The sequence below is a fragment of the Chionomys nivalis genome, chromosome 12 (genome assembly GCF_950005125.1).
Source record: "Chionomys nivalis chromosome 12, mChiNiv1.1, whole genome shotgun sequence".
In the NCBI taxonomy this organism is placed as follows: Eukaryota; Metazoa; Chordata; class Mammalia; order Rodentia; family Cricetidae; genus Chionomys; species Chionomys nivalis.
Window position 1 is genome coordinate 76,656,168 of NC_080097.1, and position 72,089 is coordinate 76,728,256.

Consider the following 72,089-nt stretch of genomic DNA (forward strand, 5'->3'; position numbering starts at 1 on the left):
TCTTTTGGCCATTTTAACTTCTTCTGTTGAGAATTCTCTGTTCAGTTCAGTGCCCCATTTTTTAATTGGGTTAATTATCCTTTTAAAGTCTAGTTTCTTGAGTTCTTTATATATTTTGGAGATCAGACCTTTGTCTGTTGCGGGGTTGGTGAAGATCTTCTCCCAGTCAGTAGGCTGCCTTTTTGTCTTAATGACAGTGTCCTTTGCTTTACAGAAGCTTCTCAGTTTCAGGAGGTCCCATTTATTCAATGTTGCCCTTAATGTCTGTGCTGCTGGGGTTATACATAGGAAGCGATCTCCAGTGCCCATATGTTGTAGAGTACTTCCCATTTTCTCTTCTATCAGGTTCAGTGTGTTCAGATTGATATTGAGGTCTTTGATCCATTTGGACTTGAGTTTTGTGCATGGTGATAGATATGGGTCTATTTTCATTCTTCTACAGGTTGACATCCAATTGTGCCAGCACCATTTGTTGAAGATGCTTTCTTTCTTCCATTGTATACTTTTAGCTCCTTTATCGAAAATCAGTTGTTCATAGGTTTGTGGGTTAAAATCCGGGTCTTCTATACGATTCCATTGGTCGACTTCTCTGTTTTTATGCCAGTACCACGCTGTTTTCATTACTGTAGCTCTGTAATAGAGTTTGAAGTCAGGGATGGTAATGCCTCCAGAAGTTCCTTTATTGTATAAGATTGTTTTGGCTATCCTGGGTTTTTTGTTACTCCAAAAAGTTGATTATTTTCCTTTCAAGATCTGTGAAGAATTTTGATGGGATTTTAATGGGGATTGCATTGAATCTATAAATTACCCTTGGTAGAATTGCCATTTTTACTATGTTGATTCTCCCAATCCAAGAGCAAGGGAGATCCTTCCATTTTCTGGTATCCTTTTCAATTTCTTTCTTCAATACCTTAAAGTTTTTGTCAAATAGATCTTTCACTTCCTTGGTTAGAGTTACCCCAAGATATTTTATGCTGTTTGTGGCTATCGTGAAAGGTGATGATTCTCTTATTTCTCTCTCTGCTTCCAGATCCTTTGTGTATAAGAGGGCGACTGATTTTTTGGAGTTGATCTTGTATCCTGCCACGTTACTAAAGGCGTTTATCAGCTGTAGGAGTTCTTTGGAGGAGTTTTTGGGGTCGCTCATGTACACTATCATATCATCTGCAAATAATGCAAGTTTAACTTCTTCCTTTCCAATTTGAATCCCCTTTATCCCCTTATGTTGTCTTATTGCTATTGCTAAAACTTCGAGAACTATATTGAAGAGGTATGGAGAGAGTGGACAGCCTTGGCGTGTTTCTGATTTTAGTGGGATGGCTTTAAGTTTCTCTCCATTTAGTTTGATATTAGCTGTCGGCTTGCTGTATATAGCTTTAATTATATTTAGGTATGACCCTTGTATCCCTAATCTCTCCAAGACTTTTATCATAAAGGGATGTTGAATTTTGTCAAATGCTTTTTCAGCATCTAATGAAACGATCATATGGTTTTTTTCTTTCAGTTTATTTATATGATGTATTACATTGATAGATTTGCGTATGTTAAACCAGCCCTGCATCTCTGGTATGAAGCCTACTTGATCATAATGGATAATTTTTCTAATGTGTTCTTGGATTCGGTTTGCCAGAATTTTGTTGAGGATTTTTGCGTCGATGTTCATGAGTGAGATTGGCCTGTAATTCTCTTTCTTGGTTGGGTCTTTGTGTGGTTTTGGTATCAGAGTTACTGTAGCTTCATAAAAGGAATTTGGCAATGACTCTTCTGTTTCTATATTGTGAAATACATTAAGGAGAATAGGTATTAGGTCTTCTTGGAAGTTCTGGTAGAATTCCGCATTGAAACCATCTGGTCCTGGACTTTTTTTGGAAGGGAGGTTTTTGATAACCGCTTCTAATTCTTCACGACTAACAGGTCTATTTAGGTTGTTCACCTGGTCCTGGTTTAACTTTGGTAAATGGTATTTATCTAAAAAAGCGTCCATTTCTTTTGCATTTTCCAGTTTTGTGGCATACAGGCTTTTGTAGTAAGATCTAATGAGTCTCTGAATTTCCTCTGTGTCTGTGGTTATGTCTCCCTTTTCATTTCTGATCTTATTAATTTGCAAATTCTCTCTCTGCCGTTTGATTAGTTTGGATAGGGGTTTATCAATCTTGTTGATTTTCTCCAGGAACCAGCTTTTTGATTCATTGATTCTTTCAATTGTTTTCTGTGTTTCTATTTTGTTGATTTCAGCCCTCAGTTTGATTATTTCCAGTCTTCTACCCCTTCTAGGTGAGTCTGCTTCTTTTTTTTCTAGAGCTTTCAGGTGGGCTGTTAAGTCTCCAATGTGTGCTTTCTCTGTTTTCTTTAAGTGGGCAGTTAGTGCTATGAACTTTCCTCTCGGAACTGCTTTCATAGTGTCCCATAGGTTTGAGTATGTTGTTTCTTTATTTTCATTGTCTTCAAGGAAGACTTTAATTTCTTTCTTTATTTCTTCCTTAATCCAGGTATGGTTCAGTAGTTGACTATTCAGTTTCCATGAGTTTGTAGGCTTTCTGGGGGTAGCATTGTTGCTGAATTCTAGCTTTAATCCATGGTGATCTGATAAGATACAGGTGGTTCTTAATATTTTTTTTGTAACTGTGGATGTTTGCTTTGTTACCGAGTATGTGGTCGATTTTTGAGAAGGTTCCATGATCTGCAGAGAAGAAGGTATATTCTTTCCTATTTGGGTGGAATATTCTATAGATGTCTGTTAAGTCCATTTGATTCAGTACCTCCATTAATTCTCTTATTTCTCTGTTAGGTTTCTGTCTACTTGACCTGTCCATTGGTGAGAGAGGAGTATTAAAGTCTCCTACTATTAATGTGTGCGGTTTGATGGCTGCCTTGAGTTTTAACAATGTTTCTTTTACGTACGTGGGTGCTTTTATATTAGGGGCATAGATATTCAGGATTGAGACTTCATCCTGATGAATTGTTCCTGTTATGAGTAGAAAATGTCCCTCTCCATCTCTCCTGAATGATTTAAGTTTGAAGTCAACTTTGTTAGAAATTAGTATGGCCACCCCTGCTTGTTTCTTAGGTCCATTTACTTGATAAGCCTTATCCCAACCCTTTACTCTGAGTAGGTGCCTGTCTTTGTGGTTGAGGTGTGTTTCTTGTAAACAGCAGAATGTTGGATCCTGTTTTCGTATCCAATCTCTTAGTCTGTGCCTTTTTATAGGAGAGTTGAGTCCATTGACATTAAGTGATATTAATGACCAGTGGTTGTTAACTCCGGTCATTTTTTAAGTTGTAAATTTTGTGTGTTCCCCTTCTTTGTGTTGCGCTGGTGAAGGGTCTCTAGTTGTCTGAGATATTGTGGTCATTGTTGGACTCCTTGGTTAGTGATTTTCCTTCTATTACTTTCTGTAAGGCTGGATTTGTGGCTACGTATTGTTTAAATTTGTTTTTATCCTGGAAAATTTTGTTTTCTCCATTTATAGTGAACGAAAGCTTGGCTGGGTATAGTAGTCTGGGCTTGCATCCATGGTCTCTTAGTTTCTGCAGTACATCTATCCAGGACCTTCTGGCTTTCATGGTTTCCATAGAGAAGTCAGGTGTAAGTCTGATAGGTTTACCTTTATAAGTAACTTGGCCTTTTTCCTTCGCTGCTCTTAGTATTCTTTCTTTATTCTGTATGCTTTGTGTTTTGATTATTATATGGCGAGAGGATGTTTTTTTTTTGATCCAGCCTATTCGGTGTTCTGTATGCTTCTTGAACCTTCATAGGTATATCTTTCTTTAGGTTGGGAAAGTTTTCTTCTATAATTTTATTAAATATATTTTCTGGACCGTTGAGCTGCACTTCTTCTCCTTCTTCTATTCCTATTATTCTTAGGTTTGGTCTTTTTATTGTGTCCCATATTTCCTGAATGTTTTGTGATGAGAATTTGTTGGCCTTGCTGTTTTCTTTGATCAGCGTGTTTATTTTCTCTATGGTATCTTCAGAATCTGAGATTCTTTCTTCTATCTCTTGTATTCTGTTGGTTATGCTTGCTTCTGTAGTCTCTATTCGTTTACCTAGATTTTCCCTGTCCAGCTGGCCTTCTGTTTGTGTTTTCTTCTTTGCCTCCATTTCAGTTTTTAAGTCTTGAACTGTTTCCATTATCTGTTTGATTGTTTTTCCTTGGTTTCCTAGGGTATCATTCACTGATTTACTCAATTCTTCAAACTTTCTGTTATACTTCTCATCCATTTCTATAAGGGCATTTTTTACATGTTGTTTAAGGGCGTCAATCACTTTCATAAAGTCAATTTTATCTACTTCTTCATGATTAAGGTGTTCATGTCCACCTGTTGGGATGTCGCTGGGTTCTGGTGGTTTCATATAGTTTTTCAGATTGTTAGGTGAATTCTTGCATTGGCGCCTGCCCATCTCTTTGTCCGAATGCTCCCCTCTGGATCTTCTTTTACCGGATCAGGTCTCCTTGCCTACTGATGTACCTTCCCAGTGATGGCTCTCTGCAGTGCTAGCTCTCCTGGTGTTCTAGTGATGTCTCTCCTTGCTTGTTGCAGGCAGGCCAGTGAAACAAAGGAAGTCTCGCCTGCCTACTTGCCCTGAGGATATGCCCCCAGCGCCAGACAGACTGAGCTGGATGGTGATATGTGCCCAAAGAGGGAAGGGGACAGAGGGAAGAAGGGTTCTGGATGCAAGCTGGGTGGGGCAAGAAGAGAGAGGCAGTATGGGGGGGGGTAGAGCCCGTGCAGCGAGCCCGGGGAGTATAGGGAGGGGGATGAGGAACTTCAGAGTTCCCTGTCCAGGGCTGCTTCCGCCGCCGCTGGTCACAAACTCACCGCACTGCTGTCTCTCCTGGTGCCGAGATCAGATCTCCGTGCAGGTTGGGTAGTTCGTAAACAAAGCGCCTACCTTGGTTGGTGTAGGCGGGCCAGTGAGACAAAGGAGGTCTCGCCTGCCTACTTACCCTGAGGATTTGCCCCCAGCGCCAGACAGACTGAGCTGGATGGCCTTATGTGCCCAAAGAGGAAAGGGGACAGAAGGAAGAAGGGTTCTGGATGCAAGCTGGATGGGACAAGCTCATAATGGCATTTTTACACATGTTTTCTTCTTCCACACCCTGCCCTCTGGCCTTTGCCTTGCCCTCCCCTCTGTCCCATTCTTGCTGTTTTTCCATTGCCCACAACAACCTAATTTCTGCTCTCCCAGTACAATATTGCATTATCTTCTGTCAGTGTTCCTGTACCCTAATCCTTCAGGTCTCTTTTTCCCTCTCACAGTTCTCTAGTTTCATGAGTCATCCACACATGGACACCGACCCACTCACACATAGAAACTTCAATCAAGGCTACACACATGAGAGAAAACATAGTGCTTATCTGAACGCAGTTTATTTCAGCTAACATTCTGAATTGAAATTTCACCCATTTTCCTACAAATGTCATTTTTTTACTTTTAAATCTGTGTGTGTGTGTGTGTGTGTGTGTGTGTGTGTGTGTGTGTGTGACCACAGAGATGAGAGATGTCAGACCCTCCTGGGGCTTGTGTTACAGGTGGTTGTGAACTGCCTGGTTTGAGTGTTGGGAATCAAATGCTGGTCCTCTGGAAGAACAAGAAGTGCTCTTTATCACTGAGGCATATAGGCAGATCATGTGATAGTTTTGGTTGTCGTCCTCAAAGATTTGTTTATCTTTTATTTTTATGTGTGTGAATATTTTTCCTGCAATATATGTGTACATCCGTGGTGACTGTGGAGGCCAGAAAGGGATTCCCTGGAACTGGAGTTATAGATGGTTCTGAGCCACCAAGTGGGTGCTGGGAACCAAACCCAGTTCCTCTGTAAGAGCAGCCAGTGCTTTTCCCTGAGACATCTGTCCCACCACTTTCTCATTTTTGACAAACCTACTTACTGATTTCCTCAGTAGCTGCAATTTATGCTCACTAGCAGTGAGTAAAGTTTCCTCTTTCCTCAAATTCCTGCCAGCATCTGTTGTTCTGTTTTCTTGATGAAAGTCATTCTGAGCTAGTAAGGTGACAGTATAAATCATTTTAATTTCACCTTTCCCTGATGGCTTAGGATGTTGAACCCATCATCAAATATTATTTGCCATTTCTATTTCTTCCTTTGAGGACTGTCTGCTCACCTCATTACCTCATGTATGGATTGGATTTGGTTTAATCTTGGCTGTTTTTACATAATAGAACCCTATGCGATACAGAGTTGGCAATGATTTCTCAAATCTGTAAGCTGTCTCTTCAGTTGTGAGGTTCCTTCCATTGTTAGGCAGGTTTTTAGTTTGCTATAATCCATGTGTCAGTCCTTGGGTTGTGTTCTCTGCTGTCACAGTCCATTCAGAAGTTCCTACCTCTGCATAGGATGATTGTTGACACGGGACATAGTTGATGTGTCTTCCCTGCAGTTTCAGCATGCCCTGTCTTCACGTGAAGTCTGTGATCTATTTTCAATGTTTCATGTAGTTTGAGACTCGACCTGATTTCATTCTTCTACAGATACATACCCAGTTTTCTCAGCACCATCTGTAAAAGGATCTTTCCTAATGACATCCGGGTTTAAGGGAAAAAATGAAATACCTTCTAGGGCTGGGTTGATGAATCCATGATTAAGAGCACTTGCCGCTCTTGCAGAGGACAAAGGTTCAGTTAACAGCACCCATATGGCAGCTCACAATCCCTTATATCTCTAATTCTAAGGTATCTGATGTCATCTTCTGGAGAGTAGTTGACTGTTCAGTTTTCATGAGTTTGTAGGCATTCTGGGGGTAGAATTGTTGTTGAATTCTAGCATTATTCCATGGTAATCCAATAGTACACAGCTGGTTACTACATTTTCTTTTGTATCTGTGAATGTTTGCTTTGTTACTGATTATGTGATCAATTTTTGAGAAGGTTCCATGAGATGCTGAGAAGAGGGTGTTTTCTATTCTGTTGGGTGGAATGTTCTATAGATGTCTATTAATTTCATTTGTTTCACTACATCTGTGATATCTCTTATTGCTCCATTAAGTTTCTGTCTGTTTAGCCTGTCCATTGGTGAGAGAGGAGTGTTGAAACCTACTATTAGAGTGTGTGTTTCCCTTCTTTGAGTTGTGGTGGTGGAGAGTTGTCAGATGTCTGTGTTATTATGGGTGTTCTTAGCTTCCTTGGTTTGTGCTTTGCCTTCTAGTAGTTTCTGTAAGGCTGGGTTTGTGGCTATCTATTATTTAAATCTGTTTTTGTCCTGGAATATCTTTTTTCTCCATTGATGGTGAATGCAAGCTTTGCTGTGAATAGTACTCTGGGATTGCCTTCATGGTCTTTTAGTGTTGGCAGCACATCTATCTAAGACATTCTGGCTTTCATGGTTTCCACTGAGAAGTCAGGTGTAATTCAAGTGCCTACGGACTCCTGCTCTTTGATGAAGAAACCAGAAATACATGGGAGACCATTCTCTCCCTTATAAGAGATCATGTCAGCACACAGAAGCCACCCTATTGCTGACACACCCCCACATCCCAAAAAATATTTAATGGAAAGGAATTCCCACACAGCCCTCAACCTAAAACCAGATATCTTGAACCTAACAGAAGAAAAAGAAGGGAAGATCCCTGAAATCAATGACATAGGAAAAGACTTTCTGAGCAGAACACTATTAACACAGACACTAATTTCAACAATTAATAAATGGGATCTCATGAAACTTAAAAGCTTCTGCATGACAAAAGATCCCATCATTCAGACAAAGTGGCAGCTTACAGAATGGTAAAATATTTTTTTATCAACTACACACCCAATAGAGGGCTAATATCCAAAATTATACAAAAAAACTCAAACAAAATGTATAAAGAACTCAAAAGGCTAGATATCAAGAAAACAAATGACTCAATTAAAACTGGGAATTTTTAAACAGAGAATTCTCAATAGGGAATCTTAAGTGGCTGAGAAAGACTTAAATGTTCAACATTCTCAGTCATTCGTGAAATGCAAACCAAGTCTGCTTTGAAAGTCCATTTTACACCTGTCAGAATCCCTAGGATCAATAATACGAGTGACAGTTCCTGCTGGCAAGGACATAGAATAAGGGGTACACTCATCCACTGCTGGTAGGAGTGCAGACTCATACAGTCACTATGGAAATGAGTGTGGATTTACCTTAGAGAGATGGGAACTGATCTACCTCATGATCCAGCTCTATCACTCTTGGGCATTTACCCAAAGGAAACTTCATCCTACCACAGAGACGCTTACTCAACCATGTCCATTGCTGCTCTATTAATAATGCCCAGAAATTGGATAACATATTCAAGATATGAATATGAATGGATAATAAAAATTGGAACCTTTATACAAATGAATATTACTCAGCCATTATAAAGAATTAAATTCACAGTAAATGGGTAGAACTAGGGGGAGAAATCACCCTGAGTGAGGTACCCAGACACAGAAAGCCAAATGTGGCATGTATTAGCTTACATGTGGATATACAGAATCACAGAGATTAAGCATAGAGTAACAGACTAATGAGGAGAGAGGCATCTCATCAGGAAAGAAGAAATAGAATAGAAAGGTACAGGCTGGTGAGGGGAGGTGCAAGGAGAGAAATAGAGGGACGAGGGAGTGTATACAGGGAGAAACAGCTAAAACTAAGGCCACGGAAGTAGTGTGCAGTGGCATGGGTATTGATACAGTCGATGCTTCCTGAAATAAATGCATATGTGAAGGCAATCTAACAGAGAAATCAAATAACAGGGTGATGAGACTGTGTCTGAGAGCTTTCTCCTTCTGTCTTGCATTCCATTCTTTAGGTTGGGATTAAAGATGTGCACCACTGGGATTAAAGGCGTGCACCGCCAGGTTTCTATGGCAAACTAGTGTGGCTACTGAGATTAAAGGTGTGTGCTACCACTTACTCTCTGATCTTCAGCTAAACTTTCTTTATTAAAATACAAATGAAATATCACTACACGTAAGTATCACGAAACATTGTAAAGGAGGGGACACATAGATTATAAGAGCCAGAGCATCATGGAGTTTGCTGTGACATTGTATCTCCTAGGAATGTCAGAATCTACACCAATAAAATCTTATTAACATGGCTGCTTAAGTATGAGCTGAATAAGGACAAGAGGCAATCTATAAGGGACAAGGGGCCAACCAGCCCTACACAAAGAACTATAGGGAACTCACAAATGCCGGGAGTGGAGAAACAGTTTTAGTCCTACTGTGGGAAGAGTACACGAAATGCTTATCCAATACCAAATGGTGAGCCCTGAATCATACATACAAATAACATTAAACTAAATTAAAGTATGTGTGTGTTATAGTTTCTTAGGTACTTAACAGTATGAATCCTTGTGATTTTTTTCACATATCCATACTATTATTTTGCTCTCCTTTCTCCCTGTGTATTTATCTCCCTTCAACCTAATTATAACCCTGACAGCATACAGACAAGTAACATACAGATTGGGCAGGTTACATACACATATGCATGTAACAAAATTAATGAAAAATCCATGAATTTGAAAGGGAACAAGGAGGCATATAAGAGCGGGTTTGAAGAAAAAAAGTAAAAGGAGAAATGATGTTTCATTGTTACAAAATATTTGTATAACTATGTAAAGACGTGTTGCATTTGTTGAATTATATGTAAAAATGTGTTGCTGTTTTACCTTGTCTGCCTAAGGCACCTGATTAGTCTAACAAAAAGCTAAATGGCCAATAGCAAGAAAGAGGTATAGGCAGGACTTGCAGGCAGGGAAACTGAGTAGCAGGAGGAATTTAGGCTTAGAAAGGAAGAAAGAAAAGAGATACCAGGGAGAAACCAGTGACCAATCAGACACACATGGAGGAAGCAGGAAACCAAGACATACAGAATAAAAGTAAGGTAAAAAGCCCCAAGGAAAAATGTAGATGAATAGAAACAGGTTAAATTAAGTTCAAAAAGCTAGCAGGACGAGCCTAAGCTAAGACTAAGCACTTATAATTAATAAGAAGCATTCATAATAAATTATTTGGGAGTTTCTTGGTGGCCCAAAGGAAAATTCCAACTACACATAATACAATAAATAAAATAAAGAAGTAGTTGTTTTTAAAGAATTAACATAAAAGGTAAAAAAGGGACACAGCCAAGACTGTTAAATAGACAAGCTTGTCTCAGAAAAAAAAAAAGAAGATAAAAAGAGATGTAACATATCCCTATTACCTGCTCTGAAGAATTTTTCACAGATACTGCCACGGCATAACCACATGGGAATAAGGTGGCCTGCATTAATTAAAAGAGTTTCTAATAGTAAAGTATATTACAGTTGCTTATGACTTAAAATGTCATTATAAAATATCTAGCAAATTAAATTCAACTTGATTACATTATCATTTCTTCCCACTACATTCCTTAGGATGAATTTTAATTTATTAACGCCATGTATCACTAAGCTAAAATCCTGATACAATTATCTCACTTGATCCTGAGTGGCATTCAGAAGTAGACATAGACAAGCTTGTCAGGTTTTTGTGTGTCTATGACTACCAGCCTGATGACTGTAGACTTCAACTTTTTAAAATTTGTACAAAAAAAATGTTTCAATGAGTTCTTTGATGAGGAATGATTTTAGAAGGACTAGTATGTGAAAACTTGCTTTATTTAAGCACCCGTAGAACATTAATCCTTTCTCACTTCAGTCTTCTATAAAAAGAATCCAGGAGTAGTTAATGCATAAGCAATAGCTATTACAATAGTCTTACTAATTGACCTTGTAATGACAAAATATGGGAGATCTTGTTCAAACAGAGATAATACTTCCAATTCAAATGTCTTAGCTAAAGTGATTTTGTATTTCTTCTGTAGACTCTTCTCAAACTCACAGAGATCCCCCTGCCTCTGCCTCTTGAGTACTGGGAGTAAAGGAATGTACCACCACTGACCAGAAAATTTTGTACTTCTTAAGGCATCTTGAAACTAAGATGAGTGTTGAAATGAATTTTGAGAACTTAGGTCCTGATAAAACTGTACAAGAATACTTTTTATTTGCCTTTATTTTTTTAAAAAAGATCTTTATTATTTTTATTTTATGTATAAAGTGTTTTGCCTACATGTATGTCTGTATACCACACGTGTGTCTGGTGCCCACCAAGGCCAGAAGAGGGCATCAGACCTCCTGAAATTAGAGTTATAGTTATGGGTCCTGGGGATTTAACCCATTTCTTTGGAAGAGCAGGCAGTGCTCTTACCCATGGAGCCATTTCACCAGGCCCAGGGATATTTTACAAAACAAAACAACAATAAAAGATACTATGGAAAACAACTGGGCACTGCTGCAAAAGTACTTGATTGTCTCAAATACAGATGAGGAGACACACTGATGGCTAGGAAAGACTGAAACTCAAAAGGGCTGCTAGGGACAAAACTACAATTCTAGCCAGAGGCACAACAGCTGCAAGATTTAGAAATCTAAGCTTTTGCCCTAGGACTTCCCACCACTGTCTGGGAACTGGCATAGCCTTCTTGCTTAAGAGTACTCGCAAGAGGCTTTCTGATGTCACGCAGGCGGAGACTTTAAAATCCAAATGGCTCCTGGTTGGCATTGGTGGGTGTCTTCCTAAGCAGTTGTGCATTTTACTGGAAGTGGGCGCTGGGGGTCAAGAACCAGAGAGAAAGGTAACTGCTGGTATGGGGTTAACTCTGTTCCTGCTAAGAAACTCTGTGGCATCAGAGACCTGGGGCGGCATCTGCCAGGTTCTGGGTTCAGGGATCAGTAAGTTTGTGTGGGCAGCACCTGGAGAGGGAAAAGAGGATGCTGATTGCTGACCAAGGTGTTCTGCAGGGAGGGGGAGAAGGGGAGGACTGCCTGGGAGGGACAGGTTAAAACACTGCGTTCCTGTGGTAATGCAGCATCTGAAAAGCCATGTAAGAAGAAAAAGTCTGGGAAACTGAAGGCTTGAGAATAAGACCTAAGTGGAATGTAAGCAGTCGAACAAGGAGTGATGTGACTCAGTGCACAGCCTATTGTGCTAAAGTCCCCAGCTCAAACAAACAATAAAGTGGGTGTTATTATTTGGTGTTAGTATTTGGGAATCTGCATTGGCCTGCCTGTCCTTAGGGTCCTGACAGGAAACCTCCTCACCTGTAGCCACTAAGAGCACTTCACCTGTAGCCACTTCTGGGCACATTTGCTATGGTTCCTTGTAACAGGTGGACCTACCCCTAACCTCCCCCTTCTCCTGTGTCTACCTCCCTCTCTCTCCCGCACTCTTTACCCCATGGGACTAGTCTGCTCCCCTCTCTGCCTTCTCTGTCCCTTCTCTCTCATCTTCCAATAAGCCTCCTGTATAAGCCTTATCGCATTGCGTGACTTCTCTTCACTATATATATATATATATATATATATATATATATATATATATAATTTTATCAACAGTGAGCTCTGTCTTATCCTAGAAAGAAGCCAGGGCAGGACCAGAAAAAGCTGAGTGGCTAGCGTCTAGTCCTGCAGAGACGAAGACAGGGTCTGACATAGGTATGCTTATGATACTAAAATATTTTGAGAATGGAAGCAGCCACTACATTATGTTATGGAACAGATTGCTTGTCTTTACTGAAAGGGAGATTAGAACCAGAAAGACAATAGTGGGTATTAAACTATGGGGTTAAACATAAAGCAAGAAAAGTAGATATTAGGAAAAGAGAATGAATCCTGATTTTGAAGCCAAAGGAAACATTTTGAGGAGAGTTAAGGAGCCTGAGATTTCTTGTCAAGCAGTCTGTGAGTTACCATTGAAATAGACATAAGAGATACCAGTGATGTATTCGGGATAACACATTGAAATTTTGCGATCATGGATTGCCGTGTGATGCAGGAATCATATATGTTCATTTTTGCATTGTCTTGCTCGAGTGCATTGAATACTTGAAGTTGCATAGGTGTTATCTTTAGTGAGGACTTAAGTATACATGACAAACAAATACAGCACACAGGGAAAATACTATCGTAAAGGAATAAACTTAGTTACTCTTCTACTTCAGAATAAAAGTGACAATTATTGCTTAATGATCCACTTGCATCTGGAACATTTTTCTGATATTGAAATCATGAATTAGGTTCTGAGCATGAAGCGCAGTTCCATTTCCACCGGTGGTGCTGGCTGCCTCTCCACACAGGAATTAAGATCTCAGGACCTCGACGAACCAGACCTTTATACCCGTCAAGCGTAAGTGCCTCCAACTATGGATCTCAGCTGCATGCTGCCATGTTCTGTACCTAGTTCTCAGAAACTGTAGAATCAGATGGTGAAAGTGGGTCTTCTCTAGTTCCACACTTGAGTCGCTCACTCTCCAAAGGTTAGTAATTCCTTCAGAGAGCTTTGGTTTTACTGTCTAAGTCTGGCAGTATTAATTATATTAGCAATTAAACTAAGAAAATGTCAATATAAACTCAATTCAAAATAACAATCTTATTATAAGGTTTCAAAACTAAAATGGTTTTATTTATTTATTTGCTTCTTTGTTTGTTTTGGTTTGTTTTGGAGACAAGATTTCTCGATGCAGCCCTAGTTTTCCTGGCATTCACTCTGTAGACCAGGTTAGCATCGAACTTTGGGATATACCTTTCTCTGCTTCCAAAGTGCTCAGATTAAAGGTGCGTGCCACCACCACCTACAATGCTTTTAATTTAAAAAAAAATCTGGGTAAGCAAGATGACTCAGCAGGTAAAGGCACTTATCAACAAACCCAAACACCTGCTTTCAATCCCCATACCCACATTGTAGAAGAGAACCTGCTGCATCAGCAGCTACTGACCACCAGCTGCTCGCTCTCTTTCTGTCTCTCTCTCTCTCTCTCTCTCTCTCTCTCTCTCTCTCACACACACACACACACACACACACAATAATAAATGTAATAAAGTTAAAATATTTCCAATGCAAAACAATTTCATTGGGCAGCAAAACATGGTCTCCCCTTTTAACGTCAGATCCCTTTAATATCTGACTAATGAAAGACAGTTAGAATCTATTCTGCTGCTGCATTCAGACTGTCCTAGCAGCCAGTCTCTAGGTAGCAATGTATGCATGAAAGGATGAGCATGAGAAGAACAAACAACATCTTAGTTTTGATGTAGTGATACCTAGATATACATACCTTGGAGAACATGTCTAGTCTAGATCAGCAGTTGTCTGGATTGGAGGTGTGGAAGTTTGATACAGATTGACAGGAAACAGTCTGTTATTTGTATGACCTGGGGTATGACCTCACCTTTTTGTACTTTGAATCCCTTGTGTATAAGAATGGGGATAGGTTGAGCGGTGGTGCACGTATTTAATTAAACGGAGGCAGTCTAATCTCTGGGTTTGAGGCCAGCCTGGTCTACAGACAAATTCCAAGACAACCAGAGCTACACAGAAAAACCTGTCTTCCAAAAAAAGAAAGAAAAAGAGTGGAGATACTGTGAGATTGCTCAGTGGTTTAGAGTCGTTCCTATTCTACCACAGGACCCAAATTCAGTTCCCAGTACCCACATTGGGCAGGTCACAACCGCCTGTGACTCCAGCTCAAGGAGATCTGGTGCCCCTTTTGTGACCTCCATAGGCACTCTCGTGCATGTGTGGTTATGCCTATACAAACAAAATATACATAGAATATAAAATAGAACTTTTCACTTTTTTAATGGAGATAATGGCAGACTCTCCTTTACAAGTTGTTCTGAATATTTATTGAGTGTTTATATAGGTCAACTGCTCTTAAGTTCTTCATGCATATTAACTCTTGATACTCGGTGACAACTTTCCCTTAAGGCACAATGGCAAACAAGGGAGTACAAAAAAGGGAGCAGTTATAGGGGCATAAATAGAGACGAAAGTGTTTAGGTTATTGAACAGGCCTTTAGACTACTTGGTACAGAAGATCTATGGGCCTGAAACACACCTTTAAGGATAATATATGTGTTGATAATGTCATGCACAAGGAAATTTGGTTTGTTATTTGTGGTGCTGAGGATTGAGCACAAGCTGAACAAAACACTGAGATATATCCCTGTCACAGAAGTACATTTCATTCCCCCCATATTTTATACCTAAAACTGCTGTAACTTCATGGTATGCTCTCCTGCTTTAAGGAATGCATTGTCTTTAGTTATTTAAAGCTTAAAGACTAATGTTTGATGCTGTTCTTACGATGTGTGTGTGTGTGTGTGTGTGTTTGTGTGTGTGATGGATAGCCTTGAAATAATGCAGACTTGAACAGAGGAGGAAATGTTTTTGATTGCCTTCTTAATATGCAACTTGGTATGTTTTCAAGTTCTAAAAATATAAAGGATACAAGACCTATCCATGATAAAGTATTTATTCAGAAAAATATCCAACATCTATATAAGGTATTAAATTGTCTGATTTGAGTGATTTTGCAGTGTGGTTTAAATTCTGGTTTGTCTGAGACAGGGTTTCTCTGTCTAGCTCTGGCTGTCAGTGGAACTCACTCTGTAGACCAGGCTGGCCTTGAACTCACAGACATCTGCCTGCCTCTGGCTCAGGAGTGCTGGGATTTGCTGGGATTAAAGGTGTGAGCCACTAGCACCCAGTTTTATTGTTTTTTTAAAAGCAATGTATAAGTAAAACCCACAGTTTTACAAAAATAGCTATTCAAGTAATCCACACAAAGTTGTTTTCACCGTTAACAATTTCTATGGCATTTGACATGGGCTACAAACATGGCCCTGTGGTAAAGTACTTTCTTAGCATGTGGCTTCAGACCTGGGCTCAATTCCCAGTACCACCAAAAAGAACAAAACAAAACAACTACTTTTTACTAGGAAGACCCTTTTCCCTTCCTCAATAAAAGAGAGGTCAGGAGTGTGCCTTGTATCATCAATTCCAGCACTTTCTTATCAGACACTGGGGGGATTGCAAGTTCCAGGTCAGGCAGGGTCACATAGTAAGACCCTATCTAAAATACATAACAGCCAGGAAATCTTAAAATGAAAAATGGTCTATGTTTAGTAATAGTGCAAGTTAGTTTGAGTCATGAAAAATTTAAACAAAAATCAGTCTATAAGAAAATGTTGATGAGGGTCTGAAGAGGTGGCTCAGCATCTAAGAACACTGCTTACTCTTCCAGAGGTGCTGAGTTCAGTTCCCAGTAACCACATACTGGCTCACAACTGTCTATAGTGTGATCCCATGTCCTCGTCTGACATAAAGTTGGACGTGCAGGTAGAGTACTCATATAAATAAAAATAAGTTTTTAAAGAAAAAAGGAAGGAAGGAAGGAAGGAAGGAAGGAAAAGAAATGAAGGAAGAAAAAGTTGATGAAGCCTGGTGGTGGTAGTGGTGGGAGCACATGCCTTTAATCCCAGCACTCAGGAGCCAGAGGCAGGAAGAGCTCTATGCGTTAGAGGCCAGCCTGGGCTACAGAGTGAGCTCCAAGACAGCCAAGCCTACACAAAGAAACCCTGTCCCATAAAACCAAAAGTGTTGATGATCTAAATATTTGTGCAGTAGGACATACCTATAATCCCAGATTTGGAAAGCAGGAGAATCCATTGTTCTGGGCTATGTAAACTCATGAATCAAAAAAAAAAAGAAGAATAAAAGAAAAGAAAAACTATATGTATGTAGGACTGGAGGGTTTTTTCTGTGATTAAGAAAACTGTTTGCTCTTGCAGAGGACCTGAATTCAATTTCTGGCACTCACACAGAAACTCAAACCATCTGTAACTCCAGTTCTTCTCATCTAGGAGAACACAACACACATGCTTACATGCAGTGAAGATGTTTATATGCATAAATATACATGTACATAATAATTGACGAGAGGCTGAAGAGGTAGCTCAGCAGTTAAGAGCACTTGTTCTTCCAAAGGGCCTGTGTTCATTGCCAGCACCTGCTTGGTCAATCACAACCCTCAGTAACTCCAGTCCCCTGGATCTGATGCCCTCTTCTGTCCTACCTGAACATTGTGTGCTCATGATGTACAAAGTTTACAAAACACCTAGACACATAATTTATTTTAAAAATAATTGAGCAAGACATGGTGGTGCATGCCAGTAATCCCAGCACTCTGGAAGCTGAGAGGAGAATCTTGAGTTCAAGGTTAGCCTGAGCTACATAACAAGTCCAAGGTTACCCTGGTATGTATAGCAAAAACCTTTCTAAATTTTAGAAAATAGATATTAAGATGGATTACAGCATAAACAATAAAATATCAAAATGGAAAAGTCAAAATAACCAGAAAAAAATCAAATATTAACTCTCACAAAATGATTTATTAACAAATTATTTTACAGATGAATGCTTTCAAATAATTAAAGGTCAGATGGTTTTTAAACATGAGAGTTGTCATAGAACATAAACACAATTATCAAGAGGCTACTATATGCGTGTACAACAACTTATAGGCATCATAATAAAATCAAACCAATCACCGACAGACATAATATACAAAGCTCAATAATTGCTATCAAAATGTATTTGGCAAATAGGCAATTATTATTTAAGATAAGGTCTTGCTCAGATTAGGTGAGTCTCTAGCCAGAATCTTTGGGCCTTCCTTAGTCCTCTAAATGCTGGAATTAGATGCATGCATGGCAACAACTGGCTCAGCAAATGCTTTACGCATGACCATATGCCTGGTACTGTAATAGATGTCTGAACTAATATAGCACAACACCTGCCCCATGGACTCCATTTCAAGTGGGACGATGGCTACAGGAACAAGTATTTCCCATTACAAGATTATTAAGTTAGCTACAAAGTAGTAGATTTCATAATGGCATTTTTTTTTCTTTTTTTTCTTTTCTTTTATTTTTTTTAATTAAAATTTCCAACTGCTCCCCGTTTCCCATTTCCCTCCCATCCTCCCACACATTGCCCCCTCCCCCCACTCCCCTCCCCCATCCCCACTCCTCTTCTCCTCCCCCCAGTCCATTCCCCCTCCCTCTCGATACTGAAGAGCAGTCCAAATTCCCTGCCCTACAGGAAGACCAAGGTCCTCCCACTTCCATCCAGGCCCAGGAAGGTGAACATCCAAACAGGCTAAGCTCCCACAAAGCCAGTTCATGTATTAGGATCGAAACCTAGTGCCATTGTCCTTGGCTTCTCATCAGCCTTCATTGTCCGCCATGTTCAGAGAGTCCAGTTTCAACCCATGCTTATTCAGTCCCAGTCCAGCTGGCCTTGAAGAGCTCCCAATAGATCAGTTCCACTGTCACAGTGGGTGGGTGCACGCCTCGTGGTCCTGATTTCCTTGCTCATGTTCTCCCTCCTTCTGCTCCTCATTTGGACCTTAAGAGCTCAGACCGTTGCTCCAATTTGGGTCTCTGTCTCTCTCTCGATCTATCGCCAGTTGAAAGTTCCTGTGCCATTCTCCTTGGCCTCTCGTCAGCTCTCATTGTCTGCCACATTCCGAGAGTCCGGTTTTATCCCATGTTTTTTCAGTAGCAGTCCAGCTGACCTTGGTGAGCTCCCAATAGATCGGCCCCACTGTCTCAGTGGTTGGGTGCACCCCTCATGGTCCTGACTTCCTTGTTCATGTTCTCTCTCCTTCTGCTCCTCATTATAACCTTGGGAGCTCAGTCCGGTGCTCCAGTGTGGGTCTCTGGCTCTATCTCCATCCATCGCTAGATGAAGGTTCTATGGCGATATGCAAGATATTCATCAGTATGATAATAGGATAGGTTCATTTCAGGTTCCCTATCCTCAGGTGCCCCAATGAACTAACTGGGGACATTGCCCTGGGCATCTGGTAGCCATTCCAAGTTCAAGTCTCTTGCCACCCCTTAGGTGGCTCCCTTACCTAAGGTATGAGTTTCCCTGCTCCCCTATCCAAACTTCCTTTATCCCCAATCACCCCGATTCCCCCAGTTCCCCTCATCCTCTCCTTCACAGTTTTCTTTCCCCATCACCCCTCATCCCCATCCCACCCCACCCCCAAGATTCCAATTTTTTGCCCATCAGTCATGTCTATTTCCCATAGCTGGGAGGATATCTATATGTTTTTCCTTGGGTTTACCCTCTTGTTTAGCTTCTTTAGGATCACAAATTATAGACTCAGTGGCCCCTATCCATGGCTAGAAACCAATTATGAGTGAGTACATCCCATGTTCTTCTTTTTGGGTCTGGGTTACCTCACTAAGGATCGTATTTTCTATTTCCATCCATTTGCATGCAAAATTCGAGAAGTCATTGTTTTTTACCGCAGAGTAGTACTCTAATGTGTATATATTCCACACTTTCTTCATCCATTCTTCCATTGAAGGGCATCTAGGTTGCTTCCAGGTTCTGGCTATTACAAATAATGCTGCTATGAACATAGTTGGACAAATGCTTTTGTCATATGATAGGGCATCTCTTGGGTATATTCCCAAGAGTGGTATTGCTGGGTCCAGGGGTAGGTTGATCCCAATTTTTCTGAGAAACCGCCACACTGATTTCCAAAGTGGTTGCACAAGTTTGCAGTCCCACCAGCAATGGATGAGGGTACCCCTTTCTCCACAACCTCTCCAGCAAAGGCTATCCTGGGTGTTTTTGATTTTAGCCATTCTGACAGGTGTAAGATGATATCTCAAAGTTGTTTTGATTTGCATTTCTCTGATCGCTAAGGAGGTTGAGCATGACCTTAAGTATCTTTTGGCCATTTTAACTTCTTCTGTTGAGAATTCTCTGTTCAGTTCAGTGCCCCATTTTTTAATTGGGTTAATTATCCTTTTAAAGTCTAGTTTCTTGAGTTCTTTATATATTTTGGAGATCAGACCTTTGTCTGTTGCGGGGTTGGTGAAGATCTTCTCCCAGTCAGTAGGCTGCCTTTTTGTCTTAATGACAGTGTCCTTTGCTTTACAGAAGCTTCTCAGTTTCAGGAGGTCCCATTTATTCAATGTTGCCCTTAATGTCTGTGCTGCTGGGGTTATACATAGGAAGCGATCTCCAGTGCCCATATGTTGTAGGGTACTTCCCATTTTCTCTTCTATCAGGTTCAGTGTGTTCAGATTGATATTGAGGTCTTTGATCCATTTGGACTTGAGTTTTGTGCATGGTGATAGATATGGGTCTATTTTCATTCTTCTACAGGTTGACATCCAATTGTGCCAGCACCATTTGTTGAAGATGCTTTCTTTCTTCCATTGTATACTTTTAGCTCCTTTATCGAAAATCAGTTGTTCATAGGTTTGTGGGTTAAAATCCGGGTCTTCTATACGATTCCATTGGTCGACTTCTCTGTTTTTATGCCAGTACCACGCTGTTTTCATTACTGTAGCTCTGTAATAGAGTTTGAAGTCAGGGATGGTAATGCCTCCAGAAGTTCCTTTATTGTATAAGATTGTTTTGGCTATACTGGGTTTTTTGTTTCTCCAAAAAGTTGATTATTTTCCTTTCAAGATCTGTGAAGAATTTTGATGGGATTTTAATGGGGATTGCATTGAATCTATAAATTGCCCTTGGTAGAATTGCCATTTTTACTATGTTGATTCTCCCAATCCAAGAGCAAGGGAGATCCTTCCATTTTCTGGTATCCTTTTCAATTTCTTTCTTCAATGCCTTAAAGTTTTTGTCAAATAGATCTTTCACTTCCTTGGTTAGAGTTACCCCAAGATATTTTATGCTGTTTGTGGCTATCGTGAAAGGTGATGATTCTCTTATTTCTCTCTCTGCTTCCAGATCCTTTGTGTATAAGAGGGCGACTGATTTTTTGGAGTTGATCTTGTATCCTGCCACGTTACTAAAGGCGTTTATCAGCTGTAGGAGTTCTTTGGAGGAGTTTTTGGGGTCGCTCATGTACACTATCATATCATCTGCAAATAATGCAAGTTTAACTTCTTCCTTTCCAATTTGAATCCCCTTTATCCCCTTATGTTGTCTTATTGCTATTGCTAAAACTTCGAGAACTATATTGAAGAGGTATGGAGAGAGTGGACAGCCTTGGCGTGTTTCTGATTTTAGTGGGATGGCTTTAAGTTTCTCTCCATTTAGTTTGATATTAGCTGTCGGCTTGCTGTATATAGCTTTAATTATATTTAGGTATGACCCTTGTATCCCTAATCTCTCCAAGACTTTTATCATAAAGGGATGTTGAATTTTGTCAAATGCTTTTTCAGCATCTAATGAAACGATCATATGGTTTTTTTCTTTCAGTTTATTTATATGATGTATTACATTGATAGATTTGCGTATGTTAAACCAGCCCTGCATCTCTGGTATGAAGCCTACTTGATCATAATGGATAATTTTTCTAATATGTTCTTGGATTCGGTTTGCCAGAATTTTGTTGAGGATTTTTGCGTCGATGTTCATGAGTGAGATTGGCCTGTAATTCTCTTTCTTGGTTGGGTCTTTGTGTGGTTTTGGTATCAGAGTTACTGTAGCTTCATAAAAGGAATTTGGCAATGACTCTTCTGTTTCTATATTGTGAAATACATTAAGGAGAATAGGTATTAGGTCTTCTTGGAAGTTCTGGTAGAATTCCGCATTGAAACCATCTGGTCCTGGACTTTTTTTGGAAGGGAGGTTTTTGATAACCGCTTCTAATTCTTCACGACTAACAGGTCTATTTAGGTTGTTCACCTGGTCCTGGTTTAACTTTGGTAAATGGTATTTATCTAAAAAAGCGTCCATTTCTTTTGCATTTTCCAGTTTTGTGGCATACAGGCTTTTGTAGTAAGATCTAATGAGTCTCTGAATTTCCTCTGTGTCTGTGGTTATGTCTCCCTTTTCATTTCTGATCTTATTAATTTGCAAATTCTCTCTCTGCCGTTTGATTAGTTTGGATAGGGGTTTATCAATCTTGTTGATTTTCTCCAGGAACCAGCTTTTTGATTCATTGATTCTTTCAATTGTTTTCTGTGTTTCTATTTTGTTGATTTCAGCCCTCAGTTTGATTATTTCCAGTCTTCTACCCCTTCTAGGTGAGTCTGCTTCTTTTTTTTCTAGAGCTTTCAGGTGGGCTGTTAAGTCTCCAATGTGTGCTTTCTCTGTTTTCTTTAAGTGGGCAGTTAGTGCTATGAACTTTCCTCTCGGAACTGCTTTCATAGTGTCCCATAGGTTTGAGTATGTTGTTTCTTTATTTTCATTGTCTTCAAGGAAGACTTTAATTTCTTTCTTTATTTCTTCCTTAATCCAGGTATGGTTCAGTAGTTGACTATTCAGTTTCCATGAGTTTGTAGGCTTTCTGGGGGTAGCATTGTTGCTGAATTCTAGCTTTAATCCATGGTGATCTGATAAGATACAGGTGGTTCTTAATATTTTTTTGTAACTGTGGATGTTTGCTTTGTTACCGAGTATGTGGTCGATTTTTGAGAAGGTTCCATGATCTGCAGAGAAGAAGGTATATTCTTTCCTATTTGGGTGGAATATTCTATAGATGTCTGTTAAGTCCATTTGATTCATTACCTCCATTAATTCTCTTATTTCTCTGTTAGGTTTCTGTCTACTTGACCTGTCCATTGGTGAGAGAGGAGTATTAAAGTCTCCTACTATTAATGTGTGCGGTTTGATGGCTGCCTTGAGTTTTAACAATGTTTCTTTTACGTACGTGGGTGCTTTTATATTAGGGGCATAGATATTCAGGATTGAGACTTCATCCTGATGAATTGTTCCTGTTATGAGTAGAAAATGTCCCTCTCCATCTCTCCTGAATGATTTAAGTTTGAAGTCAACTTTGTTAGAAATTAGTATGGCCACCCCTGCTTGTTTCTTAGGTCCATTTACTTGATAAGCCTTATCCCAACCCTTTACTCTGAGTAGGTGCCTGTCTTTGTGGTTGAGGTGTGTTTCTTGTAAACAGCAGAATGTTGGATCCTGTTTTCGTATCCAATCTCTTAGTCTGTGCCTTTTTATAGGAGAGTTGAGTCCATTGACATTAAGTGATATTAATGACCAGTGGTTGTTAACTCCGGTCATTTTTTAAGTTGTAAATTTTGTGTGTTCCCCTTCTTTGTGTTGCGCTGGTGAAGGGTCTCTAGTTGTCTGAGATATTGTGGTCATTGTTGGACTCCTTGGTTAGTGATTTTCCTTCTATTATTTCTATAAGGCTGGATTTGTGGCTACGTATTGTTTAAATTTGTTTTTATCCTGGAAAATTTTGTTTTCTCCATTTATAGTGAACGAAAGCTTGGCTGGGTATAGTAGTCTGGGCTTGCATCCATGGTCTCTTAGTTTCTGCAGTACATCTATCCAGGACCTTCTGGCTTTCATGGTTTCCATAGAGAAGTCAGGTGTAAGTCTGATAGGTTTACCTTTATAAGTAACTTGGCCTTTTTCCTTCGCTGCTCTTAGTATTCTTTCTTTATTCTGTATGCTTTGTGTTTTGATTATTATATGGCGAGAGGATGTTTTTTTTTTGATCCAGCCTATTCGGTGTTCTGTATGCTTCTTGAACCTTCATAGGTATATCTTTCTTTAGGTTGGGAAAGTTTTCTTCTATAATTTTATTAAATATATTTTCTGGACCGTTGAGCTGCACTTCTTCTCCTTCTTCTATTCCTATTATTCTTAGGTTTGGTCTTTTTATTGTGTCCCATATTTCCTGAATGTTTTGTGATGAGAATTTGTTGGCCTTGCTGTTTTCTTTGATCAGCGTGTTTATTTTCTCTATGGTATCTTCAGAATCTGAGATTCTTTCTTCTATCTCTTGTATTCTGTTGGTTATGCTTGCTTCTGTAGTCTCTATTCGTTTACCTAGATTTTCCCTGTCCAGCTGGCCTTCTGTTTGTGTTTTCTTCTTTGCCTCCATTTCAGTTTTTAAGTCTTGAACTGTTTCCATTATCTGTTTGATTGTTTTTCCTTGGTTTCCTAGGGTATCATTCACTGATTTACTCAATTCTTCAAACTTTCTGTTATACTTCTCATCCATTTCTATAAGGGCATTTTTTACATGTTGTTTAAGGGCGTCAATCACTTTCATAAAGTCAATATTATCTACTTCTTCATGATTAAGGTGTTCATGTCCACCTGTTGGGATGTCGCTGGGTTCTGGTGGTTTCATATAGTTTTTCAGATTGTTAGGTGAATTCTTGCATTGGCGCCTGCCCATCTCTTTGTCCGAATGCTCCCCTCTGGATCTTCTTTTACCGGATCAGGTCTCCTTGCCTACTGATGTACCTTCCCAGTGATGGCTCTCTGCACTGCTAGCTCTCCTGGTGTTCTAGTGATGTCTCTCCTTGCTTGTTGCAGGCAGGCCAGTGAAACAAAGGAAGTCTCGCCTGCCTACTTGCCCTGAGGATATGCCCCCAGCGCCAGACAGACTGAGCTGGATGGTGTTATGTGCCCAAAGAGGAAAGGGGACAGAAGGAAGAAGGGTTCTGGATGAAAGCTGGGTGGGACAAGAAGAGAGAGGCAGTATGGGGGGGTAGAGCCCCTGCAGGGAGCCCGGGGAGTATAGGGAGGGGGATGAGGAACTTCAGAGTTCCCTGTCCAGGGCTGCTTCCGCCGCCGCTGGTCACAAACTCCCCGCACTGCTGTCTCTCCTGGTGCCGAGATCAGATCTCCGTGCAGGTTGGGTAGTTCGTAAACAAAGCGCCTACCTTGGTTGGTGCAGGCGGGCCAGTGAAACAAAGGAGGTCTCCCCTGCCTACTTGCCCTGAGGATTTGCCCCCAGCGCCAGACAGACTGAGCTGGATGGTGATATGTGCCCAAAGAGGAAAGGGGACAGAGGGAAGAAGGGTTCTGGATGCAAGCTGGGTGGGGCAAGAAGAGAGAGGCAGTATGGGGGGGGGGTAGAGCCCGTGCAGGGAGCCCGGGGAGTATAGGGAGGGGGATGAGGAACTTCAGAGTTCCCTGTCCAGGGCTGCTTCCGCCGCTGCTGGTCACAAACTCACCGCACTGCTGTCTCTCCTGGTGCCGAGATCAGATCTCCGTGCAGGTTGGGTAGTTCGTAAACAAAGCGCCTACCTTGGTTGGTGTAGGCGGGCCAGTGAGACAAAGGATGTCACGCCTGCCTACATACCCTGAGGATTTGCCCCCAGCGCCAGACAGACTGAGCTGGATGCCCTTATGTGCCCAAAGAGGAAAGGGGACAGAAGGAAGAAGGGTTCTGGATGCAAGCTGGATGGGACAAGCTCATAATGGCATTTTTACACATGTTTTCTTCTTCCACACCCTGCCCTCTGGCCTTTGCCTTGCCCTCCCCTCCGTCCCATTCTTGCTGTTTTTCCATTGCCCACAACAACCTAATTTCTGCTCTCCCAGTACAATATTGCATTATCTTCTGTCAGTGTTCCTGTACCCTAATCCTTCAGGTCTCTTTTTCCCTCTCAGAGTTCTCTAGTTTCATGAGTCATCCACACATGGACACCGACCCACTCACACATAGAAACTTCAATCAAGGCTACACACATGAGAGAAAACATAGTGCTTATCTGAACGCAGTTTATTTCAGCTAACATTCTGAATTGAAATTTCACCCATTTTCCTACAAATGTCGTTTTTTTTACTTTTAAATCTGTGTGTGTGTGTGTGTCTGTGACCACAGAGATGAGAGATGTCAGACCCTCCTGGGGCTTGTGTTACAGGTGGTTGTGAACTGCCTGGTTTGAGTGTTGGGAATCAAATGCTGGTCCTCTGGAAGAACAAGAAGTGCTCTTTATCACTGAGGCATATAGGCAGATCATGTGATAGTTTTGGTTGTCGTCCTCAAAGATTTGTTTATCTTTTATTTTTATGTGTGTGAATATTTTTCCTGCAATATATGTGTACATCCGTGGTGACTGTGGAGGCCAGAAAGGGATTCCCTGGAACTGGAGTTATAGATGGTTCTGAGCCACCAAGTGGGTGCTGGGAACCAAACCCAGTTCCTCTGTAAGAGCAGCCAGTGCTTTTCCCTGAGACATCTGTCCCACCACTTTCTCATTTTTGACAAACCTACTTACTGATTTCCTCAGTAGCTGCAATTTATGCTCACTAGCAGTGAGTAAAGTTTCCTCTTTCCTCAAATTCCTGCCAGCATCTGTTGTTCTGTTTTCTTGATGAAAGTCATTCTGAGCTAGTAAGGTGACAGTATAAATCATTTTAATTTCACCTTTCCCTGATGGCTTAGGATGTTGAACCCATCATCAAATATTATTTGCCATTTCTATTTCTTCCTTTGAGGACTGTCTGCTCATCTCATTACCTCATGTATGGATTGGATTTGGTTTAATCTTGGCTGTTTTTACATAATAGAACCCTATGCGATACAGAGTTGGCAATGATTTCTCAAATCTGTAAGCTGTCTCTTCAGTTGTGAGGTTCCTTCCATTGTTAGGCAGGTTTTTAGTTTGCTATAATCCATGTGTCAGTCCTTGGGTTGTGTTCTCTGCTGTCACAGTCCATTCAGAAGTTCCTACCTCTGCATAGGATGATTGTTGACACGGGACATAGTTGATGTGTCTTCCCTGCAGTTTCAGCATGTCCTGTCTTCACATGAAGTCTGTGATCTATTTTCAATGTTTCATGTAGTTTGAGACTCGACCTGATTTCATTCTTCTACAGGTACATACCCAGTTTTCTCAGCACCATCTGTAAAAGGATCTTTTCTAATGACATCTGGGTTTAAGAGAAAAAATGAAGTACCTTCTAGGGCTGGGTTGATGAATCCATGATTAAGAGCACTTGCCGCTCTTGCAGAGGACAAAGGTTCAGTTAACAGCACCCATATGGCAGCTCACAATCCCTTATATCTCTAATTCTAAGGTATCTGATGTCATCTTCTGGAGAGTAGTTGACTGTTCAGTTTCCATGAGTTTGTAGGCATTCTGGGGGTAGAATTGTTGTTGAATTCTAGCATTATTCCATGGTAATCCAATAGTACACAGCTGGTTACTACATTTTCTTTTGTATCTGTGAATGTTTGCTTTGTTACTGATTATGTGATCAATTTTTGAGAAGGTTCCATGAGATGCTGAGAAGAAGGTATTTTCTTTTCTGTTGGGTGGAATGTTCTATAGATGTCTATTAATTTCATTTGTTTCACTACATCTGTGATATCTCTTATTGCTCCATTAAGTTTCTGTCTGTTTAGCCTGTCCATTGGTGAGAGAGGAGTGTTGAAACCTACTATTAGAGTGTGTGTTTCCCTTCTTTGAGTTGTGGTGGTGGAGAGTTGTCAGATGTCTGTGTTATTATGGGTGTTCTTAGCTTCCTTGGTTTGTGCTTTGCCTTCTAGTAGTTTCTGTAAGGCTGGGTTTGTGGCTACCTATTATTTAAATCTGTTTTGGTCCTGGAATATCTTTTTTCTCCATTGATGGTGAATGCAAGCTTTGCTGTGAATAGTACTCTGGGATTGCCTTCATGGTCTCTTAGTGTTGGCAGCACATCTATCTAAGACATTCTGGCTTTCATGGTTTCCACTGAGAAGTCAGGTGTAATTCAAGTGCCTACGGACTCCTGATCTTTGATGAAGAAACCAGAAATACATGGGAGACTATTCTCTCCCTTATAAGAGATCATGTCAGCACACAGAAGCCACCCTATTGCTGACACAACCCCACATCCCAAAAATATTTAATGGAAAGGAATTCCCACACAGACCTCAACCTAAAACCAGATATCTTGAACCTAACAGAAGAAAAAGAAGGGAAGATCCCTGAAATCAATGACATAGGAAAAGACTTTCTGAGCAGAACACTATTAACACAGACACTAATTTCAACAATTAATAAATGGGATCTCATGAAACTGAAAAGCTTCTGCATGACAAAAGATCCCATCATTCAGACAAAGTGGCAGCTTACAGAATGGTAAAATATTTTTTTATCAACTACACACCCAATAGAGGGCTAATATCCAAAATTATACAAAAAAACTCAAACAAAATGTATAAAGAACTCAAAAGGCTAGATATCAAGAAAACAAATGACTCAATTAAAACTGGGAATTTTTAAACAGAGAATTCTCAATAGGGAATCTTAAGTGGCTGAGAAAGACTTAAATGTTCAACATTCTCAGTCATTCGTGAAATGCAAACCAAGTCTGCTTTGAGAGTCCATTTTACACCTGTCAGAATCCTTAGGATCAATAATACGAGTGACAGTTCCTGCTGGCAAGGACATAGAATAAGGGGTACACTCATCCACTGCTGGTAGCAGTGCAGACTCATACAGTCACTATGGAAATGAGTGTGGATTTACCTTAGAGAGATGGGAACTGATCTACCTCGTGATCCAGCTCTATCACTCTTGGGCATTTACCCAAAGGAAACTTCATCCTACCACAGAGACGCTTACTCAACCATGTCCATTGCTGCTCTATTAATAATGCCCAGAAATTGGATAACATATTCAAGACATGAATATGAATGGATAATAAAAATTGGAACCTTTACACAAATGAATATTACTCAGCCATTAAAAAGAATTAAATTCACAGTAAATGGGTAGAACTAGGGGGAGAAATCACCCTGAGTGAGGTACCCAGACACAGAAAGCCAAATGTGGCATGTATTAGCTTACATGTGGATATACAGAATCACAGAGATTAAGCATAGAGTAACAGACTAAGGAGGAGAGAAGCATCTCATCAGGAAAGAAGAAATAGAATAGAAAGGTACAGGCTGGTGAGGGGAGGTGCAAGGAGAGAAATAGAGGGACGAGGGAGTGTATACAGGGAGAAACAGCTAAAACTAAGGCCACGGAAGTAGTGTGCAGTGGCATGGGTATTGATACAGTCGATGCTTCCTGAAATAAATGTATATGTGAAGGCAATCTAACAGAGAAATCAAATAACAGGGTGATGAGACTGTGTCTGAGAGCTTTCTCCTTCTGTCTTGCATTCCATTCTTTAGGTTGGGATTAAAGATGTGCACCACTGGGATTAAAGGCGTGCACCGCCAGGTTTCTATGGCAAACTAGTGTGGCTACTGAGATTAAAGGTGTGTGCTACCACTTACTCTCTGATCTTCAGCTAAACTTTCTTTATTAAAATACAAATGAAATATCACTACACGTAAGTATCACGAAACATTGTAAAGGAGGGGACACATAGATTATAAGAGCCAGAGCATCATGGAGTTTGCTGTGACATTGTATCTCCTAGGAATGTCAGAATCTACACCAATAAAATCTTATTAACATGGCTGCTTAAGTATGAGCTGAATAAGGACAAGAGGCAATCTATAAGGGACAAGGGGCCAACCAGCCCTACACAAAGAACTATAGGGAACTCACAAATGCCGGGAGTGGAGAAACAGTTTTAGTCCTACTGTGGGAAGAGTACACGAAATGCTTATCCAATACCAAATGGTGAGCCCTGAATCATACATACAAATAACATTAAACTAAATTAAAGTATGTGTGTGTTATAGTTTCTTAGGTACTTAACAGTATGAATCCTTGTGATTTTTTTCACATATCCATACTATTATTTTGCTCTCCTTTCTCCCTGTGTATTTATCTCCCTTCAACCTAATTATAACCCTGACAGCATACAGACAAGTAACATACAGATTGGGCAGGTTACATACACATACGCATGTAACAAAATTAATGAAAAATCCATGAATTTGAAAGGGAACAAGGAGGCATATAAGAGCGGGTTTGAAGAAAAAAAGTAAAAGGAGAAATGATGTTTCATTGTTACAAAATATTTGTATAACTATGTAAAGACGTGTTGCATTTGTTGAATTATATGTAAAAATGTGTTGCTGTTTTACCTTGTATGCCTAAGGCACCTGATTAGTCTAACAAAAAGCTAAATGGCCAATAGCAAGAAAGAGGTATAGGCAGGACTTGCAGGCAGGGAAACTGAGTAGCAGGAGGAATTTAGGCTTAGAAAGGAAGAAAGAAAAAGAGATACCAGGGAGAAACCAGTGGCCAATCAGACACACATGGAGGAAGCAGGAAACCAAGACATACAGAATAAAAGAAAGGTAAAAAGCCCCAAGGAAAAATGTAGATGAATAGAAACAGGTTAAATTAAGTTCAAAAAGCTAGCAGGACGAGCCTAAGCTAAGACTAAGCACTTATAATTAATAAGAAGCATTCATAATAAATTATTTGGAAGTTTCTTGGTGGCCCAAAGGAAAATTCCAACTACACATAATACAATAAATAAAATAAAGAAGTAGTTGTTTTTAAAGAATTAACATAAAAGGTAAAAAAGGGACACAGCCAAGACTGTTAAATAGACAAGCTTGTCTCAGAAAAAAAAAAAAGAAGGAGATGTAACATATCCCTATTACCTGCTCTGAAGAATTTTTCACAGATACTGCCACGGCATAACCACATGGGAATAAGGTGGCCTGCATTAATTAAAAGAGTTTCTAATAGTAAAGTATATTACAGTTGCTTATGACTTAAAATGTCATTATAAAATATCTAGCAAATTAAATTCAACTTGATTACATTATCATTTCTTCCCACTACATTCCTTAGGATGAATTTTAATTTATTAACGCCATGTATCACTAAGCTAAAATCCTGATACACTTATCTCACTTGATCCTGAGTGGCATTCAGAAGTAGACATAGAAAGCAAGCTTGTCAGGTTTTTGTGTGTCTATGACTACCAGCCTGATGACTGTAGACTTCAACTTTTTAAAATTTGTACAAAAAAAAGTTTCAATGAGTTCTTTGATGAGGAATGATTTTAGAAGGACTAGTATGTGAAAACTTGCTTTATTTAAGCACCCGTAGAACACTAATCCTTTCTCACTTCAGTCTTCTATAAAAAGAATCCAGGAGTAGTTAATGCATAAGCAATAGCTATTACAATAGTCTTGCTAATTGACCTTGTAATGACAAAATATGGGAGATCTTGGTCAAACAGAGATAATACTTCCAATTCAAATGTCTTAGCTAAAGTGATTTTGTATTTCTTCTGTAGACTCTTCTCAAACTCATAGAGATCCCCCTGCCTCTGCCTCTTGAGTACTGGGAGTAAAGGAATGTACCACCACTGACACAGCAAATTTTGTACTTCTTAAGGCATCTTGAAACTAAGATGAGTGTTGAAATGAATTTTGAGAACTTAGGTCCTGATAAAACTGTACAAGAATACTTTTTATTTGCCTTTATTTTTTTAAAAAAGATCTTTATTATTTTTATTTTATGTATAAAGTGTTTTGCCTACATGTATGTCTGTATACCACACGTGTGTCTGGTGCCCACCAAGGCCAGAAGAGGGCATCAGACCTCCTGAAATTAGAGTTATAGTTATGGGTCCTGGGGATTTAACCCATTTCTTTGGAAGAGCAGGCAGTGCTCTTACCCATGGAGCCATTTCACCAGGCCCAGGGATATTTTACAAAACAAAACAACAATAAAAGATACTATGGAAAACAACTGGGCACTGCTGCAAAAGTACTTGATTGTCTCAAATACAGATGAGGAGACACACTGATGGCTAGGAAAGACTGAAACTCAAAAGGGCTGCTAGGGACAAAACTACAATTCTAGCCAGAGGCACAACAGCTGCAAGATTTAGAAATCTAAGCTTTTGCCCTAGGACTTCCCACCACTGTCTGGGAACTGGCATAGCCTTCTTGCTTAAGAGTACTCGCAAGAGGCTTTCTGATGTCACGCAGGCGGAGACTTTAAAATCCAAATGGCTCCTGGTTGGCATTGGTGGGTGTCTTCCTAAGCAGTTGTGCATTTTACTGGAAGTGGGTGCTGCGGGTCAAGAACCAGAGAGAAAGGTAACTGCTGGTATGGGGTTAACTCTGTTCCTGCTAAGAAACTCTGTGGCATCAGAGACCTGGGGCGGCATCTGCCAGGTTCTGGGTTCAGGGATCAGTAAGTTTGTGTGGGCAGTGCCTGGAGAGGGAAAAGAGGATGCTGATTGCTGACCAAGGTGTTCCGCAGGGAGGGGGAGAAGGGGAGGACTGCCTGGGAGGGACAGGTTAAAACACTGCGTTCTTGTGGTAATGCAGCATCTGAAAAGCCATGTAAGAAGAAAAAGTCTGGGAAACTGAAGGCTTGAGAATAAGACCTAAGTGGAATGTAAGCAGTCGAACAAGGAGTGATGTGACTCAGTGCACAGCCTATTGTGCTAAAGTCCCCAGCTCAAACAAACAATAAAGTGGGTGTTATTATTTGGTGTTAGTATTTGGGAATCTGCATTGGCCTGCCTGTCCTTAGGGTCCTGACAGGAAACCTCCTCACCTGTAGCCACTAAGAGCACTTCACCTGTAGCCACTTCTGGGCACATTTGCTATGGTTCCTTGTAACAGGTGGACCTACCCCTAACCTCCCCCTTCTCCTGTGTCTACCTCCCTCTCTCTCCCGCACTCTTTACCCCATGGGACTAGTCTGCTCCCCTCTCTGCCTTCTCTGTCCCTTCTCTCTCATCTTCCAATAAGCCTCCTGTATAAGCCTTATCGCATAGCGTGACTTCTCTTCACTATATATATATATATATATATATATATATATATATATATAATTTTATCAACAGTGAGTTCTGTCTTATCATAGAAAGAAGCCAGGGCAGGACCAGAAAAAGCTGAGTGGCTAGCGTCTAGTGCTGCAGAGACGAAGACAGGGTCTGACATAGGTATGCTTATGATACTAAAATATTTTGAGAATGGAAGCAGCCTCTACATTATGTTATGGAACGGATTGCTTGTCTTTACTGAAAGGGAGATTAGAACCAGAAAGACAATAGTGGGTATTAAACTATGGGGTTAAACATAAAGCAAGAAAAGTAGATATTAGGAAAAGAGAATGAATCCTGATTTTGAAGCCAAAGGAAACATTTTGAGGAGAGTTAAGGAGCCTGAGATTTCTTGTCAAGCAGTCTGTGAGTTACCATTGAAATAGACATAAGAGATACCAGTGATGTATTCGGGATAACACATTGAAATTTTGCGATCATGGATTGCCGTGTGATGCAGGAATCATATATGTTCATTTTTGCATTGTCTTGCTCGAGTGTATTGAATACCTGAAGTTGCATAGGTGTTATCTTTATTGAGGACTTAAGTATACATGACAAACAAATACAGCACACAGGGAAAATACTATCGTAAAGGAATAAACTTAGTTACTCTTCTACTTCAGAATAAAAGTGACAATTATTGCTTAATGATCCACTTGCATCTGGAACATTTTTCTGATATTGAAATCATGAATTAGGTTCTGAGCATGAAGCGCAGTTCCATTTCCACCGGTGGTGCTGGCTGCCTCTCCACACAGGAATTAAGATCTCAGGACCTCGACGAACCAGACCTTTATACCCGTCAAGCGTAAGTGCCTCCAACTATGGATCTCAGCTGCATGCTGCCATGTTCTGTACCTAGTTCTCAGAAACTGTAGAATCAGATGGTGAAAGTGGGTCTTCTCTAGTTCCACACTTGAGTCGCTCACTCTCCAAAGGTTAGTAATTCCTTCAGAGAGCTTTGGTTTTACTGTCTAAGTCTGGCAGTATTAATTATATTAGCAATTAAACTAAGAAAATGTCAATATAAACTCAATTCAAAATAACAATCTTATTATAAGGTTTCAAAACTAAAATGGTTTTATTTATTTATTTGCTTCTTTGTTTGTTTTGGTTTGTTTTGGAGACAAGATTTCTCGATGCAGCCCTAGTTTTCCTGGCATTCACTCTGTAGACCAGGTTAGCATCGAACTTTGGGATATACCTTTCTCTGCTTCCAAAGTGCTCAGATTAAAGGTGCGTGCCACCACCACCTACAATGCTTTTAATTTAAAAAAAAAATCTGGGTAAGCAAGATGACTCAGCAGGTAAAGGCACTTATCAACAAACCCAAACACCTGCTTTCAATCCCCAGACCCACATGGTAGAAGAGAACCTGCTGCATCAGCAGCTACTGACCACCAGCTGCTCGCTCTCTTTCTGTCTCTCTCTCTCTCTCTCTCTCTCTCTCTCACACGCACACACACACACACAATAATAAATGTAATAAAGTTAAAATATTTCCAATGCAAAACAATTTCATTGGGCAGCAAAACATGGTCTCCCCTTTTAACGTCAGATCCCTTTAATATCTGACTAATGAAAGACAGTTAGAATCTATTCTGCTGCTGCATTCAGACTGTCCTAGCAGCCAGTCTCTAGGTAGCAATGTATGCATGAAAGGATGAGCATGAGAAGAACAAACAACATCTTAGTTTTAATGTAGTGATACCTAGATATACATACCTTGGAGAACATGTCTAGTCTAGATCAGCAGTTGTCTGGATTGTAGGTGGGGAAGTTTGATACAGATTGACAGGAAACAGTCTGTTATTTGTATGACCTGGGGTATGACCTCACCTTTTTGTACTTTGAATCCCTTGTGTATAAGAATGGGGATAGGTTGAGCGGTGGTGCACGTATTTAATTAAACGGAGGCAGTCTAATCTCTGGGTTTGAGGCCAGCCTGGTCTACAGACAAATTCCAAGACAACCAGAGCTACACAGAAAAACCTGTCTTCCAAAAAAAGAAAGAAAAAGAGTGGAGATACTGTGAGATTGCTCAGTGGTTTAGAGTCGTTCCTATTCTACCACAGGACCCAAATTCAGTTCCCAGTACCCACATTGGGCAGGTCACAACCGCCTGTGACTCCAGCTCAAGGAGATCTGGTGCCCCTTTTGTGACCTCCATGGGCACTCTCGTGCATGTGTGGTTATGCCTATACAAACAAAATATACATAGAATATAAAATAGAACTTTTCACTTTTTTAATGGAGATAATGGCAGACTCTCCTTTACAAGTTGTTCTGAATATTTATTGAGTGTTTATATAGGTCAACTGCTCTTAAGTTCTTCATGCATATTAACTCTTGATACTCGGTGACAACTTTCCCTTAAGGCACAATGGCAAACAAGGGAGTACAAAAAAGGGAGCAGTTATAGGGGCATAAATAGAGACGAAAGTGTTTAGGTTATTGAACAGGCCTTTAGACTACTTGGTACAGAAGATCTATGGGCCTGAAACACACCTTTAAGGATAATATATGTGTTGATAATGTCATGCACAAGGAAATTTGGTTTGTTATTTGTGGTGCTGAGGATTGAGCACAAGCTGAACAAAACACTGAGATATATCCCTGTCACAGAAGTACATTTCATTCCCCCCATATTTTATACCTAAAACTGCTGTAACTTCATGGTATGCTCTCCTGCTTTTAGGAATGCATTGTCTTTAGTTATTTAAAGCTTAAAGACTAATGTTTGATGCTGTTCTTACGATGTGTGTGTGTGTGTGTGTGTGTGTGTGTGTGTGTGATGGATAGCCTTGAAATAATGCAGACTTGAACAGAGGAGGAAATGTTTTTGATTGCCTTCTTAATATGCAACTTGGTATGTTTTCAAGTTCTAAAAAAATAAAGGATACAAGACCTATCCATGATAAAGTATTTATTCAGAAAAATATCCAACATCTATATAAGGTATTAAATTGTCTGATTTGAGTGATTTTGCAGTGTGGTTTAAATTCTGGTTTGTCTGAGACAGGGTTTCTCTGTCTAGCTCTGGCTGTCAGTGGAACTCACTCTGTAGACCAGGCTGGCCTTGAACTCACAGACATCTGCCTGCCTCTGGCTCAGGAGTGCTGGGATTTGCTGGGATTAAAGGTGTGAGCCACTAGCACCCAGTTTTATTGTTTTTTTAAAAGCAATGTATAAGTAAAACCCACAGTTTTACAAAAATAGCTATTCAAGTAATCCACACAAAGTTGTTTTCACCCTTAACAATTTCTATGGCATTTGACATGGGCTACAAACATGGCCCTGTGGTAAAGTACTTTCTTAGCATGTGGCTTCAGACCTGGGCTCAATTCCCAGTACCACCAAAAAGAACAAAACAAAACAAAACAAAACAACTACTTTTTACTAGGAAGACCCTTTTCCCTTCCTCAATAAAAGAGAGGTCAGAAGTGTGCCTTGTATCAGCAATTCCAGCACTTTGTTATCAGACACTGGGGGGATTGCAAGTTCCAGGTCAGGCAGGGTCACATAGTAAGACCCTATCTAAAATACATAACAGCCAGGAAATCTTAAAATGAAAAATGGTCTATGTTTAGTAATAGTGCAAGTTAGTTTGAGTCATGAAAAATTTAAACAAAAATCAGTCTATAAGAAAATGTTGATGAGGGTCTGAAGATGTGGCTCAGCATCTAAGAACACTGCTTACTCTTCCAGAGGTGCTGAGTTCAGTTCCCAGTAACCACATACTGGCTCACAACTGTCTATCGTGTGATCCCATGTCCTCGTCTGACAAAGTTGGACGTGCAGGTAGAGTACTCATATAAATAAAAATAAGTTTTAAAGAAAAAAAGGAAGGAAGGAAGGAAGGAAAAGAAATGAAGGAAGAAAAAGTTGATGAAGCCCGGTGGTGGTAGTGGTGGGAGCACATGCCTTTAATCCCAGCACTCAGGAGCCAGAGGCAGGAAGAGCTCTATGCGTTAGAGGCCAGCCTGGGCTACAGAGTGAGCTCCAAGACAGCCAAGCCTACACAAAGAAACCCTGTCCCATAAAACCAAAAGAGTTGATGATCTAAATATTTGTGCAGTAGGACATACCTATAATCCCAGATTTGGAAAGCAGGAGAATCCATTGTTCTGGGCTATGTAAACTCATGACTCAAAAAAAAAAGAAGAATAAAAGAAAAGAAAAACTATATGTATGTAGGACTGGAGGGTTTTTTCTGTGATTAAGAAAACTGTTTGCTCTTGCAGAGGACCTGAATTCAATTTCTGGCACTCACACAGAAACTCAAACCATTTGTAACTGCAGTTCTTCTCATCTAGGAGCACACAACACACATGCTTACATGCAGTGAAGATGTTTATATGCATAAATATACATGTACATAATAATTGACGAGAGGCTGAAGAGGTAGCTCAGCAGTTAAGAGCACTTGTTCTTCCAAAGGGCCTGTGTTCATTGCCAGCACCTGCTTGGTCAATCACAACCCTCAGTAACTCCAGTCCCCTGGATCTGATGCCCTCTTCTGGCCTACTTGAACATTGTGTGCACATGATGTACAAAGTTTACAAAACACCTAGACACATAATTTATTTAAAAAATAATTGAGCAAGACATGGTGGTGCATGCCAGTAATCCCAGCACTCTGGAAGCTGAGAGGAGAATCTTGAGTTCAAGGTTAGCCTGAGCTACATAACAAGTCCAAGGTTACCCTGGTATGTATAGCAAAAACCTTTCTAAATTTTAGAAAATAGATAATAAGAGGGATTACAGCATAAACAATAAAATATCAAAATGGAAAAGTCAAAATAACCAGAAAAAAATCAAATATTAACTCTCACAAAATGATTTATTAACAAATTATTTTACAGATGAATGCTTTCAAATAATTAAAGGTCAGATGGTTTTTAAACATGAGAGTTGTCATAGAACATAAACACAATTATCAAGAGGCTACTATATGCGTGTACAACAACTTATAGGCATCATAATAAAATCAAACCAATCACCGACAGACATAATATACAAAGCTCAATAATTGCTATCAAAATGTATTTGGCAAATAGGCAATTATTATTTAAGATAAGGTCTTGCTCAGATTAGGTGAGTCTCTAGCCAGAATCTTTGGGCCTTCCTTAGTCCTCTAAATGCTGGAATTAGATGCATGCATGGCAACAACTGGCTCAGCAAATGCTTTACGCATGACCATATGCCTGGTACTGTAATAGATGTCTAAACTAATATAGCACAACACCTGCCCCATGGACTCCATTTCAAGTGGGACGATGGCTACAGGAACAAGTATTTCCCATTACAAGATTATTAAGTTAGCTACAAAGTAGTAGATTTCATAATGGCATTTTTACACATGTTTTCTTCTTCCACACCCTGCCCTCTGGCCTTTGCCTTGCCCTCCCCTCTGTCCCATTCTTGCTGTTTTTCCATTGCCCACAACAACCTAATTTCTGCTCTCCCAGTACAATATTGCATTATCTTCTGTCAGTGTTCCTGTACCCTAATCCTTCAGGTCTCTTTTTCCCTCTCACAGTTCTCTAGTTTCATGAGTCATCCACACATGGACACCGACCCACTCACACATAGAAACTTCAATCAAGGCTACACACATGAGAGAAAACATAGTGCTTATCTGAACGCAGTTTATTTCAGCTAACATTCTGAATTGAAATTTCACCCATTTTCCTACAAATGTCATTTTTTTACACTTAAATCTCTCTGTGTGTGTGTGTGTGTGTGTGTGTGTGTGACCACAGAGATGAGAGATGTCAGACCCTCCTGGGGCTTGTGTTACAGGTGGTTGTGAACTGCCTGGTTTGAGTGTTGGGAATCAAATGCTGGTCCTCTGGAAGAACAAGAAGTGCTCTTTATCACTGAGGCATATAGGCAGATCATGTGATAGTTTTGGTTGTCGTCCTCAAAGATTTGTTCATCTTTTATTTTTATGTGTGTGAATATTTTTTCCTGCAATATATGTGTACATCCGTGGTGACTGTGGAGGCCAGAAAGGGATTCCCTGGAACTGGAGTTATAGATGGTTCTGAGCCACCAAGTGGGTGCTGGGAACCAAACCCAGTTCCTCTGTAAGAGCAGCCAGTGCTTTTCCCTGAGACATCTGTCCCACCACTTTCTCATTTTTGACAAACCTACTTACTGATTTCCTCAGTAGCTGCAATTTATGCTCACTAGCAGTGAGTAAAGTTTCCTCTTTCCTCAAATTCCTGCCAGCATCTGTTGTTCTGTTTTCTTGATGAAAGTCATTCTGAGCTAGTAAGGTGACAGTATAAATCATTTTAATTTCACCTTTCCCTGATGGCTTAGGATGTTGAACCCATCATCAAATATTATTTGCCATTTCTATTTCTTCCTTTGAGGACTGTCTGCTCATCTCATTACCTCATGTATGGATTGGATTTGGTTTAATCTTGGCTGTTTTTACATAATAGAACCCTATGCGATACAGAGTTGGCAATGATTTCTCAAATCTGTAAGCTGTCTCTTCAGTTGTGAGGTTCCTTCCATTGTTAGGCAGGTTTTTAGTTTGCTATAATCCATGTGTCAGTCCTTGGGTTGTGTTCTCTGCTGTCACAGTCCATTCAGAAGTTCCTACCTCTGCATAGGATGATTGTTGACACGGGACATAGTTGATGTGTCTTCCCTACAGTTTCAGCATGTCCTGTCTTCACATGAAGTCTGTGATCTATTTTCAATGTTTCATGTAGTTTGAGACTCGACCTGATTTCATTCTTCTACAGGTACATACCCAGTTTTCTCAGCACCATCTGTAAAAGGATCTTTCCTAATGACATCTGGGTTTAAGGGAAAAAATGAAGTACCTTCTAGGGCTGGGTTGATGAATCCATGATTAAGAGCACTTGCCGCTCTTGCAGAGGACAAAGGTTCAGATAACAGCACCCATATGGCAGCTCACAATCCCTTATATCTCTAATTCTAAGGTATCTGATGTCATCTTCTGGAGAGTAGTTGACTGTTCAGTTTTCATGAGTTTGTAGGCATTCTGGGGGTAGAATTGTTGTTGAATTCTAGCATTATTCCATGGTAATCCAATAGTACACAGCTGGTTACTACATTTTCTTTTGTATCTGTGAATGTTTGCTTTGTTACTGATTATGTGATCAATTTTTGAGAGGGTTCCATGAGATGCTGAGAAGAAGGTATTTTCTTTTCTGTTGGGTGGAATGTTCTATAGGTGTCTATTAATTTCATTTGTTTCACTACATCTGTGATATCTCTTATTGCTCTATTAAGTTTCTGTCTGTTTAGCCTGTCCATTGGTGAGAGAGGAGTGTTGAAACCTACTATTAGAGTGTGGTGTTTGATGTATGCTTTGAGTTCTAGTTTGTGTGTTTCCCTTCTTTGAGTTGTGGTGGTGGAGAGTTGTCAGATGTCTGTGTTATTATGGGTGTTCTTAGCTTCCTTGGTTTGTGCTTTGCCTTCTAGTAGTTTCTGTAAGGCTGGGTTTGTGGCTACCTATTATTTAAATCTGTTTTGGTCCTGGAATATCTTTTTTCTCCATTGATGGTGAAGGCAAGCTTTGCTGCGAATAGTACTCTGGGATTGCCTTCATGGCCTCTTAGTGTTGGCAGCACATCTATCTAAGACATTCTGGCTTTCATGGTTTCCACTGAGAAGTCAGGTGTAATTCAAGTGCCCACGGACACCTGATTTTTGATGAAGAAACCTAAAATACATGGGAAACCTTCTCTCCCTTATAAGAGATCATGTCAGCACACAGAAGCCACCCTATTGCTGACACACCCCCACATCCCAAAAAAATATTTAATGGAAAGGAATTCCCACACAGACCTCAACCTAAAACCAGATATCTTGAACCTAACAGAAGAAAAAGAAGGGAAGATCCCTGAAATCAATGACATAGGAAAAGACTTTCTGAGCAGAACACTATTAACACAGACACTAATTTCAACAATTAATAAATGGGATCTCAAACTGAAAAGCTTTTGCATAACAAAAGATCCCATCATTCAGACAAAGTGCCAGCTTACAGAATGGTAAAATATTTTTTTATCAACTACACACCCAATAGAGGGCTAATATCCAAAATTATACAAAAAAACTCAAACAAAATGTATAAAGAACTCAAAAGGCTAGATATCAAGAAAACAAATGACTCAATTAAAACTGGGGTATAGATCTAAACAGAGAATTCTCAATAGGGAATCGTAAATGGCTGAGAAAGACTTAAATGTTCAACATTCTCAGTCATTAGTGAAATGCAAACCAAGTCTGCTTTGAGAGTTCATTTTACACCTGTCAGAATCCCTAGGATCAATAATATGAGTGACAGTTCCTGCTGGCAAGGACGTAGAATAAGGGGTACACTCATCCACAGCTGGTGGGAGTGCAGACTCATACAGTCACTATGGAAATGAGTGTGGATGTACCTTAGACAGATGGGAACTGATCTACCTCGTGATCCAGCTCTATCACTCTTGGGCATTTACCCAAAGGACACTTCATCCTACCACAGAGACGCTTACTCAACCATGTCCATTGTATCTCTATTAATAATGCCCAGAAATTGGATAACATAATCAAGACGTGAATATGAATGGATAATAAAAATTGGAACCTTTACACAAATGAATATTATTCAGCCATTCAAAATAATTAAATTCACAGTAAATGGGTAGAACTAGGGGGAGAAATAACCCTGAGTGAGGTACCCAGACACAGAAAGCCAAGTGTCGCATGTATTAGCTTACATGTGGATATACAGAATCACAGAGATTAAGCATAGAGTAACAGACTAAGGAGGAGAGAAGCATCTCATCAGGAAAGAAGAAATAGAATAGAAATGTACAGCCTGGTAAGGGGATGTGCAAGGAGAGAAATAGAGGGACGGGGGAGTGTATATAGGGAGAAACAGCTAAAACTGAGGCCACTGAAGTAGTGAGCAGTGGCATGGGTATTGATACAGTAGATGCTTCCTGAAATAAATGCATATGTGAAGGCAATCTAACAGAGAAATCAAATAACAGGGTGATGAGACTGTCTGAGAGCTTTCTCCTTCTGTCTTGCATTCCATTCTTTAGGTGGGGATTAAAGATGTGCACCACTGGGATTAAAGGCATGCACCACCAGGTTTCTATGGCAAACTAGTGTGGCTACTGTGATTAAAGGTGTGTGCTACCACTTACTCTCTGATCTTCTGCTAAACTTTCTTTATTAAAATACAAATGAAATATCACTACACGTAAGGCTCATGAAACATTGTAAAGGAGGGGACATACAGATTATAAGAGCCAGAACATCATGGAGTTTGCTGTGACATTGTATCTCCTAGGAATGTCAGAATCTACACCAATAAAATCTCATTAACATGGCTGCTTAAATATGAGCTGAATAAGGACAAGAGGCATGGTATAGGGGACAAGGGGCCAACCAGCCCTACACAAAGAACTATAGGGAACTCACAAATGCCGGGAGTGGAGAAACAGTTTTAGTCCTACTGCTGGAAGAGTACACGAATTGCTTATCCAATACCAAATGGTGAGCCCCGAAACCATACGTACAAATAACATTATACTAAATTAAAGTATGTGTGTGTTATTGTTTCTTACGTACTTAACAGTATGAATCCTTGTGATTTTTTCACATATCCATACTATTATTTTGCTCTCCTTTCTCCCTGTGTATTTATCTCCCTTCAACCTAATTATAACCCTGACAGCATACAGACAAGTAACATACAGATTGGGCAGGTTACATACACATATGCATGTAACAAAATTAATGAAAAATCCATGAATTTGAAAGGGAACAAGGAGGCATATAAGAGCGGGTTTGAAGAAAAAAAGTAAAAGGAGAAATGATGTTTCATTGTTACAAAATATTTGTATAACTATGTAAAGACGTGTTGCATTTGTTGAATTATATGTAAAAATGTGTTGCTGTTTTACCTTGTCTGCCTAAGGCACCTGATTAGTCTAACAAAAAGCTAAATGGCCACTAGCAAGGAAGAGGTATAGGCAGGACTTGAATACAGAGGAAATGTTTTTGATTGGCTTCTTAAAATATTCTTAATATGCAACTTTTTATGTTTTCCAGCTCTAAAACAATAAATGTTCCAAGACCTATCCATGGTAAAGCATTCAGAAAAATATCCAACATTTATATAAGGTATTAAATTGTCTAATTTGAGGGATTTTTCTCCCAATACTTTTTCTAATCCAAACTTTCAATGCCTAATAAAAATGATTGTAGTTTCTTACAGAAAATGGTTATTCATATTGTTTTTCCAGAATGTCTCTTCAAGCCCCGTCAACAAAAGATTTTCTTAAGACTTTTGCATTTCTTTACAGTGTCTTATGTCCATTGTATAAATTTCCTCTCAGGAAATTTAAAGAGATTCCAAGATTTTAAAGACCTTGGGTATGTAATATTTTTATTAGTCTAAGATCTTATCAGAACACAGAAGAAACACATATTATAAATTTGTGAATCCTCTGAATTAGTAGGTTCAATTTTAGGACGATCACTGTTAATAGCATGTGTATGATGTACTGAAAAAGAAGGAAAATTGATAGATTGTAGCATATTCAACATTTTGGTTCCCGTAACAGACGCCAATGCTTGGTAATTGTTAAATATAGGAGTTATTGAGGTAAAGAGATGGCTCAGTGGTTAAGAGTACTGTCTGCTCTTCCAGAGGACTCAGGATAGGCCCTCAGGACCCATATGGTGCCTCACAGTCATATACAATGATTCCTCTTTTGACCTCCACAGCTACCAGGCATACACATGTTATGCATATATATAGGCAAAATATCCATATACATAAATTTTAAATATACAATACATTTATATTTATGATATATGTACACACACACACACACACACACACACACACACATATATATATATAGTAGACTACTTGGTACAGAGGATCTATGGACTTCACACATATATTTATACACACACTCTCACACAGACATACACTCATGCATGCACACGCACACACGTGTGACTGACTTAATTCATGGTTATAAAGGATGGAAAGCCGAAAAGATGAACATGTGTGTCAGAAAAGGATTACCTTTATAACAAGACCATGCCTTCAAGCTCCCATTTTTTTGGAATAGATTCATTCATAGGGCTCTCACCTGCCTGAAGTCTCATGTCTTTGTATCATTAGTATCTGACTCTGGGGACTAAGTTACCAACATGAATTCTGCAGAATAAACATTCAAACTGTAGTAGTCCATTATAACAGAAGTTTAGGTGATAGAACGTAAAGCACAAACCATGAGGAACATAATGTACAGCCTGGTATGGCCTTTAATCCCAGAATTCCAAAGGCCAAGGCAAATAGATCCTCTGAATTCAAGGCTACCCTGATCTACATGATGAATACCAGGCCAGCCAAAGCTACTCAGTCCTGGTCTCAAGAAAACATAAAGTGCAGCCTGGGTACCATTGTTTATAGTGGCAAAACCATAGCATTAAGGTCTGATGAAAACGATGAGATTGTCTTATTTTGATTTCCTGATACTTGAATAAAACACAGAATAAAACTAATGAAGGGGGCTGGAGAGATGGCTAAGAGCACTGTCTGCTCTTCCAGAGGACCCCAGTTCAACTACCAGCAACTACATGGTGGCTCACAACCAGCACATTGTATGCATAGGAGATAAATAAATCTTTCAAAAAAAAGACACTAACAGAGGGAAGAGTTTATTACATTAATCATCAAGGGAATTAAGGGCAGAAACTCAAGCAGGAGCAGAGGTGGGAACTATGAAGCCAAGCTGTTTACTGACTCGTTCTCCATAGCTTGCTCAGCTTGCTTTCTACTACAGTCCAGTATTACCTACTTGGGTGGCACTGCCCACAGAGGACTAGCCCTCTCCCATCAGTCATGAGTTAAAGGAGTGCTTCATAGATATGCCCATGGGCCAGCCTAATGGAGACTTTTCCTTTATTGAGGTTCCATCTTTCCAGATGACTCTAGTTTGTATCTGGTTGACAAAGCTAACCAGCAGAGAGATGAAGTTTAAAAGTATTATAAAGAAAGACAAGCACAGATCAGATGTGGTGCTGCACATGTGTGATCCCAACACTTCAGGAAACTGAGGAAGGAAAGCTGTTTGTTTGGAGACACAGGGATGGAAGGAGATTTAGTGACAGATAATGACTAATGTACTAATAGAAGTACATTGAATGTAGGAAAATGAAAAGGTTTTTGAGGAGAATCCTATACTCAGCTGTTAAACACTGTGCAAAGTAATCTGTGTAATGTGAACAAATACACAAAAATCAATGATGAATAAGATCTTCAGAGTAGACTCAAATATCTTCAAACAGGTATGCATGCAGTGTAGCTTTAAAATACACTTTTACTGTAGCCTTTATGCTTGCTAACACGGTTGCTCGTTATCTTCCTGTTTCTCATAGGTATCTCTTTGCACTGTCCAAGAGCTCCCTCTATGCAGTGGAAGCCCCTCATACCTGGCCTAACATCCTGGCAGCCTTGGTATGGCTGATAGACTGCATCAAGGTATTTGATTGATAGTTTAAATCTTACCTTTAAACGTTTAGTTTTTGTTTTGTTTTGTTTTTCCTCACAATGAATTTCTATTCTCTCCCTATCTGACTTTTGCAACTCGTCTCCAAACCTGCTTCTGCTTTCAAAGCACCGTCTGATTTGAAGTTCTTCAAACTGTTAGTGTAAGAACGGTGAGCAGGGAGAAGCTCTACTTGACAAATTGTTTTCCTGGGGTGTTAGAGTTTAGACAAAAATGAACCCATCGTTTTTCTTTGAGAAATTCATTTTGTCATTTTTTAAAAATAGAATCAGTGTTAATCACAAAAAATAGGGAAATATAGAATGAATATTTTCCCAACTTACAGATAACTTTTAAGTCATTTTCTTTGGATATAGCTTTCTTTCTTTCTTTCTTTCTTTCTTTCTTTCTTTCTTTCCTTCTTTCTTTCTTTGGTATTAGGTGTTGAACCATGGGTCGCTCTACCATTGAGGTGCACTTCAGCCCTGGATATTGGTTTCAAAGTCCTGTTTACTCTAAAACTGTGTACAGTCATGATTTACTTGCTGATGTTCTGTCACTGATGGATGGCATCGTGGTTCCATAAGATTATTACAGATATGAACTAATTTCTGTCACTTAGTGATGGAGCCATTGCAAAATTGCTCATCTCTGGTGATGCTGTTATAAACCTGTGCTGCAGCCATATAAGAGTATAACACATAAGTTAATGTTGCCTGACATGTTTACCCTACTTATTTTAGAGTGTATGACATTTTTTTAAACAAATGTTTTTTTTTTATTGTAAAACAGTGCCATGTAAATCTGTAGCAGCCTCTTTTTTCTACATCTTAACAAGTTTTCCTCCAAGGAAACTTATAGCAATTAAAAGTACTCAGCCTCCAGATGTGATAGCATACTTTTTTGAGTCCTAGCACTTGGGGCAGAGGTAGGCAGATCTCTGAGTACAGGGACAGCCTGGTCTATGCAGAGACAGCCCTTCTCTACACAGCCATGGGTGAGCATTGTGTGCCTATGGAGAGGCATTACTGTTTCAAACTCTACCTATGTGGAAATTTTAAAGCTGTTTGTTTTCTCAGTTTTATATCCCGCTACGTGATTTCGCTATTAATTTGAAACTTTTCTTTTTTGATTGGTTGGTTGGTTTTTTCTGTGAGTGAATCTAACCAAGTTGCCTAGTCTGTACTCTGGGGTCAAAGGTCAAATAATCTTCCCACTGCAATCTGGCAAATAGCTGGAACTACAGATATGTGCCACTGCATCCAGCTTTTAATCCAGCATTTTATTTGAACCTTTTTTTTTTTTTTTTGGTTTTTCGAGACAAGGTTTCTCTGTGGTTTTGGAGCCTGTCCTGAAACTAGCTCTTGTAGACCAGGCTGGTCTCGAACTCACAGAGATCTGCCTGCCTCTGCCTCCTGAGTGCTGGGATTAAAGGCGTGCGCCACCACCGCCCGGCTTATTTGAACCTTTTTGTATGAAATTCTTTCTGTCTCAAACTGAGCCAATGATTTGGGAAGGCATATTGTTGGGTTTGGTTTGGTTTTGTTGTCAGGTTGCTGTGCCTTTGAGAAAGGAATGGCTGGGATATGGTGAGTGGGCGTTTTGGTTCATCATTTTGGAATAGAAACTGTATTTCACTGGTAGTCTTAACTGGGATCACCAGTCCTTAGCATTATATCCAGGTTTGGTTTTTGTTGTTGTTTTTGTTGTTGTTGTTGGTTTTTGGAGTTGACTTTGCATTCCCTAGATTTATGGTCCCCCATGTTAGTGTTAGAGCCTCTTTTATTCTGTGTAGGTACTCTTCAGCTGAACTGCACTTCCCAGTCCTGATGATGCCTTTGAAGGCTTTAACTTGTTATTTCTGTGTGTGTGAGCGATGTGTAAACATGCTTATGCTGTGGCACACATGTGAAAGTCATAGCATAATATTTTGGAGTTGGTTACTGAGTCTGGTCTGTTGTTCATATTTTTAATAACTGACAACATGACAAAAAGAATATTGCTATTTTTTATATATTTTTTTTTAAAGTTGAACTTCAAAGTTTCACACAAGAGTAATTGCCTGGGCTGGAGAGATGGCACAGAGGATAAGAGCATTGACTGCTTTTTCAGAGGTCCTGAGTTCAATTCCAGCAACCCTATGGTGGCTCATAACCATTATAAGATCTGATGCCCTCTTCTGACATGCAGACAGAACACTGTATACATAGCAAATAAATCTTTTTTTTTTTTTGGCTGTTGAAGTCACAAGGGCCCAGTCTTTAATGAGAGGCAAGGGGAGGGAAGGAGAGGGAAGGAAACTGGTGCACTCTGGGGTGCTCCAGGCATCTTCCTGCAGCCTCCTGCAAGGGATCTCGGGGTCCAGGGATGTCCTGTTTCAGGTCCCGAGCTTGAAGCCTCTCTGGGCATGGCCCAGGCGCTGGAGTCCTGGTCCATATCTGCTCAGAGTCCGGAGGCCTCCTGAGTGTTCTGTGTCCACCGGGGTGGGGGGATGAGGGGGTTGGGGGGATGGGTGGTGGAGGGGTGGGGGTGGGATGGGGGGTGGAGGGGTGAGGGGGAGGGGCCTTGACACCACTGCAGCTCACCTGAGCTCTGCCACCCAGAGCACCATCAGCTTATACCTGTGTGAAGCCTCTGTGTGAAGTACCTGTGTGACCTGGACCTTGGATCCCCTGCAGTGATTGCAGCTCCTCCTCTGGTTGCACAAGTGGAGGCAGAGGCTGCAGAGCAGCAGCAAGGGGAAAAACAGCGTTGTTTTTGTTGTTGTCGTTCTTTTTTTCTTCTTTTTCTGCTTCTCCCGCGCGCTGGGAGCCAGCTACAAGCGTGGCAGGAAAAAAAAGTAATTGCCTTTTTTCCTTTTGCAATGATGCAAAAAAAAATGATATTACTGTGTATTTGCATGTGCATGGGCACATGTACGCATGCTACAACACATATGTGGAATCAAGCCCAGGTTGCCAAAACTGTATATCATGCTTTTACCTCCTTCTCGCTAGCACTTTTTTCCTTTTATCTTACCAATTTACAAAAACTTATCTCCACTTCCTACTACTGGAACTGCAAATGCTCATCTCCACATTCAGCTTTTACATGGTTCCCTTAGCACAAATTCAAATAAATACCTGCAGTCAGCTATGAGGGTAAGCTGAGCAATCCAAGAGCAGAGTGGCCAGGCACTAGAGAGAACTTTAACTTCTACCAATGCTTAAACCTAAGGGGCAATCCTCTCCTTGGGCTCCCTCCTCAGGCTTTCTCCTCAGACTAAAGGAACAATCCTCAGAATACTCTGAGCTCTTGTCTCCTCCCCTCTTATATTCCTCTCTCCATCTAGCCCTATCACTCCTGTCTCCACCCCTCTAGTGGTGGGATTGAAGGTGTGGGATCACCTCTGCAGGAGCTCTGTTTCTCTTTTAGACATTCAGTCATGTGTAACCCAGAGTGGTCTTGAACTAACAGATCCCTCTGTCTCTTTCTCCTTAGTCCTGGGATTAAAGGTGTGTGCCTTCTAGTGGTTTACTCTGCACTCTGAACTTCAGGCAAGCTTTCTTTTTTTAAAACATAAAAAACCCATCACAATAGTTATTGGGCCTCCAAACTCAATTCGTCATGCTTGTATGGTAAGCATTTTATCCACAGAACATTTTCCCAGCCTATCGATATTATTTAAAATTCTGTGTTTTGCTTCCCCCTCCCCCATTGGCTTCAAAGTGCATTCATAAACATTAGGGAAACATTCCCATCTTGACAATATTTAACGTTAACATTTGGGGAAGTATTGATTTTCTCATTTATTCATCTCTATTTCTTCAGTAAGATATAGCTTTCTTAATATCAAGTATCATGTTTTTAAGTTCCATTTGTTTTGATGTTTTCTTAACTATATTTCTATGCTGAGACTTGTAGTGATATTTCAAGACTTTCTTGTCTCACTAGTCTTAATAAACTATCTTACCCCATTCTAAATCATTTTCTATTACTACCACTGTTTAAAAAGAAAGGTTTTTTTTGTTACATAATTATGATATATTCAGATAAAAGGTAGTGTTTTCCCTACAGAAGTGGATGTGCTGTTATCTCAAAAATGGCTTTTTAAGCCAGGCTTAGTAATTCTGGCCTGTAATCTCATCTAATTAGGAAGCTAAGGCAGAAGAATCACAGGTATCTGTCCTTACAAGTGCTTCTACAAAGAGAGGTTTAGGCCAGCCTGTGCAACTTAGATCCTGTCGCAAGATAAAAAGGAAAAGAGAACTTAAGAATAGCTCAGTGATAGTTTGCTGGTCTAGCATACATATGACTGTTAATTCAGCACGCCCAACCCCAATGAAGTTACTGCTGGCTGGTGATGGAAGAGAGTATAGGGAGCTTGTCTAAGCAAGTATTAGATCCTGACATAATGGTTGTAGGAACAATTGAAAATGTTCCTTTAAAATATTATTTTTACTTATCTGTGCTTGTGAAAATCTGTGTGAGGCCAGAAGAGAGCACTGGGTCCAGTAGAACCAATGTCACAGGCATTTGTGAGATATACGAACTTGAGTCCTCAAGAAAAGCACCAAGCACTCTTAACAATTTGAGCCCTCTCTCCAATTCTGAATATATTATTATTCTCTTCACCTCCATATATAATATATTGACTGATGGCCTCTGTCCATTATTTGTTATTTTTCTGATCCCAAATTGCTTCATAATATTTTATAAGTGGCTTGATAGTTTCTCTCATTCTTCACTGTGCCTCTTTGCTCACTTGGCACACAGTCTGTCTGCATAGCAGCAATTTGACCATGGCCCCATCTCTTTTAGAGACTAAATAACAAGGTTGCATGAGCTCCAAAATCAATTTTGGTTAGGGCCTGGCTTGGATTTCCTGTGCCCTGAACAATGCTCATAAATAGTATTTTGTTAGAGAATACCACCTTCACCTGGTGGGAGCTCCATTCTATAGCGTTAGGTGAAGACTCTATCTCAAAACAATGTTATCAAAACACTTGCGAGATGACTTGATTAAGAGAACTTCCTACCCTTCCGAGAACCAGAGTCCCCGCACCCACACCAGGTAGCTCTTAATTACTCCAGCTACAGTGAGTCCAGTGCCCTCTTCTGACCTTGTAGAACACTGTATATATAATAAACAAATCTTTACAAAAGAATGAATTTTACAAACTATTAAACCACTAATCTAGTGTGCTGTTTGTTTACTATTTAGATTTATCGTGCCAAGAAAGGAAGCACACCTTGTGGAGAAGAAACAGAAGATGGAATTAAGCATGATAAGGTACTATATATTACTATAAACAATATATAAAGAGGATACTTTTATATTCTTCACTAAAAGGTGTTCTTTTCTAAGTTCCAGGAGAGTCAAGGCTTCACAGAGAAACCCTGTTTCAGGGGAAAAAAAGAAAGAGGGGGGAGGCTAGAGGAAGTTAACAAGTCATTATATTTTCATGTAAATTATTTTTCTCTCAGTGTTATGTAGTGATGGGGGAATATCACTTTGACACCTATGGCACAAAAGATCAGTGGGGAAAACCAACATTCCTCAAGATGCACTAGGGATGTAAGAGTAGAGAACAGTTCAGCTGTTGTAACTATCCTCCATCTGTCCAGGGAGCACATGAACATAAAAATGTCAAGTGTAGCAGCTGGAAAGGTCGAGACTTGAGATCCCTAGAGCGTGTCAGCCAGCCAAACTGATCAAACCAGGGAGAGATCTTATCTAAGACATTAGATGAAAGCAGCTGAGTAAGGCTCACAATGTAACCTCTGACTTCTGTATGCACACATGCATATACTCATGACCACATAAACACGCATAACACACACAAGGGAAAATTCATTGTGATCTAATATGGAAAACATTTAGTGAGTTATTTAATATTTCTCTATATAATTAAATATGTAAATTAATCTACTCAGATATTTTTTACATACCTACTGTGTGCCAGGCACCAAAAATGCAGTAATAAAGAACAGAAAATTTTGACTTTATTCTATTAGAAAGAAAGTAATGATAATTAAATGAGGAACCATTAGGCAAATAACAACAGGTGCTATGAAAGAAAGCTGAAGCAGGTTGAGGGCCATAAGCTATTCCATGGAGTAAAAATAACACTTGCTATTTTAGAAGGTAGTATCTACTGAATTGGGGGAAGGGAAAGGATTAGGTACTGAAAACCTGAAGGATGCTGTAGGTTGATTCTGATGAAGTGTTTGGGCTCTTTTCCAGAGGATTTATATAATGACTCCAAGCTGGAGTCATTAGAGGCAGAAAACAAAGCACTCCATGAAGAGATTGCAAGATTGGAGAAAGAAAGAGAAAAAGAACAAGTTAGTAACCGTGTTTTTGAACTTACTTGACAACTCTTTAGACTTTTGAGCCTGTTTGAGAAGACCTTCTTATGAAAGGTGTTTTTAAATGGGTTAACAAATAAGCTTCTTAGAGGTGAAATAGTATAGACTTTCAGTGAAGCCATGTGTGGTATCTGCGGTACTTTGTTTTCCCTTGTGGTCTATCAGTCGTGGACTAATGGTGCTCAGAATATGATGAAAGACTCCTGCCTGTTTATATAAGGCCCAAACTACCCTTTGGACAGGGTCCCTGGGGTATTTACTTGCAAGGAGCATTGTTTTCAAGAGGTTCTGAGTTTAGGTAGTGAAAACACAGTGGTATAGTGTATACATATAGAGTATACTGTAATATGCATGATTTTATAAAAGCAAGATGATAATGTGGGTGTTTATTTAAATATGTGAGGGTATTTTGCCTACATGTATATCTGTGTACCACATTCACACTGTGCCAGTGGAGAAGAGAAGAAGATGTCAAATCTGAACTCAAGATACAGAGAGTTGTTAAATTGAATTCAGGTCCTCTGAAAGCGGGCATTGCTTGTAACCCTGATAACAGAATCTAACTTTATCTTGGTTTTATTAGTGGAGCACCTAGATTGTTCTGAAAAGTAATCAGATATTAAGTATTTGTGTTACTACTTTATACTTGGTTTTTCTCTATCTGGAACTGAAGTCTTTCATTAAATTATTATGTTACAGTAGTAATACCAAAGTTTTTTTTTTTTTTTAGTTCTTTTGACTGGTTCTAAGGTAAGTGTAAATAATATTGCTTTCTTAAAAATACAGAATGCTTCTTGGTAAAAATAACTAATTTAGTACTTATTTTCTTCAAGAATCATCTACTATCATTAAAGAAATTGAACACTTCCTTGTAGTCAGATGTTGAAAAGTGTAAAGCATACATGAGCAGTTTGGAGTCACATTTGTTCATCCCAAATAAGAAACTGAGTGGCCTCGATGAGGAAATTAGTAGATTAGGTAAGCAAAGCTAAGGGATCATTTAGATTGTCCTATGGGCCTCTGTAAATAGCTATGTGATCTTTTCCTTCTTTGATAACTTTCTGTAGTAGTTATGAAGTTTTCAGTATTAGTTCTTTCAACCAGGCATAGGAGCACAAACCTTTAATCCTAGCATGTGGGAAGCAGAGGCAGGTTGATCTCTGTGAGGCTGAAGCCAGCCTGGTCTACAAAATGAGTTTCAGAGTTGTATTGTGAGACCCTGTCTCAAAAAAAAAACCAAACTAATAATTGTCTGCATTTTCATCCTGCCTGGTTTCTGTCCTCCCACCAGGTCCCACAGACATTTATCCCCAAAGAAATCACACAGAGGTCTATAGTAATGACAAACTGATTGGCCCATCAACTCAGGCTTCTTATTAACTCTTATAACTTATATTAACACATTATTTTTATCTATGTTGGCCACATGGCTCAGTTCAGCTGAGCAATCACATCTTCCTTCTTCTGTGGTTGGGACAGGACTGGGGAGGAATGAATTCTTCTTTTCTGTTTTACCCACCTCTACTTCCTGACTGGATACTGGCCAATCAACGTTTATTTAAAACATGATTGAAGAACTCTGCAGCCTTACTAAGGAATCTTCATCTGCCTCCCCACAGACTATATTCCATCCATTCAAATTCATTTTCTTTTGTCTTTCCATTTCCCTAAGCCACTTATGTTCTTTGCTGAAGATGTTGTATCAGTTGAAATTCTAAGCAACCCTCTGAGAATTCTTTATCTTCTAAGTTGCTCCAGTGTGCCCCCTGCCGTGTGTGTGTGTATGTGTGCATGTGTGAGTGTGCATGTGCGTGTGTGCAAATGTGTGTGTGTTCATATATTTGTATCTATTTGTCATTTCTTTTTTTTATTGAAAAAAATTTTCTGCCTCCTCCCCGCCTCCCATTTCCCTCCCCCTCCTCCCAGCCCTCCCCCCTCCACCCACTCCTCTTCTCCTCCCTCTCCAGTCCCAAGAGCAGTCAGGGTTCCCTGCCCTGTGGAAAGTCCAAGGTCCTCCCCCCTCCATCCAGGTCTAGGAAGGTGAACATCCAAACTGTCTATGCTCCCACAAAGCCAGAACATGAAGTAGGATCAAAACCCGTGCAAGAGTTGTCTCCAGAGGTTATGTTTGTCTTTGTAAATATATACCTTGATTTAAGCACATAGGGGTCAGGTAGCTTTTCTTTATGTGCTAATTTTAAATTATCTGTGATTCAATAGTCTCTTATAATTAGAGGAAGACATAGTCAATGCTTCCATAAAAACAAGTACTAAATTGTTAGGATGAAAAGGGAAGATGGCCTTGTGGGATGATGAAATTCCGTAGCTTGCTTCTGCAGGCAGATGCAATGGAGTCCTATTCGTCTATGAACACTCCTACAAAACCCCCCAAAGACCATGAATCTTCCCACCTCTAACCCCTTACCTGTTTTGTGTATCCAGAGATGATTATGAATATAATAAACAAATGACAACATGAAAAAATAAAACATGATTGACCGAATATATACAATTGTCCCGCAACAAATAATAATTATTTTTTTCTCTCATACCTCCAAATGTAATCTAAGAGTCAATTAATATGTGCTTGCCAAAGGACTCAGGAAGAATCTGTTTTTTTTCCCAGCTTTTATGGGTGATAGCTTATGTGGGTTTATGTCCACATCACTCTAAACTCTACCTTCATCTTCTTACTGTCTTTTTTCTGCATCCTCTTTTTTCTTCCTTTTTAAGGCTATATTTGTATCCCATGCTGGTTTTGAATTGAAGATCCTCTGGCCCCAGCATCCAGGGCTCATAATAATACATAACCTAAGCTCACCTCAAGCTCAAAATATTGCCTCCAAAAATTAGAATTATAAATTGCCACCACATCCTTCTCTTTTCTCCCCTCTCTCTGTCTTTTCTTTTTTCTTTTTTTCCTTTTTGTTTGTTGGTTTGTGTTTTTTCTTCCAAGATAGGGTTTCCCTTTGTAGTGTTGGCTACCCTGGAACTCTCTTTGTAGACTAGGCTGGCCTTGAACTCACAGAGATATGCCTCCCGAGTGCTGGGATTGAAGGTGTGTGCCATCACTGCCCAGCTTTTTTTTAAGTTTTATGTGTATGTTAAGTTTATGTGTACCACATGTGTACCTGATATCCTCAGGTCAGAAGAGGGTGTCAGATCTGCTGGAACTGGAGTTAGAGATGGTTGTAAGCTACCCATGTAGGCTCTGGGAACTAAACCTGGGCCCTATGGAAGAGCACTATGTTCTTCAAATGTTGTGCATCTCTCTGGTCCCTAAGTCATCATCTTCCTATCTGCATGAATTCTCCGTTTACCTCTATCTTACAGTGGTACCTATGGTGATGTTTAAGGCACACCTGCATAATTGAGGGTTCTCTCATGTCAGCATTCCCAATCACTTGCATGAGGACCATTTTCCAGATTAGGCAATTTTTACAAATTCAAGAGATGTGGAGACCTTCCCAGCCCACTGTACTTCCAGCGTTCTCAGTACATGACATTTTTAGTTTTGAACAGTCTAACTGAGCAAACCCGTTTGATGGTACACTTATCTCAGGGTCTCAAGTACTAGGATTATAAGTGAGAGAATTGTTCTTTTTCTCTGTAAAAGCTTTACTTTGAAACATAATCACGCTGAAGTTAGAGCAGTGTTCCTTTTCTCTGTATCATTTAGTGAGAAACGCACATGTGTTTCTCTGGAAAGAGAAACATTTGTTTGGGACATGTCAAAGGATTGTTAGAAGTGAGAGAAGTTTTGGTTTTCTCTGTAAAAGCTTTATTTTGATAGATAATCACGTTCTTTTGTAAGTGTACTAATTTCATGAGAAGATTTATTGAGAAATGCACATGTGTTTCTCTGAAAAGAGAAGTAGTTGTTTGGGACATTTCAAAAGATTGTTAGAAGCACGAGCAGTGTTCCTTTTCTCTTTACAAGCTTGAATTTGAAGCATAATCATGTTCTTTTGAAAGTGTATTAATTTCATAAACATCTCTAGTCAGAAACGCACACGTGTTTCTCTGAAATGAGAATCAGTTGTTTGGGACATGTAAAAGTATTGTTAGAATCGAGTCTAGAGTTTCTTTTCTCTGTACAAGCTTTACTTTGAAAGATAACCATGTTCTTTTCAAAGTGTATTAATTTCATGAAAAGCTCTAGTGAATAATGCACATGTGTTTTTCTGACAAGAAAAGCAGTTGTTTCGGCCACGTGAAAGCATTGTTAGAAATGATAGAAGTGGGCTTTACTCTGTACAAGCTTTCCTTTGAAACATCATCACATTGTTTTGAAATTGCATATATTTCATGAAAAGCTTTAGTGAGGAACGCACATGTATTTCTCTGAAAAGAGAAGCCGTTGTTTGGGACATGGCAAAGCATTGTTAGAGGTGAGAGCAGTGGGCTTTTCTCTGTACAAGCTTTATTTTGAAAGATAATCACGTTCATTTGAAAGTGTATTAATTTCATGAAAAGCTTTAGTGAGAAAAACACAAGAGTTTTTCTGAGAAGAGAAGCAGTTGTTTGGGACATGTCTAAGGAGAGTTCAAAGTGAGAGCCGAGATCCTTTTCTCTGTACAAGCTTTACTTTGAAAGATAATGACGATCTGTTTAAAGTACATTAATTTAATGAAATGCTTTAGTGAGAAACTCACATGTGTTTCTCTGGAAAGAGAAGCAATTGTTTGAGTCATGTTAAAGCATTGTTAAAAGTGAGAACAGTGGGCTATTCTCTATACAGCTTTACTTTGAAAGATAATCTCATTCTTTTGAAAGTGTATTAATTTCATGAGAAGCTTTAGTGAGAAATGCACATGTGTTTCTTTGAAAAGAGAAGCAATTGTTTGGGACATGTCAAAGGACTGTTAGAATTGAGAGCGTTGTTTCTTTTCTCTGTAGAAGCTTTACTTTGAAAGATAATCATGCTCTTTGAAAGTGTACTAATTTTATGAGAAGCTTTAGTGAGAAATGCATATGTGTTTCTCTGAAAAGAGAAGCAGTTGTTTGGGACATGTCAAAACATTGTTTGAAGTGAGAACAGTGTGCTTTTTTCTGTACAAGCTTTACTTTAAAGATAATACATTCTTTTGAAAGTGTATTAATTTCATGAAAATCGTTAGTGAGAAACGCACATGTGTTTTTCAGAAAAGAGAAGCATTTCATTGGGTCATGTCAAAGGATTGTTAGAGGAGAGAGAAGAGAGAGCCATTAGCATTTCTGTGTACAAGCTTGAATTTGAAGGATAATCAGTTTCTTGGAAATTATATGAATTTAATGAGAAGCTTTAGTGAGAAATGCCCATGTGTTTCTTTGAAAACGGCAGCAGTTGTATTGTGAAATGTCAAAGCATTTTGAGAAGTGAGAGTTTTACCTTTTCTGTGTACATGTTTGAATTTGAAGGATAATCAGGTACTTTTGAAAGTGTATTAATTTCATGAAAATCTCTAGTGAGAAACACACAAGTGTTTCTCTGAAAAGAGAATCAGTTGTTTGCAACATTTAAAATATTGATAGAATTGAGTGTAGAGTTGCTTTTCTCTGTACAAGCTATGATTTGAAAGATACACACGCCCTTTTGAAAGTGTATTAATTTCATGAAAAGCTCTAGTAAGAAACACACATGTATTTCTCTGAAATAGAAGCACTTGTTTTGGAAATATCAAAGGATTGTTAGAAGTAAGAGCCATTCGTTTTTTTTTGTGTGTGTACAAGCTTGAATTTGAAAGATAATCACTTTCTTTGAAAGTGTATGAATTTCATGAGAAGTTTTAATGAGGAATGCACATGTTTGTCTCTGAAAAGAGAAGTAGTTGTTTCGGGAAATTTCAAATCATTGTGAGAAGTGAGAGCCAATACCTTTTCTGCGTACAAGCTTGAATTTAAGGATAATCACGTTTTTTGGATATGTATTAATTTCCTGAAAATCTCTTCTGAGAAACGCACATGTGTTTCTTTGAAAAAAGATGCAGTTGTTTAGGCTATGTCAAAGGATTGTTAGATGTGAGATCAGTGTTCTTTTTCTCTGTACAAGCTTAACTTTGAAAGATAATCAGTTTCTTAGATAGTGCATGAATTTCATGAACAGCTTAAGTTAGAAACGCATATGTGATTCTCTGAAAAGAGAAGCAATTGTTTGAGAAATGGCAAAACATTGTTAGAAGTGAGAACAGTGGGCTTTTCTCTGTACAAGCTTTACTTTGAAAGATATCATGTTGTTTTGAAAGTGTATAAATTTCATGAAATGCTTTATTGAGAATCACAAGTGTTTTTCTGAAAAGAGCAGCAGTTTTTTGGGGCATGTCAAAGGATAGTTAGAAGTAAAAGCAGAGATCCTTTTCTCTGAACAAGCTTTACGTTGAAAGATAATCTTGTTCTTTTAAAAAGTGTACTAATTCTATGAGTAGCTTTAGTGAGAAACGTGCATGTGGTTCTCTGAAAGGAGAATCAATTTTTGGGACATCTCAAAGGGTTGTTAGAAGTGAGAGCCTTATTCTTTTTCTCTGTGCAAGATTTACTTTGAAAGATAATCACGTTCTTTGAAAGTGTTTTAATTTAATGAGACGCTCTAGTCAGAAACGCACATGTGTTTTTCTGAAAAATGAAGCAGTTGTATGGGACATGTCAAAGGATTGTTAGAATTGAGTGTAGAGTTCCTTTTCTCAGTTCAAACTTTACTTGGAAAGATAATGACTTTCATTTAAAAGTGTATTAATTTCACGAAATGCTTTAGTGAGAAACGTACATGTGTTTCTCTGAAATAGAAGCAGTTGTTTGTGATATGTCAAAACATTGTTAGATGTAAGAACGTTGTTAGTTTTCTCTGTAGAAGCTTTAATTTGAAAGATAATCTCATCCTTTTGAAAGTGCACTAATTTCATGAGAAGCTTTAATGAGAAATGCACATGTGTTTCTCTGAAAAGAGAAGCAGTTGTTTGTGCCATGTCAAAGGATTGTTAGAAGTGAGAGCAGTGTTCCTTTTCTCTATACAAGCTTGAATTTGAAGCATAATCATGTTCTTTTGAAAGTGTATTAATTTCATAAACATCTCTAGTCAGAAACGCACATGTGTTTCTCTGAAATGAGAATCAGTTGTTTGGGACATGTAAATGTATAGATATAACTGAGTGTAGAGTTGCTTTTCTCTGTACAAGCTTTACTTTGAAAGATAATCACGTTCTTTTGAAAGTGTATTAATTTCATAAAAAGCTCTAGTGAGAAAGGCACATGTGTTTCTCTGACAAAAAAAAAGCAGGTGTTTCGGCCATGTGAAAGCATTGTTAGAAATGACAGCATTGGGCTTGTCTCTGTACAAGCTATCCTTTGAAACATCATCACATTCTTTTGACATTGTATATATTTCATGAAAACTGTTAGTGAGGAATGCACATGTATTTCTCTGAAAAGCGAAGCAGTTGTTTGGGAAATGGCAAAGCATTGTTAGAAGTGAGAGCGGTGGGCTTTTCTCTGTACAAGCTTTACATTGAAAGATAATCACATTCTTTTGAAAGTGTATTAATTTCACGAAAAGCTTTAGTGAGAAACACACAGGTGTTTTTCTGAAAAGAGAAGCAGTTGTTTAGGACATGTCAAAGGATAGTTTGAAGTGAGAGCTGAAATCCTTTTCTCTGTATAAGCTTTACTTTGAAAGATAATGACGTTCTTTTTAAAGTGTATTAATTTCACGAAATGCTTTAATGAGAAACGCACTTGTGTTTCTCTGAAAAGATAAGCAGTACTTTGGGCATTGGGAAACCATTGTTACAGGTGAGAGCATTGTTACTTTTCTCTGTAGAAGTTTTTCTTTGAAAGAAATCACATTTATTTGAAAGTGTACTAATTTCATGAGAAGCTTTAGTGAGAAACGCACATGTGTTTCGCTGAAAATAGAAGCAGTTGTTTGGGATATGTCAAAGGATTGATAAGTGAGAGCATTGCTACTTTTCTCTGTAGAAGCTTTCCTTTGAAAGATAATGATGTTCTTTTTAAAGTGTATTAATTTCACGAAATGCTTTAGTGAGAAACGCGCATGTGTTACTCTGAAAAGAGAAGTAGTTGTTTGGGCAAAGGGAAAGCATTGTTAGAGGTGAGAGCATTGTTACTTTTCTCTGTAGAAGCTTTCCTTTGAAAGATAATCACATTCTTTTGAAAGTGTACTAATTTCATGAGAATATTTAGTGAGAAACTCACATGCGTTTCTCTGAAAAGAGAAGCAGTTGTTTGGGATATGTCAAAGGATTGTTAGAAGTGAGAGCACTGTTCCTTTTCTCTGTACAAGCTTAAATTTGAAGTATAATCACGTTCTTTTTAAAGTGTATTAATTTCATGAAATTCTTTATTGAGAAATGAACATGTGTTTCTCTGAAAAGGGAAGCCGTTGTTTGGGACATGACAAAGGATTGATATAAGAGAGAGCATTGTTACTTTTCTCTGTAGAAGGTTTCCTTTGAAAGATAATGACATTCTTTGAAAGTGTACTAATTTCATGAGATGCTATATTGAGTAACACACATGAGTTTCTCTGAAAAGAGAAGCAGTTGTTTGGGACATGTCAAAGGGTTGATAGAAGTGAGACCATTGTTACTTTTCTCTGAAGAAGCATTAATTTGAAAGATAATTACATTCTTTAGAAATTATTCTAGTTTCATGAGAAATTTTTGTGAGAAGCACACATGTCTTTCTCTGATAAAAGAAGCAGTTGTTTGGTACATGTCAAAGGATTGTTAGACGTGAGAGAAAGTATGCTCTTCTCTGTACAAGCTTTACAAGAAAAATAATCAGTTGCTTTGAAAGTCTATGAATTTCATAACAAGCTTTAGTGAAAAAAAAACATGTGTTATTCTGAAAAGAGAAGCAGTTGTTTTGGCCATTTAAAAGCATTGTGAGAAGTGAGAGCTATTAGCTTTTCATTGTACAACTTTTACTTTGAAAGATAATCGTGTTGTTTTGAAATTGTATTAATTTCATGGAAAGCTTTCATGAGAAGCACACATGTGTTTCTCTGAAAAGAGAAGCAGTTTCTTGGGCATTGTGAAAACATTGTTAGATGTGAGAGCAGTGGGCTTTTCTCTGTACTAGCTTTACTTTGAAAGTTAATCTGGTTCTGTTGAAAGTGTACTAATTTCATGAGCAGCTTGAGGGAGAAATGCACAGGTGTTTCTCTGAAAAGAGAAGGAGTTGTTTGGGACATATCAAAGGATTTTTAGAATTGACATCCTTGTTACTTTTCTCTGTAGAAGCTTTCTTTGAAAGATAATGACGTTCTTTTTAAAGTGTATTAATTTCACAAAATGCTTTAGTGAGAAACACACCTGTGTTTCTCTGAAAAGAGAAGCAGTTGTTTGGGCAATGGGAAAGCATTGTTAGAGGTGAGAGCACTATTCCTTTTCTCTGTACAAGCTTAAATTTGAAGTATAATCACGTTCTTTTGCAAGTTTATTAATTTCATGAAAATCTCTAGTGAGAAGCACACATGAGTTTCACTGAAAAGAGAATCAGTTGTTTGGGACATGTAAAAGTAATGTTAGAATTGAGTGTAGTTGTGCTTTTCTCTGTACAAGCTTTACCTAAAAGATAATCTTGTTCTTTTTAAAGTGTACTAATTTCATGAGAAGCTATTGTGAGTAACACACATGTGTTTCTCTGAAAAGAGAAGCAGTTGTTTGGGACAAGACAAAGCATTGTTATAAGAGAGAGCATTGTTACTTTTCTCTGTAGAAGCTTTCCTTCGAAAAATAATCACGTTCTTTTGAAAGTGTACTAATTTCATGAGAAGCTATTGTGAATAACACACATGTGTTTCTCTGAAAAGAGATGCAGTTGTTTGGGACATGTCAAAGGATTGATAGAAGTGAGAGCATTGTTACTTTTCTCTGTAGTAACTTTAATTTGAAAGATAATCATATTCTTTAGAAAGTATACTAGTTTCATGAGATGTTTTAGTGAGAAATGTACATGTCTTTCTCTGACGAAAGAAGCAGTTGTTTGGCACAAGTCAAAGGATTGTTAGAAGTGAGAGAAGGTATGCTTTTCTCTGTACAAGCTTTACATGAAAGATAATTAGTTGCTTTGAAATCTATGAATTTCATAAGAAGCTTTAGTGAGAAAAGCACATGTGTTATTCTGAAGAGAAGCAGTTGTTTCTGCCATGTCAAAGCATTTTTAGAAGTGAGAACCATTAGCTTTTATTTGTAAACGTTTTACTTTGAAAGATAATCATGTTGTTTTGAAATTGTATTACTTTCATGGAAAGCTTTCCTGAGAAATACACATGTGTTTCTCTGAAAAGAGAAGCAGTTTTTTGGGCAATGTGAAAACATTGTTAGAAGTGAGAGCATTGTTACTTTTCTCTGTAGAAGTTTTCCTTTGAAAGATGATCACGTTCATTGAAAGTGTACCAATTTCATGAAAATCTCTAGTGAGAAACTCACACGTGTTTCTCAGAAAGGAGAAGTAGTTGTTTGGGAAATGTAAAAGTATTGTTATAATTGAGTGTAGAGTTGCTTTTCTCTGTACAAGCTTTAATTTGAAAGATAATCTCGTTCTTTTGAAATTGTGTAATTTAATGAAAAGCTTTCGTGAGAAGCGCTCATGTGTTTCTCTGAGAAGAGAAGCAGTTTGGGACATGGTGAGAAAAGCATATGTGTTTCTCTCAAAAAAAAACGCAGTTGTTTGTGACATGTCAAAGCATTGTTAAAAGGGAGACCATTGTTCCTTTTCTCTGTAGAAGCTTTACTTTGAAAGATAATCATGTTCTTTTGAAAGTGTATTAATTTCATGAAAGCTTTAGTAAGAAACACATATGTGTTTCTTTGTAAAGAGAAGAATCATTTGGGACATGTCAATGGATTATTAGAAATGAGAGCAGTGTTCCCTTTCTCTGTACAAGCTTGAATATGAACAATAATCACATTCTTTTGAAAGTGTATTAATTTAATGAAATGCTTTAGTGAGAAAAGCACATGTATTTCTATGAAAAGAGAAGAATTTGTTTGGGACATGACAAAGGATTGTTAGAAGTGAGAGCAGTTTTCCTTTTCTCTGTACTAATTTCATGAGAAGCAGTTGTTACGGCCATGTCCATGCATTGTTAGAAGTGAGAGCCTTTAGCTTTTCTTTGTACAAGTTTTACTTTGAAAGCTAATCACAGTGTTTTAAAATTGTATTAATTTCGTGGAAAGTTTTCATGAGAAATGCAGATTTGTTTCTCTGAAAAGAGAAGCAATTGTTTGGGATGTGTCAAAGGATTGATAGAAGTGAGAACGTTGTTACCTAACTTTTCTCTGTAGAAGATTTCCTTTGAGACATAATCACGATCTTTTGAAAGAGTACTATTTTATGAGAAGCTTTAGTGAGAAACGCACATGTGTTTCTCTGAAAAGAGAAGCAGTTGTTTGGGATATGTCAAAGGATTGCTTAAGTGAGAGCAGTGTTCCCTTTCTCTGTACAAGCTTGATTTTGAAGGAGTACGTTCTTTTGAAAGTGTATTAATTGCATGAAAATCTCTAGTGAGAAACGCACACGTGTTTCTCTGAAAGAGAATCAGTTGTTAGAGATATCTATAAGTATTGTTAGAATTGAGTGTAGAGTTGCTTTTTTCTTTACTAGCTTTACTTTGAAAGATAATGGTGTTCTTTCTAAAGTGTATTAATTTCACAATATGCTTCATTGAGAAACCCACATGTGTTTCTCTGAAAAAGAAGCAGTTGTTTAAGACATGTCAAAGGTTGGTTAGATGTGTGAGCATTGTTACTTTTCTCTGTAGAAGCTTTACTTTTAAAGGTAATCACGTTGTTTTGAAAATATACTAATTTCATGAGAAGCTTTAGTCAGAAATGTAGATGCGTTTTTCTGAAAAGAGAACCGGTTGTTCAGCACATGTCAAAGGATTGTTAGAAGTGAGAGAATTTATACTTTTCTTTGTACAAGCTTTACTTTGAAAGATAATCAGTTTCTTTGAAAGTGTTTCTGTGAACAGAGAAGCAATTGTTTGGGACATGTCAAAGGAATGATAGAAGTGAGAGTGTTGTTACTTTTCTTTTTAGAAGCTTTTCTTAGAATGATAATGACGTTTTTTATAAAGCGTATTAATTTCACAAAATGCTTTAGTGAGAAACCCACATGCATTTCTCTGAAAAAAGAACCAGTTGTTTGGGACATGTCAAAGGTTTGTTAGAAATGAGAGCATTGTTACTTTTCTCTGTAGAAGTTTTCTTTGAAAGATAATCACATTCTTTGAAAGTGTGCTAATTTCATGAGAATCTTTAGTGAGAAACGCACATGCATTTCTCTGAAAAGAGAAGCAGTTGTTTGGGATATGTCAAAGGATTGTTAGAAGTGAGAGCACTGTTCCTTTTCTCTGTATAAGCTTAAATTTGAAGTATAATCACGTTTTTTGAAAGTGTATTAGAAGGGAGAACTGTGTTCCATTTCTCTATACAAACTTTATTTGAAAGATAATCATGTTCTTTTGAAAGTGTATAATCTCATGAAATGCTTTAAGTCAGAAATGCACATGTTCTTTGAAATGAGAAGTAGTTTTCGACATGACAAAGTTGTTAGAGTAAGAACAGTGTAGTTTTCGAATGACAACATTTGGAAGATGACAAGTCTGGAACATCTCAAAAAAGAGTTAGAAGTGAGTTCCGTTTTGCTTTTCTTTGTTCAAGCTTTTCTTTGAAATAAAATCATGTTCTTTGGAAAGTGTATAATTTCATGAAATGCTTTAGTGAGAAATTGACATGTGTTTTTCTGAAAAGAGGAGCAGTTGTTTAGGACATTTAAAAGTATTTTTAGAATTTAGAACAGGGTATCTTTTCTCTGTTCAAACTTTACTTTGAAAGATAATCACGTTATTTTGAAAGTGTATAATTTCATGAAATGCTTAAGTAAGAAATGCACATGTGTTTCTCTGAAAAGAGGAGCAGTTCTTTGCGATCAGACAAAGAATTGTTAGAAGTTAGAACAGTGTTCCTTTTCTCTGTACAAACTTTATTTGAAAGAAAATAACGTTGTTTTGAAAGTGTACAATTTCATGAAAAAGTTTAGTGAGAAATGCACATGTGTATCTCTGAAAAGAGAAGCAGTTGTTTGGAACATGTCAAAGTCTTGTTAAGAAGTGAGAACAGTGTTCTTTTTCTCTGTACAACTTTACTTTGAAAGATAATCATGTTCTTTGAAAGTGTATAATTTCATGAAATGCTTTAGTGACAAACTCCCTGTGTTTCTCTGAAAAGAGGGGCAGTTGTGTGTGACATGACAATGTATTTTTTGAAGTATGAACAGTGTTTCATTTCTCTGTACTATCTTTATCTTCTGAAAGTGTATAATTTCATGAAATGCTTTAGTGAGAAATGCACATGTGTTTCTCTTCAAACAGAAGCAAATGTTTGGAACATGTCTAGTTTAGAGCATTTCAAAGAAGAGTAATAAGTGAGTTCTGTTTTTCTGTTCTTTCTGCAAGATTATTTAAAAGAAAATCACGTTCTTTTGAAAGTGTATAATTTCATGAAGTCTTTTGGTGGGAAAAGTAAATGTTTTTCTCTGAAAAGACGGGCAGTTGTTTGCAACATGACAAAGTATTGTTAGAAGTGAGTACAGTGTTCCTTTTCTCTGTACAATTTTTACTTTGAAAGAAAATCACATTCTGTTGAAAGTGAATAATTACATAAAATGATTTAGTGAGAAACGCACATGTGTATCTCTGAAAAGAGAAGCAGTTGTTTGGAACATGTCAAAGTATTGTTAGGAGTGAGAACAGTGTTCCTTTGCTCTGTACTAACTTTACTTTGAAAGATAATGACATTCTTTTAAAGCGTATAATTTCATGAAATGTTTCACTGAGGAACACACATGTGTTTCTCTGAAAAGAGAAGCAGTTGTTTGGAACATGGCAAAGAAGAGTTAGAGGAGAGTTCTGTTTTGCTTTTCTTTGTGCAAGCTTTACTTTGAAAGAAAATCATATTCATTGAAAGTGTATATTTTCATGAAATGATTTAGTGAGAAACGCACATGTGTTTCTCTGAAAAGGGGAGCAGTTGTTTAGGACATTTATGAGTATTTTTAGAAGTGAGAAGAGTGTTTCTTTTTTTGTTCAAACTTTACTTTGAAAGATAATCACATTCTTTTGAAAGTGTATAATTTCATGAAATGCTTTGGTGAGAAAAGTAAATGTTTTCCTCTGAAAAGAAGCGCAGTTGTTTGCGACATGACAAAGTACTGTTAGAAGTGAGTACAGTGTTCCTTTTCTCTGTACAATCTTTACTTTGAATAAAAATCACATTTTTTTGAAAGTGAATAATTTCATGAAATGGTTTAGTGAGAAATGCACATGTGTATCTCTAAAAAGAGAAGCAGTTGTTTGGAACACGTCAAAGTATTGTTAGAAGTGAGAACAGTGTTCCTTTTCTCTGTACAAACTTTACTTTGAAAGATAATCACGTTCTTTTGAACGTGGATAATTTCATGAAATGTTTTAGTGAGAAACGCACATGTATTTCTCTGAAAAGATGTGCAGTTGTTTGCAAGATGACAAAGTATTGTTACAAGTATTAACAGTGTTCAATTTATCTGTACAATCTTTACTTTAAAAGAAAATCACATTCTTTTGAAAGTGTATAATTTCATGAAATGATTTAGGGAGAAACGCACATGTGTTTCTCTGGAAAGAAGAACATTTGTGTGGGACATGTAAAAGTATTGTTAGAAGTGAGAAGACTGTTTCTTTTCTCTGTAAAACCTTTACATTGAAAGATAATCACGTTCTTTTGAAAGTGTATAATTTCATGAAATTCATTATTGAGAAACAGACGTGTTTGTCTGAAAAGAGAAGCAGTTGTTTGGAACATATAAAAGTATTGTTAAAAGTGAGAACAGTGTTCCTTTTCTCTGTACAAACTTTACTTTGAAAGATAATCACGTTCTTTTGAAAGTGTATAATTTCTTGAAATGCTTTAGTGAGAAATGCACATTTAATTTTTGTAAAGAGAAGGAGTGGTTTGCAACATGAAAAAGTATTGTTAGAAGTGAGAACAGTGTTCCATTTCTTGTACAAACTTTATTTGAAAGAAAATCACATTGTTTTGAAAGTGTACACTTTCATGAAACGTTTTAGTGAGAAATGCACATGTGTTTCTCTGAAAAGAGGGACAGTTGTTTGCAACATGACAAAGTATTGTTACAAGTATTATCAGTGTTCAATTTATCTGTACAATCTTTACTTTAAAAGAAAATCACATTCTTTTGAAAGTGTATAATTTCATGAAATGGTTTAGTGAGAAATGCACATGTGTTTCTCTGAAAAGAGAAGCAGTTGTGTGGGACTTGTAAAAGTATTGTTAGAAGTGAGAAGACTGTTTCTTTTCTCTGTACAAACTTTACATTAAAAGATAATCACGTTCTTTTGAAAGTGTATAATTTTATGAAATGCTTTATTGAGAAAAAGACATGTGTTTGTCTGAAAAGAGAAGCAGTTGTTTGGAAGATACCAAGTTTGGAACATGTCAAAGAAGAGTTAGAAGTGAGTTCTGTTTACTTTTCTTTGTGCAAGCTTTACTTTGAAAGAAAATCACATTATTTTAAAAATGTATAATTTCATAGAATGTTTTAGTGAGAAACGCACATGTGTTTCTCTGAAAAGAGGAGCATTTGTGTGGGACATGTAAATGTATTGTTAGAAGTGAGAAGACTGTTTCTTTTCTCTGTACAAACTTTACATTGAAAGATAATCACGTTCTTTTGAAAGTGTATAATTTTATGAAATGCTTTATTGAGAAATGGACATGTGTTTGTCTGAAAAGAGAAGCAGTTGTTTGGAAGATATCAAGATTGGAACATGTCAAAGAAGAGTTAGAAGTGAGTTCTGTTTTGCTTTTCTTTGTGCAAGCTTTAATTTGAAAGAAAATCATGTTCATTGAAAGTGTATATTTTCATGAAATGCTTTAGTGAGAAATGCACATGTGTTTCTCTTAAAAGAGGAGCAGTTGTTTGGAACATATAAAAGTATTCTTAGAAGTGAGAACAGTGTTCCTTTTCTCTGTACAAACTTTACTTTGAAAGATAATCACGTTCTTTTGAAAGTGTATAATTTCTTGAAATGCTTTAGTGAGAACAGCACATGTGATTCTTTGTAAAGAGAAGAAGTGGTATGCAACATGAAAAAGTATTGTTACAAGTGAGAACAGTGTTCCATTTCTTGTACAAACTTTATTTGAAAGAAAATCACGTACTTTTGAAAGTGTATAATTTCATGAAATGGTTTAGTGAGAAACACAATGTGTTTCTCTTAAAAGAGGAACAGTTGTTTGGAACATATAAAAGTATTGTTAGAAGTGAGAACAGTGTTCCTTTTCTCTGTACAAACTTTACTTTGAAAGAAAATCACGTTCTTTTGAAAGTGTATAATTACATGAAATGCTTTAGTGAGAAATGCACACGTTTCTCTGAAAAGAGGGGTAGTTGTTTGAGACTTGACAAAGTATTGTTAGAAGTTAGTACAGTATTGCTTTTTTCTTTACAATCTTTACTAAAAGAAAATTGCATTCTTTTCAAAGTGAATAATTCCATGAAATGGTTTAGTAAGATACACACATGTGTATCTCTGAAAAGAGAAGCAGTTGTTTTCGACATGACAAAGTATTGTTAGAAGTGAGAACATTGTTCCATTTGTCTGTACAATCTTTACTTTGAAAGAAAATCACCTTATTTTGAAAGTGTATAATTTCATTAAATGCTTTAGTGAGAAAAGCACATGTGTTTCTCTGAAATGTGTAGCAGTTTTTTGGGACATGTAAAAGTATTGCTTGAAGTGACAACAGTGTTTCTTTTCTCTGTACAAACTTTATTTTGAAAGATAATCACGTTCTTTTGAAAGTATATAATATCATGAAATGCTTTATTGAGAAACGGACATGTGTTACTCTGAAAAGAGGTGCAGTTCTTTGCGACCGGAAAAAGTATTGTTAGAAGTGAGAACAGTGTTCCTTTTCTCTGTACAATCATTACTTTGATAGCAAATCACGTTCTTTTGAATGTGTATAATTTCATTAAATGGTTTAGTGAGAAACGCACATGTGTATCTCTGAAAAGAGAAGCAGTTCTTTGGAACATGTGAAAGTATTGTTAAGAATTGAGAAGAGTGTTACTTTTCTCTATACAAACCTTACTTAGAGAGATAATCACATTCTCTTGAAAGTGTATAAATTCATGAAATGCTTTAGTGAGAAACACACATGTGTTTTTCTAAAAAGAGATGCAGTTCTTTCCGACAAGACTAAGTATTGTTAGAAGTGTGAACAGTGTTCCATTTCTCTGTACAATCTTTACTTTAAAAGATAATCACATTCTTTTGAAAGTGTATAATTTCATGAAATGATTTATTGAGAAACGCACATTTTTATCTATGAAAAGAGAAGCAGTTGTTTGGAAAATGTCAAAGTATTGTTAAGAAGTGAGAACAGTGTTCCTTTTCTCTGTACAAACTTTACTCTGAAAGATAATCACATTCTTTGGAAAGTGTAATAAATTCATAAAATGTTTTAGTGTAAAACGCACATGTGTTTCTCTGAAAAGAGGAGCAGATGTCTGGGACATGTAAAAGTATAGTTAGAAGTGAGAACAGTGTTCCTTTTCTCTGAAAAACTTTGCTTTGAAAGATAATCATGTTCTTTTGAAAGTGTATTTATTGCATTAAATTCTTTTAAGAAACACACAAGTGTTTCTCTGTAAAGAGAAGCAGTTCTTTGCGACCTGTCAAAGTATTGTTAGAACTGAGATAAGTATTCTTTTTCTCTGTACAAGCTTTACTTTGAAAGATAATCACATTGCTTTGAAAGTGCGTTCATTTCCTGAAAAGCTTATTTAGAAACGCACATGTGTTTCTTAGTAAAGAGAAGCAGTTGTTTGTGACATGTCAAAGTATTGTGAGAAGTGAGATTAGTGTTCCTTTTCTCTGTACAAGCTTTATTTTGAAAGATAATCACATTATTTTGAAAGTGTAGTTTTTCTTGAAAAGCTTAAGTTAGAAACGCACTTGTGTTTCTTGGTAAAGAGAAGCAGTTGTTTGCGGCATATCAAGGTATCGTTAGAAGTGAGATCAGTGTACCTTTCTCTGTACAAGCTTTACTTTGAAAGATAATCACATTCTTTTGAAAGTGTATTTATTTTATAAATAGCTTTAGTAAGAAACGCACATGTCTTTCTCTGTAAAGGGAAGCATTTCTTTGCGACATATCAAAGTATTTTTACAAGTGAGATCAGTGTACCTTTCTCTGTAGAAGCTTTACATTGAAAGATAACCACATTCTTTTGAAAGTGTATTCATTTTATTAAAAGCTTTAGTAAGAAGAGCACATGTCTTTCTCTGTGAAGAAAAGCAGTTGTTTGTGACATGTCAAATGTTTGTTAGAAGTGGGATCAGTGTTCCTTTTCTCTGTACAAGCTTCATTTTGAAAGATAATCTCATTCTTTTGAAAGTGTAATCTTTCCTGAAAAGCTTTAGTTAGAAACGCACTTGTGTTACTTGGTAAGGAGAAGCTGTTGTGTAGGACATGTAAAAGTATTGTTTGAAGTGAGGTCAATATTCCTTATCTCTGTAGAAGCTTTCCTTTAAAGATAATCACATTTTTTTGAAACTATATTCATTTCCAGAAAAGCTTTAGTAACTAACACACATGTGTTTCTTGGTAAAGAGTAGCAGTTGTTTGCGTCATGTCAACGTCTGGTTAGAAGTGATATCATTGTTCCCTTTCTCTGTACAAGCTTTAATTTGAAGGATAATCAAGTTCTTTTGAAAGTGTATACATTTTTTGAAAAGCATTAGTTAGAAACACACACGGGTTTCTTGGTAAAGAGAAGCCATTGTTTGTGACATGTCAAAGTATTTTTAGAAGTGAGATCAGTGTACCTTTCTCTGTACAAGCTTTACATTAAAAGATAATCACATTCTTTTGAAAGTGTATTCATTTCATTAATAGCTTTAGTAAGAAACGCACAAGTGTTTCTCTGTAAAGAGAAGCTGTTGTTTGCGACATGTCAAAGTATTGTTAGAAGTGAGATCAGTGTTCCATTCTCTGTAGAAGCTTTGCTTTGAAATACAATTGGTCCTTTAAAAAGTGTATTCATTTCTTTAAAAACTTTAGTAAGAAACGCACATGTGTTTCTTGGTAATGAGAAGCAGTTGTTTGCGACATGTCAACGTCCTATTAGACCTGAGATCAGTGTTGCTTTTCTCTGTAGAAGCTTTAATTTGAAAGATAACCACATTCTTTGAAAGTGTATTTATTTCATAAATAGCTTTAGTAAGAATCGCACATGTGTTTCTCTGTAAAGTAAGGCCATTTTTTGAGACATGTCAAAGTATTGTTATTAGTGAGATCAGTGTTCCTTTTCTCTGTACAAGCTTTACATTGAAAGATAATCACGCTATTTTGAAACTGTATTCTTTCCTGAAAAGCTTTAGTTAAAACGCACTTGTGTTACTTGGTAAGGAGAAGCAGTTGTTTGCGAAATGTCAAAGTGTTGTTTGAAGTGAGGTCAATATTCCTTTTCTAGGTACAAGATTTACTTTGAAAGATAATCACATTCTTTTGAAAGTGTATTCATTTCCTGAAAAGCTTTAGTAACTAACACACATGTGTTTCTTGATAAAGAGAAGCAGTTTTTTGCGACATGTCAACGTCTTGTTAGAAGTGATATCAGTGTTCCTTTTCTTTGTACAAGCTTTACTTTGAAGGATAATCACATTCTTTTGAAAGTGTATACATTTCTTGAACAGCTTTAGTTAGAAACACGTGTGTTTCTTGGTAAAGAGAAGCAGTTGTTTGCGTCATGTCAAAGTATTGTTAGAAGTGAGATCAGTTTACCTTTCTCTGTACAACTTTACTTTGAAAGATAATCATATTCTTCTGAAAGTGTATTCATTTCATTAATAGCTTTAGTAAGAAACGCACAAGTGTTTCTCTGTAAAGAGAAGCAGTTGTTTGCGACATGTCAAAGTATTGTTAGAAGTGAGATCAGTGTTCCATTCTCTGTAGAAACTCTGCTTTGAAATATAATCATGTTCTTTTAAAAGTGTATTCATTTCTTTAAAACTTTAGTAAGCAAAGCACATGTGTTACTTGGTTAGGAGAAGCAGTTGTTTGGGACATGTCAAAATATTGTTTGAAGTGAGATCAATATTCCTTTTCTCTGTACAAGCTTTAATTTGAAAGATAATCACGTTCTTTTGAAAGTGTATACATTTCTTGAAAATCTTTAGTAAGAAACATACATGTATTTCTCTCTAAAGAAAAGCAGTTGTTTGTGACATGTCAAATTACTGTTAAAAATGAGAACAGTTTTCTTTTCTCTCTACAAGCTTTACTTTGAAAGATAATCTCATTGTTTTGAAAGTGTATTCATTTCAAAAATAGCTTTAGTAAGAAACGCACAACTGTTTCTCTGTAAAGAAAAGCCATTTTTTGCGACATGTCAAAGTATTTTTGGAAGAGAGATAAGTGTTCCTTTCTCTGTAGAAGCTTTACTTTGAAAGATAATCACATTTATTTCAAAGTGTATTCATTTCATGAAAAGCTTTAGGAAGAAACACACATGTGTTTCCCTGTAAAGAGAAGCAGTTGTTTGCGACGTGTCAAATTATTGTTAGAAGTGATATCAATGTTCCTTTTCTCCGTAGAAGCTTTACTTTGAAAGAAAGTCACATTCTTTGGAAAGTGTATTCATTTTATAAATAGCTTTAGTAAGAAACACACGTCTTTCTGTGTAAAGAAAAGTTGTTTGCGACATGTCAAATTACTGTTAGAAGTGAGATCAGTGTTCCTTTTCTCTGTAGAAGCTATGCTTTGAAATATAATCACGTTCTTTTGAAAGTGTATTCATTTCTT